General features: G+C 51.8%; 1 protein-coding gene across 1 annotated transcript; it reads left to right on the forward strand.

Moving 5' to 3' along the window:
* The first annotated feature begins 21,216 nt into the window (after window positions 1-21,216).
* PRKAR1A (protein kinase cAMP-dependent type I regulatory subunit alpha) lies at window positions 21,217-51,078 on the forward strand. Its single transcript, XM_073562689.1, has 11 exons — window positions 21,217-21,390; window positions 24,106-24,298; window positions 25,734-25,907; window positions 25,982-26,073; window positions 27,504-27,565; window positions 27,660-27,706; window positions 29,441-29,599; window positions 29,685-29,745; window positions 48,685-48,806; window positions 48,913-48,994; window positions 49,072-51,078. Exons 2-11 carry the CDS (start codon window positions 24,110-24,112, stop codon window positions 49,242-49,244), a joined length of 1,161 nt encoding a protein of 386 aa, XP_073418790.1. The 5' UTR covers window positions 21,217-21,390; window positions 24,106-24,109; the 3' UTR covers window positions 49,245-51,078.
* The last annotated feature ends 20,611 nt before the right edge of the window (window positions 51,079-71,689 follow it).

A 71,689-nucleotide genomic window follows, 5' to 3' on the forward strand; every position in this document is an offset into this window, starting at 1 on the left:
CGAGAGAGAGCAGAGCAGCGAGCCGAGCGCCAGGCGGAGAGAGCTGAGCGCCAAGCTGAGGCTGAGAGAGCCGAGCGCCAGGCGCAGAGGGCCCATGAACTGGAGGTACTCCAGCGGGGTGGGAATGCCCTCACAGCCCGAAGCCGTGAGCCCAGCAGCGTCCAGACTCCTAAACCCCGGCCAGAGCATTTTACCGTGATGGAAAAGGACGGGGACTTGGACACATTTCTGCGAGCCTTTGAGAAAGCCTGCAGACAGTACCAGCTGCCTAGAGACCAATGGGCAAGGTACTTGACCCCAGGGCTAAAAGGCAAAGCCCTGGAGGCATTTGCTTCTCTTCCGCCAGAAGCCGATGATGACTATGACGCCATAAAGCAGGCGCTGATCGCCAAATACCGGCTGACACCTGAGGTATACCGAAAGAAGTTCCGACACCTCCAACGTGGCCCACACGATAGCTACAGTGATGTGGTGCAAGGACTCAGGACCCACTTTGACCAGTGGATCCATGGACTGTCCGTTGAAACCTTTGAGCAGCTACGGGACCTGATGATCAAAGACCAGTTCCTGCATCTCTGCCCAGCTGAGGTCCGACAGTTCATCCTGGACCGCGAACCAACGAACGCGGACAAAGCGGCGCAGATCGCCGACAACCACGAGGCCAACCGGAAGCCCGAGACGCGGAGGCCAGTCGCCACCAGCTGGAAAGGGGGTAAGCCAGCAACCAACCCCAATGCCCCAGCTAGCCGTCCCTCCGGAGGCCCTGTCCCTGTTGCCAACAACAGGCCGGCTACTGACAGTCGCCTGTGTCACCACTGCCAGCGGCCTGGTCACTTCTTTTACACCTGTCCGAATAGGCCGAAGAACCCCCCAGCCAAGGCCCCCGGGCCCAACGCCTCTGTTCTTTTGGTGGGAGGTGTGGTTGGGAGGGCTGACGACAACGTTCAACCTGTTCAGGTGGGGGCCCGTCTTGCTACAGGCCTCAAGGACACCGGGGCTGAACGAACCCTCATCCGTCCTGGACTGGCGGCCCCTGAAGAGTTTGTTGAGGGGAAAACCCTGACTGTCACCGGGATTGGAGGCACCCGTTGTCCCTTGCCAGTGGCACGAGTTTTTCTTGATGGGGTGCCGGGAGCGGGTTGAGGGAGGTGGGAGTGTCTGAAAATTTGCCCACTGATGTTTTATTGGGGACTGACTTGGGGAGGATGGTTGCATACTATGTCCCTGACACCCTTCCCCAAACTGATAATAAGGGTAACGTTAACCCTGATGATGTTGATGATGGGAAACTGAATGTGTTACCTGCTAATGCCTTGATGAGTAATGATGCAACTAACAACCATTCTTTCCCCAGGTACGATGCTGATGCTGATGTGAATGTACCAAAGCAAACTGATAACCATTCTTTTCCTAGGAATGATGATGTTGATGTATCTGTGCCGACTGAACCCGTTAACCCTTTCTTTGAAACGGTAGATGTGTCCACAGGTACCGAGGTGCTCAGCCCCGTCACTCTGCGGAGTGAGACGGCTGAGGAACCCCTGGCAGGAGCAAGCAACAGTGCTCAAGAGAATGGGGAGGTGCATGGGGACCATGAGGAAGGTAATGCCATGCAGCTGACCAGTGCCACCGAGGAAGGTAACTGGCCCATAAGTAGCACTGCTCCTAAAGTGTTGGGGGTGGATGGGGAGGGAGAGCCCAGGGCAGCACCGGCTGGTGGGTCTGTAGAAATCCCCAGGGAGACAGCATACATAGCAGCTGTCACACGCAGTCAGAGTGCCCAGATCGCAGGTAACGCACTGTCTTCTGGACCCTCTGCTGCTACAGGAGAGACTGAACCAGAGGTGAACCCAGAGCCGGTTCCAGAGGGTCCCAGTAAAGGAGGTACCCTGACGTCACTTCTGGCAGCCTCCAGCATGGAGTTCCAGGCTGCTCTGCACTCAGATGCCAGCCTGGAGAAATTGAGAGGTCTCGCCGAGACGCCCACCTCCAAGTCTGATAAGGAGAGGGTGTTCTGGGAACGAGGAAGGTTGTACCGGGAGACAGTACCCGGAGATCCTAAAAAGGAGTGGTTGAGAGAAAGACAGCTGGTCGTCCCCTATCAGTTCAGAACCGAGTTGTTGCGGATTGCCCATGAGATTCCACTCGCTGGACACTTGGGGATCAGCAAAACAAAGGCACGGCTGTCTCAACACTTCTATTGGCCCAAGATGGGGACAGATGTAACACACTACTGCCGCTCCTGCGCCACCTGTCAAAAAGTGGGTAAGGCGGGGCCTGCTCTTAAGGCTCCCCTTATTCCTTTGCCGGTGATAGAGGAGCCTTTCCAGAGAATCGCGGTGGACATTGTAGGACCGCTGTCCGTCCCCAGCAGCTCCGGAAAGCGATACATTCTCACCGTGGTAGACTACGCTACCCGGTACCCAGAGGCAGTAGCTCTGTCTTCAACCAGGGCAGATAAGGTGGCTGACGCACTGGTGACCATCTTTTCGAGAGTAGGATTTCCCAGGGAGATGCTTACTGATCAAGGGCCCCAATTCATGTCTCGCCTAATGGAGGCTCTCTGTGAGAAAATGCAGGTGACGCAGCTGGTATCGAGTCCGTATCACCCACAGACTAACGGTTTGTGTGAACGTTTCAACGGTACCCTCAAACAGATGCTCCGCATACTGGTTGAGACCCAAGGGCGCGACTGGGAGCGGTACCTCCCACACCTGCTGTTCGCTTACAGAGAAGTTCCGCAGGCTTCGACCGGGTTCTCCCCCTTCGAGCTCCTGTATGGCAGGCGAGTCCGGGGACCCCTTGGGTTGATAAGAGAATCCTGGGAAGATGAGCCAAACCCCACAGAAGTGTCCATCGTGGATTATGTCATGCGCTTCCGTGACAAGATGCAGACCTTGACGCAGTTGGTGCATGACAACATGACGCAGGCTCAGGCTGACCAGAAGCGCTGGTACGACCAGAACGCCCGGGAGCGGACCTACCAGGTGGGTCAAAAGGTGTGGGTGTTGGTCCCGGTACCAACGGATAAGCTTCAGGCAGCCTGGGAAGGCCCGTACGTCGTCCACCAACAGCTCAACCCGGTCACCTACGTGGTCACGCTTGACCATGCTCGGGGTAGGCGCAAGGCCTTTCACGTCAACATGCTGAAGGCGCACTACGAACGTGAAGCTTGCATCCTACCGGTCTGCAATCTGCCAGAGGATGGGGAGGAAGATTCCCTCCTGGACATGCTGGCCCAGGCCAAGGCCAATGGGTCCATTGAGGACATGGAGATAAGTGGTTCGCTCACCGTGTCCCAGCGGTTGCAGTTGATGGCCACCCTGGAACTCTTCCGGCCCGTGTTCACCAACCGTCCTGGGAGGACGGAGTTAGCGGTTCATGAGGTGGACACCGGGAATCATGCCCCATTACGGCGAACACCTTATCGGATCTCTGAAACGGTGCAACAAGTCATGCGCCAAGAGGTCGATGAGATGTTAAGGCTGGGAGTGATTCGACGGTCAAAAGGTGCGTGGGCTTCACCTGTAGTCCTCGTGCCTAAAAAGGATCGAACCACCCGGTTCTGCGTGGACTACAGGGGGCTCAACGCCATCACAACCTCTGATGCCCACCCGATGCCGCGCATCGAGGATCTGCTCGAGCGGTTGACAAACGCCAACTACATATCCATCATGGATTTGAGTCGGGGATACTGGCAGATTCCCCTGAGCCCTGAGGCGCAGGAGAAATCCGCCTTTATCACCCCCTTTGGACTGTACGAGTCCACGGTCATGCCCTTCGGCATGAAGAATGCCCCTGCCACTTTCCAGCGCATGGTCAACCACCTGCTTCGGGGACTGGAGGAGTACGCAGTGGCGTACTTAGACGATATTGCCATCTTCAGTTCCACCTGGGAGGAACACCTTCAGCACCTCCAGGAGGTGCTCAAGCGTCTTCACCAGGCAGGCCTGACCATCAAGCCGGGGAAGTGCCAGATAGGCATGCGCGAGGTCCACTACCTGGGGCACCGGGTAGGCGGGGGTTCCATGAGTCCGGAGCCAGAAAAAGTGGACGCAATCGTGTCCTGGCCCACCCCCAGGACCAAGAAACAGGTGAAGTCCTTCTTGGGCACTGCAGGGTACTATAGGCGGTTCGTACAGGACTATAGCGCCCTTGCCAAACCCTTGACTGACCTCACCAAGCAGAGGCTACCCCAAACAGTCAACTGGACAGATGACTGTGAGGCGGCTTTCCAAGCTTTGAAAGCAGCCCTGTGCAACTCTCCAGTGTTGAGAGCAGTCGACAGCAGTCGCCCGTTTCTGGTACAGACCGACGCCAGCGAGTTTGGCCTCGGTGCTGTGCTTAGCCAGGTCGACTCGGGGGACCAAGAGCACCCCGTGTTGTACCTGAGCCGGAAACTTTTGCCGAGGGAAGTGGCATACTCGACCATCGAGAAGGAGTGTCTGGCCATGGTGTGGGCACTGCAGCGTTTGCAGCCCTACCTGTATGGGCGCGCCTTCACGGTGGTAACCGACCACAACCCACTGAGCTGGTTGCACACCGTGTCGGGAACCAATGGAAGATTGCTCCGCTGGAGCCTTGCCCTTCAACAGTACGATTTTACTGTAAAACACAGGAAGGGCAGTGAAAACGGCAATGCCGATGGGTTGTCCTGCCGGGGCGAACCCGCTGAGGTGCGCATGGCCGATTACCGAGAGGTAATGCCTCCTTAGCGCCCTCTTAAGGGGGGAGGTGTGATGTACCATGTCTGCAAGATATGTTTTCTGTTGCAATGTGCTAACAAATCCTCCATCCTAGGACATTGTAAACTCTCAGTAGTAGGAATTCCTTCCCCCCAGGTTTTATCAACCCTGCCACTTCCTCTGGAAGAGCAGGAATGTTAATTAGCTAGACCATCTTCCTCACACCATTTGCCTTCTCTCCTCTTCAGAGCGGGAAAAACTTCTTTGTTTGAAACGAATAAACCTATGAGAGACTATACCATAAGAACCAAATACCCTAGAGATATGAAAATCATATTTTTGTAACCTGAGCGGTCCCAGCTTCGAGACCGCGTATGTTTCGAAGTTCTACCCTGTCCAGAACATGAGATAGGATTTGCGCCCAAATGGACGGTCATATCGCATAGATGTTTGATGTTTTCTTGATGGGCTCATTACGCTGGGAAACATGATACCACTGATGAGTCCATACCAGCTTCTCCCATAAAGTTATAGCTAATCTAAGTTTTGTAGCCAAAACATAACTTGGATAAGAGAGGTGGGATCAACCCAGAATGCACCTCTCTGTGATGTCACATAGGAAAGTCTATAAGGCATTTCCTGGGCAAACCAGCTCAGAACAGCTCAAGTCGTCGTGCTAGAAAGATCCAGATGAGCGGAGAAGTGCAGCTCCGCCTCCACCCACCTTAGCCGCATGGTCTGCCTAAGGAACAATATGGAACTGTGAGTGTAATCTCTTTGTTTTCTCCACTTTTATTTTATACCTGTACTGTACATATTTTATGTCTCAATTTTATAGCAACTTTTATCTGTAATCACTGTCCTCTTTCGGAAAATAAATGAAATTATTTAGATCTGTCTCCATGCTCTAAGAATCGAACTATACGCCTTTGATAGATAATCGCTACTAATTCAAGGGGTTTGCCACGGACCCTCTTAATTTAACACTGTGAATTAAGTAACCGTGACTGGTGGCAGCGCGTTGTGTACGGCTATTACGGCTTGCTGGCAGTCTAGAAGGGTCTTATATTGCTGAGTAAGGGGCTTCAGCCACAGCATTGATAATTCCCTTACTGCAGAAGCCTAATTGCCGGTTCACAACAGGCAGCCCGTCCGGCGACTAATTATCCTAGGTGCAGTTCCCTGACTGACCTGAGGGTAAGGGGGGCGCCGGAGAGCTGCGAGTTCCAAAGTGGAACTGAGAAAGTGGGATATACATAAATCCACGCAGTACTTGGAAGATTGATAGCAGTGGTGGGGCATCCAAATTATACTCCCCCTGCGGCAAATTGTAGAGCGAGATTAGCTTGCTGGATATTTTTGGTCACATGGTGCCAGTGTTGGGATAACTAAGATAAGCCCCACTGCGCCTGTGATAGCCGTGTGCCGGCATTGTGTCACGCCCCTCCGTCCGCTGATACACCCGTGTCAGTGGTGGGACTGTGACATAGTGGTGACACAGGGTCCGCTGTCCGTCGCGTTTTGGTGGCAGCGGGACTCCCGTTAGTGTCGCCCGTAAGTGGACGAACGGCGGTGGGCTGTTCGTCACAATAAGGGGATTACGGGTGTCATGATATGTATTTTTCCCCAATACTTTGCAATGTCTTGTGTGTACCTGTAACAATATGTTTCCTTCCCCCATTGCCTGTGTCTCCGGGACTATAATGTAATTATGTAAGTAACCTGTCTCCTTTCCACAAGACTTGTGTATCTAGACCATAATTGAATTCAGGCTTGGGTCAACACAGCTAGGGGAATCACCATTGTTCTCCTCAGCAGGGGGAGGACTCACAATGCACATCCTCCTAGACACAGCGGTGCCTTGCTGTGGGCCAAACCATTGCATAGGAGGAGTGGAACCCTCCTCCACTACACACATGGGCTGATCCAGGAGCAGAGACACTAGATCCCTGTGCAACTCAGTCAGATGTGAGTTGGATGCTGAAAGAGAAGGGCGAGGCTGTCTGAGGAAGCCTCGGCCTTAGTGTGATCGTGGCGGATTTCTGGGACTCTAAAAGGACTATGGTTTTGTGATCTGGCACAAGGATTGTCGGGAGGTGCCCCCGAATCAGTTTCCTGTGGACTTATTTTGGGACTCTGCAAATTACCTTCGTGTTGTTCCTGTGTTCTGGTCAATAAATCTGTTGGATCGTTCCCAGGCCTGTTGTCCCTCCTTGCTCTGGAGAATACTCCCGTCACAAACTGGTTGGCAGCGGTGGGATCGGAGCAGAAGGAATGGAGGAGAACGGCCCATCAACATCGGGAACCAGCACCGCAGAGTACAAGAACTGGACTGCGGTGAACCTACAAACAAAGGCCCGTGATCTGGGAGTCAGCTACAAGGGACTCTCCAAGGAGCAGCTGATTGAGGCTTTGGAAGCAGTTCACCTGCAAGATGATGCGGAGGAAGGATCCTCACAGCAAAGAGAGGAAAGACGGCAGCCGGAGGTAAATACCCAAAAAAGTCAGTGGGTTGTGTGGTACGAGGAGGAGATGGCCTTGCTGGGAGAAGAGGCTACCATAGAAGATAAGAGGGAGGTCATGCGCACAGCCAAGGAGAGGCAGCGCAGGATGGAGGAGAGGGCAATGCTGGAGAGGGAGATCGCTTTGGAGGCAGCGAGAAGCTCCAGACAGACTGTACCCACAGCATCCCCCATGAGGGAACTCCCCAGAGTGTCCCGCAAAGACTTCAAGCCGTTTAATGAGGCTTCCGGTGACATTGAGGGATTCTTCCTGGACTTTGAGCATCAGTGTCGATTAATGGAAGTCCCGGAAAGGGAGCACGTCCGACATCTTGTGGGGCTCTTAGAGGGTGGAGCTGCCGCAGCCTATAGAGCTATGGACCCTCGGTGGAACTGTGAGTATGCAGAGATTAAACGGACTGTTCTAGAACATTATGCTGTGACCCCAGACACTTACAGGACCCAGTTTCGTACTTTAGCCTGTAATGAGGAAGTGTCTTTCAAGATGTATGCCCACAGACTCAAACAAATATGTAATCGCTGGCTGGAGGCAGAGGAGGCCTTAACCTGGAACACCTGTCTCCAGGTTATCCTAAAAGAACAATTTTTTGCCCAGTGCCCCGCTGAGATCAGGGAATGGGTGCGTGAGAGGAAACCTGCTACAGTGGAAAAAGCTGCATCTCTCGCTGATGAGGCTCTCACCATCAAGCCTCGGTGGAGAGTTCTGTTGGAGGATGGAGAGAGGCCTACCAGCTCCACAACACCGGTGGCCCCCAGTTCTTCTGTCCCCATTGTTCCCCGTTCCTCTGAGCCACCACCTCGTGTTGATACCTGTGTTAATGTGCCTCCTGTTGCTTCCACTGCGTTTTCTGGAATACGACGAGGAGAGGAAGTAGCAGAGCGCAGGTGTTATGGTTGTGGGCATCCGGGGCATCTGCAGGCCTCATGTCCAGCCAGCTCATGGAGGAATCGTCCTCAAACCCCTACAGCACCTTTAGGTGGGAGCCGACCGGCAGGTTCCCTTACTCCTCGCCCAAGAGGACGCATTGGATGGAGTGAGACACAGCGCAGATGCTATCGATGTGGGCAGCCGGGGCATCTGCAAGCCTCCTGCCCAGCTGTTCAAATGAGGATTGATCCTGTACCCAATCATATTATTAATTATGTACAGCCAAGTGCCATGGAGGAAGACGTGTCACCACTACGTGAGGACTGGCCTAGTGCCTCACCCACCCATGTTGCACCACTAGGAGTTTATGGTGTGCGACCCGCAGCCATGACGACTTCAGCTCATCGAGGTAAGCACTTGCAGGAGGTCGTGCTGGATGGACAAAGACTTGTTGGATTTTGTGACTCAGGGGCTTTCCTCACGCTGGCTGATCCCCGAGTGGTTCGGCCTGAGGCAATCCATAGAGGACCTGGGATTGTCATTGAACTGGCTGGTGGACAATGGAGGACTATTCCCACAGCCACTGTGGATCTGAACTTTGGTTTTGGGGTCAGGCGATGTGTGGTTGGGGTGATGGGTGGTCTGCCTGCAGCTGTTCTCCTGGGCAATGATGTGGGAAAGCTACGATGCCAATTCGTGGCTGCATGAAGCCACATGTAAGTTACGCCATGCCTTTGTGTACTTAACCAGTGACCTGTAGAGGTCCCTAGTACGTACACAAATTAGGAGGGGAAGGGATTGTCATGATATGTATTTTTCCCCAATACTTTGCAATGTCTTGTGTGTACCTGTAACAATATGTTTCCTTCCCCCATTGCCTGTGTCTCCGGGACTATAATGTAATTATGTAAGTAACCTGTCTCCTTTCCACAAGACTTGTGTATCTAGACCATAATTGAATTCAGGCTTGGGTCAACACAGCTAGGGGAATCACCATTGTTCTCCTCAGCAGGGGGAGGACTCACAATGCACATCCTCCTAGACACAGCGGTGCCTTGCTGTGGGCCAAACCATTGCATAGGAGGAGTGGAACCCTCCTCCACTACACACATGGGCTGATCCAGGAGCAGAGACACTAGATCCCTGTGCAACTCAGTCAGATGTGAGTTGGATGCTGAAAGAGAAGGGCGAGGCTGTCTGAGGAAGCCTCGGCCTTAGTGTGATCGTGGCGGATTTCTGGGACTCTAAAAGGACTATGGTTTTGTGATCTGGCACAAGGATTGTCGGGAGGTGCCCCCGAATCAGTTTCCTGTGGACTTATTTTGGGACTCTGCAAATTACCTTCGTGTTGTTCCTGTGTTCTGGTCAATAAATCTGTTGGATCGTTCCCAGGCCTGTTGTCCCTCCTTGCTCTGGAGAATACTCCCGTCACAACGGGGTGTATATACTGTATATAGGGGTATACTGGGTGTATATACTGTATATAGGGGTATATATAGGGGTATACAGGGTGGATATACTGTATATAGGGGTATACAGGGTGTATATACTGTATATAGGGGTATACTGGGTGTATATACTGTATATAGGGGTATACAGGGTGGATATACTGTATATAGGGGTATACTGGGTGTATATACTGTATATAGGGGTATATATAGGGGTATACAGGGTGTATATACTGTATATAGGGGTATACTGGGTGTATATACTGTATATAGGGGTATATATAGGGGTATACAGGGTGTATATACTGTATATAGGGTTATAATGGGTGTATATACTGTATATAGGGGTATACTGGGTGTATATACTGTATATAGGGGTATATATAGGGGTATACAGGGTGTATATACTGTATATAGGGGTATACTGGGTGTATATACTGTATATAGGGGTATATATAGGGTTATACAGGGTGTATATACTGCATATAGGGTTATACAGGGTGTATATACTGTATATAGGGGTATACTGGGTGTATATACTGTATATAGGGGTATATATAGGGGTATACAGGGTGTATATACTGTATATAGGATTATACAGGGTGTATATACTGTATATAGGGGTATACAGGGTATATATAGGGGTATACAGGGTGTATATACTGTATATAGGGGTATATATAGGGGTATATAGGGTGGATATAATGTATATAGGGGTATATAGGGTGTATATACTGTATATAGGGGTATACAGGGTGGATATAGGGGTATACAGGGTGTATATACTGTATATAGGGGTATACTGGGTGTATATACTGTACATAGGGGTATAAAGGGTATATATAGGGGTATACAGGGTGTATATACTGTATATAGGGGTATACAGGGTGTATATACTGTATATAGGGGTATACAGGGTATATATAGGGGTATACAGGGTGTATATACTGTATATAGGGGTATACAGGGTGTATATACTGTATATAGGGGTATACAGGGTGTATATACTGTATATAGGGGTATACTGGGTGTATATACTGTATATAGGGGTATATATAGGGGTATACAGGGTGGATATACTGTATATAGGGGTATACAGGGTGTATATACTGTATATAGGGGTATACAGGGTGGATATAGGGGTATACAGGGTGTATATACTGTATATAGGGGTATACTGGGTGTATATACTGTATATAGGGGTATATATAGGGGTATACAGGGTGTATATACTGTATATAGGGGTATACAGGGTGTATATACTGTATATAGGGGTATACTGGGTGTATATACTGTATATAGGGGTATACTGGGTGTATATACTGTATATAGGGGTATACAGGGTATATATAGGGGTATACAGGGTGTATATACTGTATATAGGGGTATACAGGGTATATATAGGGGTATACTGGGTGTATATACTGTATATAGGTGTATATATAGGGGTATACAGGGTGTATATACTGTATATAGGGGTATACAGGGTGGATATACTGTATATAGGGGTATACAGGGTGGATATACTGTATATAGGGGTATACAGGGTATATATAGGGGTATACAGGGTGTATATACTGTATATAGGGGTATACAGGGTATATATAGGGGTATACTGGGTGTATATACTGTATATAGGGGTATATATAGGGGTATACAGGGTGTATATACTGTATATAGGGGTATACAGGGTGGATATACTGTATATAGGGGTATACAGGGTGGATATACTGTATATAGGGGTATACAGGGTATATATAGGGGTATACAGGGTGTATATACTGTATATAGGGGTATACAGGGTATATATCAGGATCAGCAGCTCCATCCTCACCTCTCAGTCTGATGTCTATCTCTGCGCCACCTATATACCACCGCCAGAGTCGCCCTACTTCAATCCAGACTGCTTCGAGATCTTACAAAGAGAAGCCGCCCACTATCAGGGCCTGGGCAAAGTTCTCATCTTTGGAGACCTCAATGCAAGAACAGGGAGAGAAAACGACTTCCTGACCACGGATGGGAACATCTACATATTTGGAGCAGAGAATAACGGCCAAGACTCAGTAATCACAGAGAGAAACAGCTATGACAGTACAGTCAACAAAAGTGGTAAAAAGCTCCTGACCGTATGCAGAAGTTTAGGACTTCATATTCTTAACGGACAAACCAAAGGAGACTCCTTAGGGAGGTGCACACTAAACTCCCATGTAGGGAGGAGTGTAGTAGATTATGCCATTACAGATATGAACCTGGCAAATGTCAGCGCCTTCATAGTCTCCCCACAAACGCACCTGTCAGACCACAACCAACTTCTTCTGTACCTGAAATCTACAGAGAAACCATCCACTCAAAAGCCACAGCAGAGCGGCCTCTTCACCCGGCCTCCATCCTATAAATGGCACAAAACGTCGGCATTAAAGTATAAAGAGGTTCCCAGCAGACCTGAAATACAGCGGATGCTCCACCACTTCTACAACTACGAGTACCAGCCTAACCCAAAGGGAGTGAGTCAAGCTGCAAAAGACCTCAACAATATATTCTATGCAATGGCCAGACTGTCCGACCTTAAAAAAGTCAACTACAAGAGACCAAAAGAAAAACAGATCAATGGATGGTTTGACAGAGAATGTAAAGCCGTACGGAAGACCCTGAGAACAGCCTCAAACAAGAAACACAGAGACCCCAACCACCCGGGTCTGAGGGAAGCCTATGAAACCATACAAAGGCAGTACAAAACCATCCACAGGAGGAAGAAGCAGAGTTACATCTCCACCAAACTTAACAACTCCAAGACGCCCTCCAAGACAACTCCTTCTGGGAACTATGGAACCACATGGGCACAAAAGACAAGAAAAACAACATCCATATCCAAAATGGCAACATCTGGCTCCAGTACTTCAGAGACCTCTATAAAGACATTCCAAAGGAAGAACTAAGCCAAGAACAGGAAAACATAATGGCAAAACTAAAAGCAATGGAGGAAAAAGTAAAAAATTTCCAAAACCCCGTGGATGCACCTATTACATTACAGGAAGTAGCAGAGAGAATCTCTTCCATAAGATGTAGAAAAGCCGGTGGCCTGGATGGAATCCTACCAGAAATGCTGAAGTGCAGCCCACCAGAAATACAGGCCGCAATGGTTAAACTCTTCAATATTGTGCTAAGTGCCGGCTACTTCCCTCCTACCTGGAATCAAGGCCTCATCACACCCATCCACAAGAATGGGGACAGGTATGACCCAGCCAACTACAGAGGAATATATGTCAGCAGCAACCTGGGAAAACTGTTCAATAGCATCCTGAACAAGAGGATCCTCAGTTTCCTCACCGAGCACAACGTCCTCAGCAAGAGCCAAGCAGGCTTCATGCCAAACCACCGCACTACTGACCACATCTACACCCTGCACAGCCTCATTCAGAGCCACGTCCACAATACAAAGAACGGGAAGATATACGCCTGTTTCGTGGACTTTAAAAAGGCCTTTGATTCGGTGTGGCACCCAGGCTTATTCCTGAAACTGCTGGAGAGCGGAATAGGAGGAAAGACCTATGATGTTATCAAAAGCTCCTACACCGAGAACCTCTGCAGTGTGAGTGTGAGCGGCAGAAGAACGGCTTATTTCCAGCAGAGCCGGGGAGTCAGACAAGGCTGCAGCCTAAGCCCAACGCTCTTCAACATTTACATCAACGAGCTGGCTACCGCTCTGGAATCTTCCACAGCACCAGGTCTCACCCTCCACGACGTGCAGGTGAAATTCCTGCTGTATGCAGATGACTTGCTGCTTCTGTCACCAACCGAGAAAGGCCTCCAAGACAACCTGAAAATCTTAGAGAAATTCAGCTCCACCTGGGCTCTACCGGTCAACCTAAAGAAAACCAACATCATGGTGTTCCAGAAGAGAAAGAGAAAATCAGACCAGCATCCTTCATTTATCCTCAACAACTGCGCCCTTACAGGAACGGACAAATATACCTATCTGGGCCTAGAGATTCACTGATCAGGGAGCTTCAAACAAGCCATAGAGACCCTGAAAGACAAGGCATGCAAAACCTTCTATGCCATCCGAAGGAAACTCTACCATCTAAAGCCACCAGTGAGGGTCTGGTTAAAAATCTTCGATTCTATCATCGCCCCAATCCTCCTGTATGGCAGCGAAGTCTGGGGTCCTCACACCTACCCAGACTGGTCAAGGTGGGATTCAAGCCCAACAGAAATATTCCACCTGGAATTCTGCAAGCACCTTCTCCAAGTCCATCGGAGCACCTCCAACAGTGCTTGCCGGGCCGAGCTGGGCAGATTCCCTCTACACCTAACGGTTCTAAAGAGGGCACTGTCATTCTGGGCTCACCTACGTAGGAGCAATCCAAGCTCCCATCACCATAAAGCCCTGACACATGTAGGTGAAACAGAAAAACCAGGATCCTCGGAACAACTCACCCAAACCCAACCTGACCAGAACACCAATCACAACAACCTGACAAAAGCCGGAATCAGGAAGATGGTAGACGAAGGCCAGGAGAGGTACGTAAGTGACTGGAAGAACGACATCATCAGCTCACAGAAACTGACCATGTACCAGAGTCTACAGAGAGACTACAGACTGGCTCCATACCTGGAGAAACTCCAGGACCCCAAAGACCGCAAGATCCTGAGCCGGTATAGACTCAGTGCCCACAGTCTGGCCATCGAATCCGGCCGACACAGGCAGAGCTACAAGCCCAGGGAGGAAAGACTGTGCCAACACTGTGACCAGGAGGCCCTGGAGGATGAGACCCACTTCCTGCTACACTGCCCCAAGTACTCAGCAGTGAGGGACACTCACTTCAGGAGACTCTCACATCTCTTCCCGGATTTCACCACCATGAAGGAGGAAGAGAAAACATACATCCTGCTGGGGGAAGAAGAGAGAGCAGTGGAGATAGCAGCGCAATATGTGAGCGAATGCCATAGACTGCGAGAAAGAGAACTCTGATATGCCATGGACTTCTATGGCACCCACCCTGGATATGCCCCAATCCCCCATCCACCTTCCCTATGCCATGGACTTCTATAGCCTCATCCTGGATCTGCCCCCATTCCGCCATCCACCTTCCCTATGCCATGGACTTCTATAGCCTCATCCTGGATCTGCCCCCATGCCCCCATCCACCTTCCCTATGCCATGGACTTCTATAGCCTCATCCTGGATCTGCCCCCATGCCCCCATCCACCTTCCCTATGCCATGGACTTCTATAGCCTCATCCTGGATCTGCCCCCATCCACCTTCCCTATGCCATGGACTTCTATAGCCCCAACCTGGATCTGCCCCCATCCACCTTCCCTATGCCATGGACTTCTATAGCCTCATCCTGGATCTGCCCCCATCCACCTTCCCTATGCCATGGACTTCTATAGCCTCATCCTGGATCTGCCCCCAATCCCCCATCCACCTTCCCTATGCCATGGACTTCTATAGCCTCATCCTGGATCTGCCCCCATGCCGCCATCCACCTTCCCTATGCCATGGACTTCTATAGCCCCAACCTGGATCTGCCCCATCCACCTTTCCTACAGCCCCTTCCCAACATCCCTACAGTCCCTATCCCTATTCCCTTCTGTACACCTGCTTTGGCAAAACTAATGTGTATTTAGTCCTGCCAATAAAGCTTCTTTGAATCTTGAATCTATATAGGGGTATACTGGGTGTATATACTGTATATAGGGGTATACAGGGTGTATATACTGTATATAGGGGTATACAGGGTGTATATACTGTATATAGGGGTATACAGGGTGTATATACTGTATATAGGGGTATACAGGGTGTATATACTGTATACAGGGGTATACAGGGTGTATATACTGTATATAGGGGTATATATAGGGGTATACAGGGTGTATATACTGTATATAGGGGTATACAGGGTGTATATAATAATAATAATAATTTTTATTTATATAGCGCCAACATATTCCGCAGCACTTTACAATTAAGCGGGGACATGTACAGACAATAAATTCAATACAAGTTAAGACAATTCAAACAATGACATTAGGAGTGAGGTCCCTGCTCGCAAGCTTACAATCTACAAGGAAATGGGGGGACACAGTAGGTGAGAAATGCTTGTTAATTCAGGTCTGGCAATTATAATAGGGATTTTCATATAAAGCTGCATGATCCGGTCATCAGCCCGTGTGTTTAAGCGCAATAGACAAGTATCAAGTGCAGTTATCATGTGCATGAAGGGTGTGGAGACAGATGAGTAGTAGGGTGCAGATTCAGAATAATATTTGGAAGGAGGGAACAGGGCAAAGTTAGCTTGCTGAGTAGTTGATGTGGTAGGCTTCTTTGAAGAGATGGGTTTTCAAAGCGCGCTTGAATAGGTCAGGGCTAGGTATCAGTCTGATCGTCTGGGGAAGTGCATTCCAGAGAGCTGGAGCAGCACGAGAGAAGTCTTGGAGACGGAGGTGCGAGGTTCGGATTACGGGGGATGTTAGTCTTAGGTCATTTGTAGAACGGAGGGCACGTGTAGGGCGATAGACAGAGATGAGAGAGGAGATATAAGGCGGTGCAGAACAGTGGAGAGCTTTGTGGGTGAGAGAGATGAGTTTATACTGGACCCTGTAGCGAATAGGTAGCCAGTGTAATGACTGGCACAAGATGGAGGCATCGGTGAAGCGGCTGGACAGAAATATGACCCTGGCTGCCGCATTCAAGATGGATTGGAGAGGAGAAAGTTTGGTAAGAGGGAGACCGATCAGAAGAGAGTTGCAGTAGTCCAGACGAGAATGAATAAGAGCGACAGTAAGAGTCTTAGCAGTTTCAAAGGTGAGAAAAGGTCGGATTCTGGAGATGTTTTTAAGATGCAGGTGACAAGAGCGACTGAGTGATCGGATGTACGGAGTAAAGGAAAGTTCAGTGTCGAATATGACCCCAAGACAGCGGGCATGCTGCTTGGGAGTTATGGTTGAACCCTCCAGGGTTATTTCGATGTTAGGTAGAGTGAGGTTAGTAGAGGGGAGAAACACAAGAAGTTCAGTTTTAGAGAGATTTAGTTTCAGATAGAGGGAGGACATGATGCTAGAGACAGCAGACAGACAATCCTTGGTATTTTGAATTAGGGTAGGGGTGATGTCAGGGGAAGAAGTGTATAATTGGGTGTCATCAGCATAGAGATGATACTGGAACCCAAATCTGCTGATTGTTTGTCCAATAGGGGCAGTGTATAAAGAGAAGAGGAGGGGGCCTAGGACTGAGCCCTGCGGGACCCCGATAGTAAGGGGACGAGAAGAGGAAGAGGAGCCGGAAAAAGATACAGTGAAGGAGCGGTCAGAGAGGTAGGAGGAGAACCAGGAGAGGGCTGTGTCCTTGAGGCCTATAGAGCGGAGCATAGTGAGGAGGAGCTGGTGATCCACAGTGTCAAATGCGGCAGAGAGATCCAGGAGAATCAGCAGGGAGCAATGACCTTTCGATTTAGCTGTTATTAAATCATTAGAGACTTTAGTGAGGGCAGTTTCAGTAGAGTGTAAAGAGCGGAAACCAGATTGTAAGGGGTCGAGAAGAGAGTTATCCGAGAGATAGCGGATTAGACGGGAGTGGACCAGGCGTTCCAGGAGTTTAGAGATGAAGGGAAGGTTAGAGACAGGTCTGTAGTTAGCAGTGCAGTTCTGGTCCAGGGATGGCTTTTTAAGTAAAGGGGTTATGATGGCATGTTTAAATGAAGAGGGAAATATACCTGAAGAAAGAGAGAGGTTAAATATTTTAGTCAGGTGAGTGGTGACCACTGGTGAGAGAGACTGCAGGAGCTGTGAAGGAATAGGGTCACTGTTGCAGGTTGTAGGCCGAGCAGAAGCGAGGAGCTTGGAAACTTCTTCTTCTGAAACAGGCTCAAAGATGTCTAGTGAGCTTGAGGTGCGGCAGGGAAGGGGATCCAGGCACTGAGGAGATTGGGCTGAGATATCCTGATGGATGTGGTTGATTTTTTCTAGGAAATAAGTGGCCAGATCCTCACCGCTGAGGTTGGTGATGGGGGCCTGTACTTTAGGTTTCAGGAGGGAGTTTAAGGTTTCAAAAAGTCGTCTTGGGTTGTTGGATAGTGAGGTGATGAGGGTGGTGAAGTAGGATTGTTTGGCCAGATGAAGGGCAGAGTTATAGGTTTTGAGCATGAACTTATAGTGGATGAAGTCTTCTGCTAAGAGAGATTTTCTCCACTGCCGCTCTGCACACCTCGAGCAGCGCTGAAGAGAGCGTGTTTGCGTTGTGTGCCAGGGCTGCTTTTGTCTGTGTCGGGTCTTTCTGCGTATAGAAGGTGCTGCTTCATCTAGGGCATTCTTCAGTGTATTATTGAAGTGTGACAATGCTATGTCTGGACAGGAGAGGGTGGAGATGGGGGCTAAAGATGTGTGGAGATTGTCCCTAAGCTGTTGGGTATTAATGGTACGTGTATTCCGATAAGTGTGGTAAGTGGGGGTGTTCCGGGTGAGGAGACAATTCTGTATATACTGTATATAGGGGTATATATAGGGGTATACTGGGTGTATATACTGTATATAGGGGTATACAGGGTGTATATACTGTATATAGGGGTATATATAGGGGTATACAGGGTGTATATACTGTATATAGGGGTATACAGGGTGTATATGCTGTATATAGGGGTATATATAGGGGTATACTGGGTGTATATACTGTATATAGGGGTATACAGGGTGGATATAGGGGTATACAGGGTGTATATACTGTATATAGGGGTATATATAGGGGTATACTGGGTGTATATACTGTATATAGGGGTATACAGGGTGTATATACTGTATATAGGGGTATATATAGGGGTATACAGGGTGTATATACTGTATATAGGGGTATACAGGGTGTATATGCTGTATATAGGGGTATATATAGGGGTATACTGGGTGTATATACTGTATATAGGGGTATACAGGGTGGATATAGGGGTATACAGGGTGTATATACTGTATATAGGGGTATATATAGGGGTATACTGGGTGTATATACTGTATATAGGGGTATACAGGGTGTATATACTGTATATAGGGGTATATATAGGGGTATACTGGGTGTATATACTGTATATAGGGGTATACTGGGTGTATATACTGTATATAGGGGTATACTGGGTGTATATACTGTATATAGGGGTATACTGGGTGTATATACTGTATATAGGGGTATATATAGGGGTATACAGGGTGGATATAATGTATATAGGGGTATACAGGGTGTATATACTGTATATAGGGGTATACAGGGTGTATATACTGTATACAGGGGTATACAGGGTGTATATACTGTATATAGGGGTATATATAGGGGTATACAGGGTGTATATACTGTATATAGGGGTATATATAGGGGTATACAGGGTGTATATACTGTATATAGGGGTATACAGGGTGTATATACTGTATATAGGGGTATATATAGGGGTATACTGGGTGTATATACTGTATATAGGGGTATACAGGGTGTATATACTGTATATAGGGGTATACAGGGTGTATATACTGTATATAGGGGTATATATAGGGGTATACAGGGTGTATATACTGTATATAGGGGTATACAGGGTGTATATACTGTATATAGGGGTATATATAGGGGTATACAGGGTGTATATACTGTATATAGGGGTATACAGGGTGGATATAGGGGTATACAGGGTGTATATACTGTATATAGGGGTATATATAGGGGTATACTGGGTGTATATACTGTATATAGGGGTATACAGGGTGTATATACTGTATATAGGGGTATATATAGGGGTATACAGGGTGTATATACTGTATATAGGGGTATACAGGGTGTATATGCTGTATATAGGGGTATATATAGGGGTATACTGGGTGTATATACTGTATATAGGGGTATACAGGGTGGATATAGGGGTATACAGGGTGTATATACTGTATATAGGGGTATATATAGGGGTATACTGGGTGTATATACTGTATATAGGGGTATACAGGGTGTATATACTGTATATAGGGGTATATATAGGGGTATACAGGGTGTATATACTGTATATAGGGGTATACAGGGTGTATATGCTGTATATAGGGGTATATATAGGGGTATACTGGGTGTATATACTGTATATAGGGGTATACAGGGTGGATATAGGGGTATACAGGGTGTATATACTGTATATAGGGGTATATATAGGGGTATACTGGGTGTATATACTGTATATAGGGGTATACAGGGTGTATATACTGTATATAGGGGTATATATAGGGGTATACTGGGTGTATATACTGTATATAGGGGTATACTGGGTGTATATACTGTATATAGGGGTATACTGGGTGTATATACTGTATATAGGGGTATACTGGGTGTATATACTGTATATAGGGGTATATATAGGGGTATACAGGGTGGATATAATGTATATAGGGGTATACAGGGTGTATATACTGTATATAGGGGTATACAGGGTGTATATACTGTATACAGGGGTATACAGGGTGTATATACTGTATATAGGGGTATATATAGGGGTATACAGGGTGTATATACTGTATATAGGGGTATATATAGGGGTATACAGGGTGTATATACTGTATATAGGGGTATACAGGGTGTATATACTGTATATAGGGGTATATATAGGGGTATACTGGGTGTATATACTGTATATAGGGGTATACAGGGTGTATATACTGTATATAGGGGTATACAGGGTGTATATACTGTATATAGGGGTATATATAGGGGTATACAGGGTGTATATACTGTATATAGGGGTATACAGGGTGTATATACTGTATATAGGGGTATATATAGGGGTATACAGGGTGTATATACTGTATATAGGGGTATACAGGGTGTATATACTGTATATAGGGGTATACAGGGTGTATATACTGTATATAGGGGTATACAGGGTGTATATACTGTATATAGGGGTATACAGGGTGTATATACTGTATATAGGGGTATATATAGGGGTATACAGGGTGTATATACTGTATATAGGGGTATACAGGGTGTATATACTGTATATAGGGGTATATATAGGGGTATACAGGGTGTATATACTGTATATAGGGGTATACAGGGTGTATATACTGTATATAGGGGTATATATAGGGGTATACAGGGTGGATATAATGTATATAGGGGTATACAGGGTGTATATACTGTATATAGGGGTATACAGGGTGTATATACTGTATATAGGGGTATACAGGGTGGATATAGGGGTATACAGGGTGTATATACTGTATATAGGGGTATACTGGGTGTATATACTGTATATAGGGGTATACAGGGTGTATATACTGTATATAGGGGTATACAGGGTGTATATACTGTATATAGGGGTATACAGGGTGTATATACTGTATATAGGGGTATACAGGGTGTATATACTGTATATAGGGGTATACAGGGTGTATATACTGTATATAGGGGTATACAGGGTGTATATACTGTATATAGGGGTATACAGGGTGGATATACTGTATATAGGGGTATACAGGGTGTATATACTGTATATAGGGGTATACAGGGTGTATATACTGTATATAGGGGTATACAGGGTGTATATACTGTATATAGGGGTATACAGGGTGGACACACGCCTCTCATCCTCGGCCCACTGTCTCTGCGCTATGCATGCCGGGTAATAACCGACTGTCTATCACCGGCACGGAAGGGGTGTGGAGAGGGAGGGCGTTGCTTAGTAACCAGTTCCTGTCAGCTGGCGGCTGTTTGACGTCATCGGCGGCTGTGATTGGTTGACTGTACCGTTTCCGGTGAGTGCGCGGAGGAAACACCCGGACGGGAGGCCCAGGACACCCGGAGGATCCGGGAGCGTTACCCGAGCAGCAGAGCGACGACGGCCAGAGATCTCCGGTAATTACTGCGGGGGAGACCGGAGGAGAGAGAGAGGGGGGGCACCGGGGAGACCGGAGGAGGAGAAGAGAGAGGGGGGGCACCGGGGAGACCGGAGGAGGAGAGAGAGAGGGGGCACCGGGGAGACCGGAGGAGGAGAAGAGAGAGGGGGGGCACCGGGGAGACCGGAGGAGAGAGAGAGAGAGGGCACCGGGGAGACCGGAGGAGAGAGAGAGAGGGAGCACCGGGGAGACCGGAGGAGGAGAGAGAGAGAGGGGGGGCACCGGGGAGACCGGAGGAGGAGAGAGAGAGGGCACCGGGGAGACCGGAGGAGGAGAGAGAGAGAGGGGGGGCACCGGGGAGACCGGAGGAGGAGAAGAGAGAGGGGAGGCACCGGGGAGACCGGAGGAGAGAGAGAGAGAGGGGGGGGGGCACCGGGGAGACCGGAGGAGGAGAAGAGAGAGGGGAGGCACCGGGGAGACCGGAGGAGAGAGAGAGAGAGGGGGGGGGGGCACCGGGGAGACCGGAGGAGGAGAAGAGAGAGGGGAGGCACCGGGGAGACCGGAGGAGAGAGAGAGAGAGGGGGGGGCACCGGGGAGACCGGAGGAGAGAGAGAGAGAGGGGGAGCACCGGGGAGACCGGAGGAGGAGAGAGAGAGGGGGGGGGCACCGGGGAGACCGGAGGAGGAGAGAGAGAGAGAGAGGGGGGGCACCGGGGAGACCGGAGGAGGAGAAGAGAGAGGGGGGGCACCGGGGAGACCGGAGGAGGAGAAGAGAGAGGGGGGGCACCGGGGAGACCGGAGGAGGAGAAGAGAGAGGGGGGGCACCGGGGAGACCGGAGGAGGAGAAGAGAGAGGGGGGGCACCGGGGAGACCGGAGGAGAGAGAGAGGGGGAGCACCGGGGAGACCGGAGGAGGAGAGAGAGAGAGAGAGGGGGGGCACCGGGGAGACCGGAGGAGGAGAAGAGAGAGAGGGGGCACCGGGGAGACCGGAGGAGGAGAAGAGAGAGGGGGGGCACCGGGGAGACCGGAGGAGGAGAAGAGAGAGGGGGGGCACCGGGGAGACCGGAGGAGGAGAAGAGAGAGGGGGGGCACCGGGGAGACCGGAGGAGGAGAAGAGAGAGGGGGGGCACCGGGGAGACCGGAGGAGGAGAAGAGAGAGGGGGGGCACCGGGGAGACCGGAGGAGGAGAGAGAGAGGGGGAGCACCGGGGAGACCGGAGGAGGAGAGAGAGAGAGAGAGGGGGGGCACCGGGGAGACCGGAGGAGGAGAAGAGAGGGGGGGGGCACCGGGGAGACCGGAGGAGGAGAGAGAGAGAGGGGGGCACCGGGGAGACCGGAGGAGAGAGAGGGGGGGGCACCGGGGAGACCGGAGGAGAGAGAGAGAGAGAGGGGGCACCGGGGAGACCGGAGGAGGAGAGAGAGAGAGGGGGCACCGGGGAGACCGGAGGAGGAGAGAGAGGGGGGGGCACCGGGGAGACCGGAGGAGAGAGAGAGAGAGGGGGCACCGGGGAGACCGGAGGAGAGAGAGAGAGAGAGGGGGGGCACCGGGGAGACCGGAGGAGGAGAAGAGAGAGGGGGGGCACCGGGGAGACCGGAGGAGAGAGAGAGAGAGGGGGCACCGGGGAGACCGGAGGAGGAGAAGAGTGAGAGGGGGCACCGGGGAGACCGGAGGAGGAGAGAGAGAGGGGGGGGCACCGGGGAGACCGGAGGAGAGAGAGAGAGAGGGGGGCACCGGGGAGACCGGAGGGGAGAGAGAGAGAGGGGGGACACCTGGGAGACCGGAGGAGAGAGAGAGAGAGGGGGGGCACCGGGGAGACCGGAGGAGAGAGAGAGAGGGGGGGCACCGGGGAGACCGGAGGAGAGAGAGAGAGGGGGGGCACCGGGGAGACCGGAGGGGAGAGAGAGAGGGGGGACACCGGGGAGACCGGAGGGGAGAGAGAGAGGGGGGACACCGGGGAGACCGGAGGGGAGAGAGAGAGGGGGGGCACCGGGGAGACCGGAGGAGGAGAGAGAGAGGGGGGGCACCGGGGAGACCGGAGGAGAGAGAGAGAGGGGGCACCGGGGAGACCGGAGGAGGAGAGAGGGGGGGGCACGGGGAGACCGGAGGGGAGAGAGAGAGGGGGGGCACCGGGGAGACCGGAGGAGGAGAGAGAGAGGGCACCGGGGAGACCGGAGGAGAGAGAGAGAGGGGGCACCGGGGAGACCGGAGGAGGAGAGAGGGGGGGGCACCGGGGAGACCGGAGGAGGAGAAGAGAGAGGGGGAGCACCGGGGAGACCGGAGGAGAGAGAGAGAGAGGGGGGGCACCGGGGAGACCGGAGGAGAGAGAGAGAGAGGGCACCGGGGAGACCGGAGGAGAGAGAGAGAGGGGGCACCGGGGAGACCGGAGGAGGAGAGAGGGGGGGGGCACCGGGGAGACCGGAGGAGGAGAAGAGAGAGGGGGAGCACCGGGGAGACCGGAGGAGAGAGAGGGGAGCACCGGGGAGACCGGAGGAGAGAGAGAGAGAGGGGGGGGGGGCACCGGGGAGACCGGAGGAGGAGAAGAGAGAGGGGGGGCACCGGGGAGACCGGAGGAGGAGGAGGAGAGAGAGGGGGGGCACCGGGGAGACCGGAGGAGAGAGAGAGAGGGTGTTTTGTGGAAACCGGAGAGGGAGAGGGCTCTGGGGGGCCCGGAGGAGGTGTTAGTGTGTACTCCCCATGTGCCGGATTTCCTCTCAGTAGCGGACTCTTTGTTGCAGCGCCATGGCATCGTGCAGCAGCAGCGGTGGTGGTGGGGGCAGTGAGGAGGAGCGCAGCCTTCGGGAGTGCGAGCAGTATGTGCAGAAGTACAACATCCAGCAGCTGCTGAAGGACTGCATCGTCCAGCTGTGCACCGCCCGGCCCGACAAGCCCATGGCCTTCCTCCGAGAGTACTTCGAGCGGTTGGAAAAGGTGCGTCCTGACAGGTCCTCATCACACATCACCGACAGCACATAACCACTGAGCCAGCTGTCCATGTCACATCCATCTCCAGCCAATAACTACTGAGCTTGCTATTCATGTCACATCTACCCAAGCCCATTGCCGCTGAGCCAGTTATCCATGTCACATCCATCTCATCACCACTGAGCCAGCTGTCCATGTCACATCCATCTCCAGCTCATCACCACTGAGCCACATCCATGTCACATCCATCACCACTCAGCCAGCTGTCCTTGTCACATCCATCTCCAACTCATCACCGCTGAGCCAGACATCTATGTCACATCCGTCACCACTGAGCCAGACATCCATGTCACATCCATCACCACTGAGCCAGCTATCCTTGTCATCTCCATCTCATCACCGCTGAGCCAGACATCCATGTCACATCCATCAACACTGAGTCAGCTGTCCTTGTCACATCCATCTCCAGCTCATCACCGCTGAGCCAGACCTCCATGTCACATCCATCACCACTGAGCCAGCTGTCCTTGTCACATCCATCTCCAGCTCATCACCACTGAGCCAGCCATCCCTGTCACATCCACCACTGAGCCAGCTGTCCTTGTCACATCCATCTCCAGCTCCTCACCACTGAGCCAGCTATCTATGTCACATCCATCACCACTGAGCCAGCTGTCCTTGTCACATCCATCTCCAACTCATCACCGCTGAGCCAGACATCTATGTCACATCCGTCACCACTGAGCCAGACATCCATGTCACATCCATCACCACTGAGCCAGCTATCCTTGTCATCTCCATCTCATCACCGCTGAGCCAGACATCCATGTCACATCCATCAACACTGAGTCAGCTGTCCTTGTCACATCCATCTCCAGCTCATCACCGCTGAGCCAGACATCCATGTCACATCCATCACCACTGAGCCAGCTGTCCTTGTCACATCCATCTCCAGCTCATCACCACTGAGCCAGCCATCCCTGTCACATCCACCACTGAGCCAGCTGTCCTTGTCACATCCATCTCCAGCTCCTCACCACTGAGCCAGCTATCTGTCACATCCATCACCACTGAGCCAGCTGTCCTTGTCACATCCATCTCCATCTCATCACCACTGAGCCAGCTATCCATGTCACATCCATCACCACTTGGCCAGCTGTCCTTGTCACATCCATCTCCAGCTCATCACCGCTGAGCCAGACATCCATGTCACATCCATCACCACTCAGCCAGCTGTCCTTGTCACATCCATCTCCAACTCATCACCACTGAGCCAGCTGTCCTTGTCACATCCATCTCCAGCTCATCACCACTGAGCCAGCTATCAATGTCACATCCATCACCACTTGGCCAGCTAACCATGCCTCATCCATCTGCAGCACATAGCCACTGAGCCAGGTTGTCCTGCTCTGCCAGCTCACTACCCTATTGCTCTTGTTAGGAGGAAGCCAAGCAGTCACTGAGCCAGCAGAAGTCGGGCTCCCGCTCAGATTCCCGTGAGGATGAAATCTCCCCTCCCCCACCCATGAACCCAGTGGTGAAGGGTCGGCGACGGCGTGGGGCAATCAGCGCAGAGGTGTACACCGAGGAAGACGCCGCGTCGTACGTGCGCAAGGTAAGAGCGCCAGGAAGGGCTCAGCGAGTACAGTGTGCAGCTCCTCCCAGATGTCTAACTGCTGCCCTCTGCAGGTCATCCCCAAGGACTACAAGACCATGGCCGCCCTGGCCAAAGCCATCGAGAAGAACGTGCTGTTCGCTCACCTGGACGACAATGAGAGGAGGTAGCTGAGATATGGGGGGCTGTAGGTGACTATAATGAGGAGGTGCGGAGCTGAGATATGGGGGGCTGTAGGTGACTGTATAATGAGGTGTGAAGGTGAGCTATGGGGGGGCTGTAGGTGACTATAGTGAGGAGGTGCGGAGCTGAGATATGGGGGGCTGTAGATGACTATAATGAGGAGGTGCGGAGCTGAGATATGGGGGGCTGTAGGTGACTGTATAATGAGGAGGTGCGGAGCTGAGATATGAGGGGCTGTAGATGACTGTATAATGAGGAGGTGCGGAGCTGAGATATGGGGGGCTGTAGATGACTGTATAATGAGGAGGTGCGGAGCTGAGATATGGGGGGCTGTAGGTGACTGTATAATGAGGAGGTGCGGAGCTGAGATATGAGGGGCTGTAGATGACTGTATAATGAGGAGGTGCGGAGCTGAGATATGGGGGGCTGTAGGTGACTGTATAATGAGGAGGTGCGGAGCTGAGATATGAGGGGCTGTAGATGACTGTATAATGAGGAGGTGCGGAGCTGAGATATGGGGGCTGTAGATGACTGTATAATGAGGAGGTGCGGAGCTGAGATATGGGGGGCTGTAGATGACTGTATAATGAGGAGGTGCAGAGCTGAGATATGGGGGCTGTAGATGACTGTATAATGAGGAGGTGCAGAGCTGAGATATGGGGGGCTGTAGATGACTGTATAATGAGGAGGTGCGGAGCTGAGATATGGGGGGCTGTAGGTGACTGTATAATGAGGAGGTGCGGAGCTGAGATATGGGGGCTGTAGATGACTGTATAATGAGGAGGTGCGGAGCTGAGATATGGGGGCTGTAGATGACTGTATAATGAGGAGGTGCGGAGCTGAGATATGGGGGCTGTAGATGACTGTATAATGAGGAGGTGCAGAGCTGAGATATGGGGGGCTGTAGGTGACTGTATAATGAGGAGGTGCGGAGCTGAGATATGGGGGGCTGTAGATGACTGTATAATGAGGAGGTGCGGAGCTGAGATATGGGGGCTGTAGATGACTGTATAATGAGGAGGTGCGGAGCTGAGATATGGGGGGCTGTAGGTGACTGTATAATGAGGAGGTGCAGAGCTGAGATATGGGGGCTGTATGTTACTGTATAATGAGGAGGTGCAGTGCTGAGGTATGGGGGCTGTATGTGTGGAGGTGCAGTGCTGAGGTATGGGGGCTGTATGTGTGGAGGTGCAGAGCTGAGACATGGGGGCTGTATGTGTGGAGGTGCAGAGCTGAGATATGTATGGGGGGGGCTATATGCGTAGATTTTCCGGAGCTGAGATATGGGGAGCTGTATGCTGCATTGTTGTCTCATCCTGGGCATACAGTGTGGGTATACTCGCTTTCCTGCATACAGCACCTCACATCTCAGCTTTCTGACAGCAGACAGTAATTCTCGTCTTCATGTCTTAGTGATATCTTCGATGCCATGTTCTCTGTGACCTACATCGCTGGAGAGACGGTGATACAGCAAGGTATGGGGGAGATGTGCTGGGGAGGTCCGTATCGGGGACGGCCGACATCGGGGGTCTCTGTTGTCTCTGCTCACATTGCTCTGGCCTCTTGCAGGAGATGAAGGAGATAACTTCTATGTTGTTGACCAGGGTGAGATGGATGTGAGTATACTGTCCACCATATTGTGATTGAGGCTTGTACAGATCAGGGTGCGGGGCATGTGTGGTGTATGGCATATGTAGCGCTGGGGCCTGTAGAGTCCAGGGGCGGGGCATATGTAGCTCTGGGGCCTGTAGAGTTCAGGGGCGGGGCATATGTAGCGCTGGGGCCTGTAGAGTTCAGGGGCGGGGCATATGTAGCGCTGGGGCCTGTAGAGTTCAGGGGCAGGGCATATGTAGCGCTGGGGCCTGTAGAGTTCAGGGGCGGGGGCATATGTAGCGCTGGGGCCTGTAGAGTCCAGGGGCGGGGCATATGTAGCTCTGGGGCCTGTAGAGTCCAGGGGCGGGGCATATGTAGCGCTGGGGCCTGTAGAGTTCAGGGGCGGGGCATATGTAGCTCTGGGGCCTGTAGAGTTCAGGGGCGGGGGCATATGTAGCTCTGGGGCCTGTAGAGTTCAGGGGCGGGGGCATATGTAGCGCTGGGGCCTGTAGAGTTCAGGGGCGGGGGCATATGTAGCGCTGGGGCCTGTAGAGTTCAGGGGCGGGGGCATATGTAGCGCTGGGGCCTGTAGAGTTCAGGGGCGGGGGCATATGTAGCTCTGGGGCCTGTAGAGTTCAGGGGCGGGGGCATATGTAGCTCTGGGGCCTGTAGAGTTCAGGGGCGGGGGCATATGTAGCTCTGGGGCCTGTAGAGTTCAGGGGCGGGGGCATATGTAGCTCTGGGGCCTGTAGAGTTCAGGGGCGGGGCATATGTAGCTCGGGCTTGTACAGTTCAGGGGCGGGGCATATGTAGCTCTGGGGCCTGTAGAGTTCAGGGGCGGGGGCATATGTAGCTCTGGGGCCTGTAGAGTTCAGGGGCGGGGCATATGTAGCTCGGGCTTGTACAGTTCAGGGGCGGGGCATATGTAGCTCTGGGGCCTGTAGAGATCAGGGGCGGGGCATATGTAGCTCGGGCTTGTACAGTTCAGGGGCGGGGCATATGTAGCTCTGGGGCCTGTAGAGTTCAGGGGCGGGGGCATATGTAGCGCTGGGGCCTGTAGAGTTCAGGGGCGGGGGCATATGTAGCTCTGGGGCCTGTAGAGTTCAGGGGCGGGGGCATATGTAGCTCTGGGGCCTGTAGAGTTCAGGGGCGGGGCATATGTAGCTCGGGCTTGTACAGTTCAGGGGCGGGGCATATGTAGCTCTGGGGCCTGTAGAGTTCACGGGCGGGGCATATGTAGCGCTGGGGCCTGTAGATTTCAGGGGCGGGGAATATTTGGCTCTGGGGCTTGTAGAGTTCAGGAGCAGGGCATGTGTAATTCTGGGGCCTGTAGAGTTCAGGGGCGGGGGCATATGTAGCTCTGGGGCTTGTAGAGTTCACGGGCGGGGCATATGTAGCTCTGGGGCTTGTAGAGTTCAGGAGCAGGGCATATGTAGCTCTGGGGCTTGTAGAGTTCAGGAGCGGGGCATGTGTAATTCTGGGCCTGTAGAGTTTAGGGGCAGGGCATATGAGTTCAGGGGTGGGGCATGTGCAGTGCTGGTACCTGTACAGATCAGGGGCGGGGCATATGGAGCTCTGGGGCCTGTAGAGTTCAGGGGCGAGGCATGTGTAGTGCTGGTACCTGTGCAGGTCAGGGGCGGGGCATGTGTAGCGCTGTGTAGGTCAGGGGCGGGGCTTGTGTGGTGCTGGGGTGGGGCCTGTACAGATCAGAGGTGGGGTATTTTCTGCACCACAGTCAGACCCTGCCCCTCTTTCAGGTCTATGTCAGCAGTGAGTGGATGACCAGCATCGGGGAGGGCGGCAGCTTCGGAGAACTCGCTCTGATCTATGGAACTCCGAGAGCTGCAACTGTGAAAGCCAAAACCAACGTGAAGCTGTGGGGGATCGATCGGGACAGTTACCGGAGGATCCTTATGGTGGGTAAAGGCAGCAGCGGGCAGGCATATTTATTGGGGGGGCACAGAGTGCGGGGGCAATCACTAATACCAGCATGTCTTGCAGGGGAGCACGCTGCGGAAACGAAAGATGTACGAGGAGTTCCTGAGCAAAGTCTCCATCCTGGGTGAGAATCTCACGTGTTACATAGGACTACAGGAAATATCTGCTATGCTGTCAGAGTTTACATAGGATTGCAGGGCTCATAGTGTCATAGTTTTAGGTTGAAGGTAGACGTAAGGCCATCAAGCTCCAGACGTTCAGACCTCTGTTTTCTTGTGAATCAACCAATTGTCATGATCCAGGACGGGGTTGTCTTTTCCATCCTGGTCAGGTGAGGGTTAATTTATCTGCCTCTCTCTGGTTTGGCTATTTAGACTGTCAGGGTCCTGGGTCGGTGATACTTCCGTTTTGCTCGGCTAGGGCAGCTGGCCCAGGTTACTCTGGTAACTGTCGTCGTTCCTCTGTGTGCTGGTTCTGATCTGTGTATGACCTGGTTTGTTCCTTGACTTGTATCTGGCTTCTGTTTTGGTACTGATCTGTCCTCTCTGGCTTCTGACTCTCGGCTTCCCCCTGACTGCTCTCCTGTCCTTCGGATTTCGCGCTACCATCTGGCTTCTGGCCCCAGCTCTCCTCGGACTACCCTCCTGCTTCGTCCTTCGGCTCCCGCACCCCCTTCGGGCTTTCTACCCTCTGCCTGCTCCTGTCTACACTCCGTTGCCACATCCTCACGCGGGGTAGCTAGCTCCACCCCCATCGTGTCTCCTGTTATCGCGTGTCCAGCTAGGCTCAGGTCCTGTGCGCACAGCACGCCACAGTGTCTTTCATACCTCCCTGCTGGTCTCGTGTTCTCTGTTAGCGCCACCTAGGCTCCACCATCACATTATCACAGACCTCGAATTTAAATTGTGAGGGCATCTTTTTGTTGTGGACCCGCTCTGTCAGAGCAGAGCAGGTGACTAGCCTGTCCCAAGGGATGCAAAACCTGTCTGTGGAGCAGAGGGCCTTGATAGCGTCCCACCAACGGGTACAGAGAGAGTTGGCTGATGCGGTTTCGTCTGTTCAGAGTGCTTCTTTTTCTGGCAGTATAGATTGTGGTGCGTCAGATGTTTCATTACCCTACCCCGAACCCTCTGTCAAACTCCAGGACACCTTTTCTGGGGAAAAAAGTAAGTTTCGGGTATTTAAGGAGAGTTGTAAATTGCTTTTTTTCCCTGCGTCCTCCGGTCGTCAGATGATGAGAGTCAAAGGGTGGGGATAGTTATATCTCTCGAGGGAGGGTCCGCAGTCCTGGGCTTTCTTCCTGTCCCCCACTGCCCCTGTGAGAATGTCTGTGGATCGGTTCTTCGAGGCCCTGGAACTGATCTACGATGAACCTGATCGTGTGAGGTGGGCCGAGGACACAATTACGAATCTTACCCAGGGAAAGCGCTCTGCCGAGTGGTACTATTCTGAATTTCGGCATTGGGCCCCGGAGGTATCTTGGAACGACTCGGCACTCGGAGGGTTGTTCCGAAGAGGATTATCCGAGCATTTAAAGGGCGCGTTGGCTCTACATCCACCACCCGATTCTCAGGAGGAGGCAATGACAAAGGCCGTCTGTATGGATCGGTGCAATGTGAGGCTTCCTTATTTCCAACCAAACTTGAACCCTCCTCATCTGTCGAACCCATGGAGGTGGGAGCCATCTCTGTTCAGGAGAGAGAAAGGAGACATCATAGTGAGAATAAGCTCTGCTTCTACTATGGGGCCCCAGGACATTGGAAAAAGGACTGTCCCTCCTGTCCAACGTCCTCCAAGGTGTTGGGAAACGCCTAGGTCTGGGTAGCTGTCGAGGTTACCCAGACCCTCAGCTATATTTTTCCTCCGTTTCTAAATTGTTGCTTAAAGTGGAACTTGGTGTGAACAACTGTTTTTTTTCCTCTTCGGCTTTTGTGGATTGTGGGTCTACTGTGAATGTGATTGACTCTAAGTTGGTGGCTCATTGTAAGATGGGGACAGTCAGGTTGGGGACGCCTATAATAGTTGTGGCTATCGACTCTACACCCCTCACCAAGGACAGGATCAGTTCTGTTTCTGAGGAGTACATCCTCAAGGTGGGTCCCGTACATCAGGAGCGCATAGCCTGCTTTGTCTTGGACAATCTTCCTGCGGGTTTGGTTTAGGAGTTCCCTTGGTTAGAATCTCATAATTCAGTCATTAACTGGGAATCACAAGAGAGTGTTAAATGGGGTCCAAATTGTGTAAACAAATGTCTGATTTGTGCATCTATGTCATCTGTCGGTCTGGAAAGTATTCCGGAGTTCCTGAAGGATTTCAAGGATGTGTTTTCCGAAAGCGAGGCCAAGGGGGGTTACCACCGCGTCGCCCTTTTGATTGTGCCATTTACCTGATTCCGGGTGCCAAATTGCCCAAGGCCCGTCTGTTCAATTTTTCAGGCCCCGAGCTGGCTACCATGAAGGAGTGTATCTCCAAGAGTCTACATAAGGCTGGTATCACACATCCGAGGAATACGACCGAGTCTCCATGCGGCTCCATGTATTGCTATGCGACAGCACTCTCCGATCCGAGTGCCGGGTATTAACATGCGAGACTCGGCCGTATTCCTTGTATTTGTGATCCCGGCTTAAGGGGCATATTCGCCCTTCTGTTTCTCCTGTGGCTGCAGGTTTTTTTGTTAAGAAAAAAGACGGTGGTCTTCGCCCATGCCTCGACTTTTGGGAACTTAATAAGATCACAGTGAGGAACACATATCCACTTCCTCTCATTCCTGATTTGTGTAACCATTTGTCTGGGGCCAAATGGTTTTCTAAGCTAGACTTGCGGGGGCATATAACCTGATTCGGGTACGAGAGGGGGATGAGTGGAAGACTGCGTTTTTCGCATCTGAAGGGCTGTCCGAAAACTTAGTTATGACTTTTGGTTTTACAAATGCTCCAGCAGTCTTTCATTATTTCATCTATTGTGTTCTCCGATTTTTATTGAGTGATTCGTGGTTATATATTTAGATGATGTACTGACTTATTCATCTGATAAGCAGGCTCACATTGGTAATCTGCGTGCTGTTCTCCAGAGACTCCATGAGAACCAGCTTTTTGCTAAATTGGAGAAATGTTCATTCTTGGTTCAGGAACTGTATGTTTTGGGGTTCTTGTGTCCGGTGAGGGGTTTTGCATGGATCCCAAGAAGGTTCAGGCTATTGTAGATTGGGTCAATCCCCGGGACCTGAAAGTTCTGCAACGTTTCTTGGGATTCGCTAATTATTACCGGAGGTGTTCTCGCAGGTGGTCAGGCCCCTCACTGACTTAACGCAACATGGGGCTGATGTCAAGAATTGGTCAACCTCAGCAGTAGCGTCACATTTGTCTTAAAAAAAAAAAAAAGTTTCATGTCTGCCCCGGTTCTGGTCCAACCAGACCCGTCTGAAACTTTTATTGGGGGGGTGGGGGGCGGTGTTGTCCCAGGGGCCCGCCACATTGACCAATTTGAGACCCTGTGCCTTTTCCAACAAGTTCCTTGACTGAGAGGAATTATTATGTTGGCAATCGGGAACTTCTGGCTGTAAAGTTGGCTTTTGAGAAATGGAGGCATTTTTTGGAGGAGGCGGTTCATCCTATCACCGGGGTGACCGATCACAAGAACTTGGCTAGCATTGAGTCTGCCAAAAGGTTAACACCTAGGCAAGCCAGGGGGTCGCTTTTTTTCCCCGGTTCCAGTTCTCGATTACTTTTCGTCCGGGGTCCAAGAATGTTAGGGCCGATGTGTTGTCCCGAAGTCTGGATCCGGTATCTCTCCCCGAACCTCCAATCTCCATTGTTCAACCGGGGGGTGGTGGTAACTGATATTTCGTATGCGTTGAAACGGGAAATTCTAGAAGCTCAGTCGCAGGCTCCTCTGTCTAAGCCAGGTGATAAACTGTTTGTTCCGTTTCAATTTCGTCTCGGGCCTCTCCGCGAGTTCCACGATTCTGCTCAGAGTGGACGTCCTGGGATCTTGGCTACCCATGGGGCCATTGTTATGTCTTTTTGGTGGCCCTCGCTTGCTACTCATGTTGGGAACTTTTGTATCTGCCTGTGAAGTTTGTGCCCGTGCTAAGAGCTCCCATAACCGGCCGGGGAATTGGTACCTTTGCCAATTCCTGATAGACCATGGACTCAATTGTCCATGGATTTTATCACCAATCTTCTTCCGTCCAGGGTTAATACGGTCGTTTAGTAAGCTAACACACTTTGTACTTTGGCGGCTTTGCCCTCTGCTAAAACGTTGTCCAGGTTGTTTGTGCAGAATGTGGTTCGATTGCATGGTGTGCCTTTGAGTGTGGAGTATGATCGGGGAGTGCAGTTTGTCTCCAGCTTTTGGAGGGCGTTTTGTAAAAGGTTGGGTGTTGCTTAGTCGTTTTCATCCGCGTACCATCCAGAAACCAGTGGTCAGACTGAGCGAACCAACCTTTAGAGCAAATTTTGCATTGTTTATCCATTGCCAGACAGGATGATTTTGGTTTGATGTCTTACCTTTGGCTGGGTTTGTGTTCAACAACCGTGTCGATAAGTCTACGGGTACGTCCCCCTTCTTCTGCAATTATGGTTTCAATCCGCATTTCGGGGAGTTTTCCCGCTTGGACTCCGGGTGCCCTGGGGCGGAGGGGGCGATACAGCGGTTGGGGGAATTGTGGAGGGAGGTCCAGAGAAATATTGGGGAAGCTCAGAGAAAATACAAGTTCTTTGCTGACAAGAGACGGGCTGTGGGACCAGTGTTCCGGGTTAGGAATAAAGTTTGGTTGTCCACTAGGAATATTAAACTTAGGCCCCAGTTTCGCAGAAAGAACCTTAAGTTTCTTGGCCCTTATTAAATCATTGAAATAATTAACCCAGTGGTGTTTCGGTTGCGTCTTCCATCGTTTTTCAGGATCCCTAATGTTTTCCATAAAGCCCTTTTGAAACCGTTGGGAGCGGTTGAGGAGAGATCTTCGTGTTCATCCTCTCCGATCCGATCTCAGTGGATGGCCAAATGGAGTACGATGTGGAGCGCATAATGGATTCTCGGATGGTCTGTCGTACCTTACAGTATCTTGTGCATTGGAAGGGTTATGGTCCAGAGGACCGATCTTGGGTTCCTGCCCGGTCGGTACATGCTGATCGTCTGGTCCGGTCCTTTCATGCCAGATATTCTGGGAAACCTGGAGGTCCGGTGGACCACTGTTGAAAGGGGATACTGTCATGATCCTGGACGGGGTTGTTTCTTTTCCGTCCTGGTCAGGTCTGGGTTCATTTCTGCCTCTCTGGTTCGGCTATTTAGACTTGCTGCTGTCAGGGTCCTGTTTTGGTGATACTTCCGTTGTACTTGGCTAACGCAGCTGACCCAGGTTACTCTGTTAACTGTCGTTCCTTGACTTATAGCGGTCTTCTGTTTTGCTACCGATCTGTCCTCTCTGGCTTCTGACACTCGGCTTCCCCCTGACAACTCTCCTGTTTTGCCCTCAGGAACCCGCACTACCATCTGGCTTCTGACCCCTGGCTCGCCTCGAACTACCCTCCTGTTTCGTCCTTCGGCTCCCACACCCCCGTCAGGCTTCCTACCCTCTGCCCGCTCCGTTACCACATCCTCGGCCACCTCCTGTTCTAACGCGTGGTAGCTAGCGCCGCCCCCATTGTCCCATTGTCTCTCCTGTTATTGCGCGTCCAGCTAGGCTCAGGTCCTGTGCGCACAGCACACCACAGCGTCTTCCATGCCTCCTTGTGTTCTCTGTTAGTGCCGCCTAGGCTCTACCTCCGGTGACACGCGTTGTGTGTCATCACACCAATACTGCTTTTACAGTACGAAATCCAGAGCCTCGCTGCTCGTACGGTAAAGAATCCAGAGCCTCACTGCTCGTACAGTAAAGAATCCAGAGCCTCGCTGCTCGTACAGTAAAGAATCCAGAGCCTCGCTGCTCGTACAGTAAAGAATCCAGAGCCTCGCTGCTCGTACAGTAAAGAATCCAGAGCCTCGCTGCTCGTACAGTAAAGAATCCAGAGCCTCGCTGCTCGTACAGTAAAGAATCCAGAGCCTCGCTGCTCGTACAGTAAAGAATCCAGAGCCTCGCTGCTCGTACAGTAAAGAATCCAGAGCCTCGCTGCTCGTACAGTAAAGAATCCAGAGCCTCGCTGCTCGTACAGTAAAGAATCCAGAGCCTCGCTGCTCGTACAGTAAAGAATCCAGAGCCTCGCTGCTCGTACAGTAAAGTATCGATAGCCCCTGTCAGATCTCGTTGTACTGATCACACAGGTGTGTGTGGGTTATGTAGTATAAGAGGTGATTTTCTTAGGCTATGTTCCCCCCGGGCTACATTTTACAATACCAGCAAAGCCTATGCGATTTCAGAAATCTCATGCGAGCACACACTGGATTTTTTGTTTTCTGTATTTTGTGCTTTGCGTGGGTTTTTTTTTTTTTTTGTTTTTTTTTTTTTGGACAGAGCATTTCACTTTCAGTATTTTTTTCAGCATTTTTTTTCAGTGTTTTTCACCTATTGAAAGCAATTAGTGGTGGAAAAAAGAAAGTACAGCAATATATGAAACCCATTTATTATTGTGACTTTTCCAGGTTTACCATCTTGTCTTGATTAGTACAGTTGTATTAAATTAGTGGTGTGTACAAAGTAAACATTGGCTGACCAGTGTGTGGGATTGCGCGGTGCCTGTGGCTGGCCGAGGTGTGGGATTGCGCGGTGCCTGTTGGTGGCCGAGGTGTGGGATTGGGCGGTGCCTGTTGGTGGCCGAGGTGTGGGATTGCGCGGTGCCTGTTGGTGGCCGATGTGTGGGATTGCGCGGTGCCTGTTGGTGGCCGAGGTGTGGGATTGCGCGGTGCCTGTGGCTGACCAGGGTGTGGGATTGCGCGGTGCCTGTGGCTGGCCGAGGTGTGGGATTGCGCGGTGCCTGTTGGTGGCCGAGGTGTGGGATTGCGCGGTGCCTGTGGCTGACCAGGGTGTGGGATTGCGCGGTGCCTGTGGCTGGCCGAGGTGTGGGATTGCGCGGTGCCTGTTGGTGGCCGAGGTGTGGGATTGCGTGGTGCTTGTGGCTGGCCGAGGTGTGGGATTGCGTGGTGCCTGTGGCTGGCCGAGGTGTGGGATTGCGCGGTGCCTGTGGCTGGCCGAGATGTGGGATTGCGCGGTGCCTGTGGCTGGCCGAGGTGTGGGATTGCGCGGTGCCTGTGGCTGGCCGAGGTGTGGGATTGCGCGGTGCCTGTGGCTGGCCGAGGTGTGGGATTGCGCGGTGCCTGTGGCTGGCCGGGGTGTGGGATTGCGCGGTGCCTGTGGCTGGCCGGGGTGTGGGATTGCGCGGTGCCTGTGGCTGGCCGAGGTGATAAGTGTGGTGGCGCTGCACCATGATTCCTTTCAGTATTAGATGCTTTGGTGGATTACACTTGTGATCCTAACAACATCATTGACATGGCTACAAGGAGGTGTCGTATTTCACAGCTTGTGCTACATTTGCGGTTGTCTTGTAGTGAAGGACCATTATGGACTTCATTAGAGAAGTGTGTTATGGGTACTATGCTGCATGTAGGTGGTCAGGACAAGTCATGGGCTCCACATGTTGTGTAGAAAAGCGACCGTGGTGTGGGGAGAAGACCGAGGTTTTGTGTTGGCGTTCTGATGATCTGGAGGAGTCGCAATATCAGTGATGATGGCTACCACGTACAACGTGGAGGGATCCAACCTTACAAAAAGGAACCATTATATACCCCTCCCGTCAGCGAGTCGCCCTGCGCCTCACGGTCCAGGAACACGGTCCCTTCACCTCCGGAGAAACCTGAGGAAGCCCCTGATGGAGAAGATGAAGAGCAGGATTCTGACCAAGACCTTCACATGGTCCCAACGAGTCGCAGCTCGAATTACATGGTCTTGTCTGGGACTTGGACCTCCCTAAACATTTTGCAGAAGCTCTAGACCAGTGTCCCCCCCCCCCCCCCCCCCCCACTCCAGTCCTCCAGAGCCACCAACAGGTCATGTTTTCAGGATTTCCCTTAAAATTGCACATGTAGGATCTGCCCACCTGCACAGGCAATAATGCCACCACCTGGGCGATACTAAGGAAATCCTTACAACCTGACCTGTTGGTGGCTCTTGAGGACTGAAATTGGAGAACACTGCTCTAGTAAAGAAGACGAACCCACTAGCTCCTGATACCGGTATATCATGGTACGGAAGCAGAGACAAGGAATTCCTCCCATACTTTCTTCAGGACCGTGCTCCAGTGTATTGCAGGGATGTTCCTGGGCTGATGGAAAACATGGAATACAATGTGAGCAAGTAGATTATTGGTTCATCCGAAACCAGCCTGAAAGCTGCTACTGCACAATGGCAGCTCGTGTGTGTCAGTGCCTGCAGGGCTTCTCATGAAGGAAAGCTATGAGACTGTAACTACGAGGATGAAGAATGGTCAATATGTGGTGATCTGAAAGTTCTCTCTTGGCTCTTTGGGCAGCCTGGAGGACAAACGAAGTACACATGCATTTTGTGTGAATTGGACAGCCTGGATAGGATCCATCATTGGAGCCCAAAGAGTTGGCCAACAAGAACATCTCTTTAACCTGGACCCAAGAACATAGTTGTAGAAAGTTTAGTTGATCCCACTGACGTTCTCTGGCCACCACTCCACATTAAGCTTGGACTGATGGAGCAGTTTGTGAAAGCTCTACCGAAAGAGACTTTTAAATACCTGTGTACCAAGTTTTAGGGACTGTTCCAAGCAAAACTGAAGAAAGGCATTTTTGTGGTCTGGATATTTGGAAACTCGCGAAGGATGACGTGTTCTAATAAAAAATGAAAGCTGGAGAGAAAAGACCTTGGTATTCTTCTAAAGAAGTCGTGATGAAATTTCTAGCTAACAATAAAAGTCCAAAATGTAAGTCCATGGTGGAGAACATGCGGAAACACTTCAAAGCCTGAGTTGTCACATTTCCATTTGGACTTTCATGGAAACTTGGTGCTGATAGCGAAGAGCAAGGAGAAAGATTTCATCAGGATATCAAGGAAATGGAATGCAGAAAGAATGCTCAGTACATTTTAAGCCCCAAGGGTGGTTTGCACGTTAATGACGAGGCCAATTTTTACAATTCTGACCACTGTCCCTTTTATGAGGTAATAACTCTGGAACGCTTCCATGGATCCCGGTGATTCTGACATTGTTTTCTCGGGACATATTGTCCTTCATGTTAGTGGTAAAATTTCATTCAAATAACTTGCGTTTATTTGTGAAAAAAAAGGAAATTTGGCGAAAATTTTGAAAATTTCGCATTTTTCCAAATTTGAATTTTTATGCCCTTATATCACAGAGATACGGCACACAAAAAACTTAAGTAACATTTCCCACATGTTTACTTTACATCAGCACAATTTTGGAACCAAAATTTTTTTTTTGTTAGGAAGTTATAAGGGTTAAAAGTTGACCAACGATTTCTCATTTTTGCAACACCATTTTATTTTTACGGACCACATCACATTTGAAGCCACTTTGAGGGGTCTATATGATAGAAAATACCCAAAAGTGATACCATTCTAAAAACTGCACCCCTCAAGGTGCTCAAAACCATATTCAATAAGTTTATTAACCCTTCAGGTGCGTCACAGGAATTTTTTGAATATTTAAAAAAAAAAATGAACATTTAACTTTTTTTCACAAAAAAAATACTTCAGGTTCAATTTTTTTTATTTTACCAAGGGTAACAGGAGAAGTTGGACTGCAAAAGTTATTGTGCAGTTTGTCCTGAGTACGCTGATACCTGATATGTGGGGGGGAACCACTGTTTGGGTGCATGGCAGAGCTCAGAAGTGAAGGAGCGTCGTTTGACTTTTTCAATGCAAAATTGGCTGGAATTCAGATCGGACGCCATGTCGCGTTTGGAGAGCACCTGATGTACCTAAACAGTGGAAACCCCCCCACAAGTGACTCCATTTTGGAAACTAGAACCCCCAAGGAACTTATGTAGATATATGGTGAGAACTTTGAACCCACAAGGGCTTCACAGAAGTTTATAACGTACAGCGGTACAATTAAAAAATCATATTTTTTCCACAAAAATGATCTTTTCACCCCCAATTTTTTATTTTTCCAAAGGTAACAGGACCCTAAAAGTTGTTTTGCAATTTGTCCTGAGTACGCTGATACCCCATATGTGGGTGTAAACGACTATTTGGGCGCATGGCAGTGCTCGGAAGGGAAGCAGCGCTATTTGACGGTTTTGGCTGGAATTGAGATCGGACACCATGTCGCGATTGGAAAACCCCTGATGTACCAAAACAGTGGAAACCCCCCACAAGTGACCCCATTTTGGACACTAGACCCCCCAAGGAACTTATCTAGATGTGTGGTGAGCACTTTGAACCCCCAAGGGCTTCACAGAAGTTTATAATGCCCAGGCATGAAAATAAAAAAATCGTATTTTTTCCACAAACATGATCAATTAGTCTCCAATTTTTTTATTTTCCCAAGGGTACCAGGAGAAATTGGACCCAAAAGTTGTTGTACAATTTGTCCTGAGTATGCTGTCACCCCATATGTGGGAGAAAACTACTGTATGGGCACACGTCGGGGCTCGGAAGGGAAGTAGTGATGTTTTGGAATGCAGACTTTGATGGATTGGTCTGCGGGTGTCATGTGCTTTTGGAGAGCCCATGATGTGCCTAAACTATTGAAACCCCCCACAAGTGACCCCATTTTGGAAACTAGACCCCCCCACGGAACTTTTCTAGATGTGTGGTGAGCACTTTGAACCCCCAAGTGCTTCACAGAAGTTTATAACGCCCGGGCATGAAAATAAAAAAATCATTTTTTTCCACAAAAATGATATTTTTGCCCCCAATTTTTTATTTTCCTAAGGGTAACAGGAGAAATTGGACCTCAAAAGTTGTTTTGCAATGTGTCCTGAGTAGGCTGATACCCTACATGTGGGGGTAAAACACTGTTTGGGCGCATGGCAGAGCTTGGAAGGGAAGGAGCACCATTTGACTTTTTCAACGCAGAATTGGCTGGAATTGAGATCAGACGCCATGTTGCATTTGGAGAGCCCCTGATGTGCCCAAACAGTGGAAACCCCCAATTATAACTCCAACCCTAACCCCAACACACCCCTAACCCTAATCTGAGCCCTAACCCTAGCCCTAACCCTAACCCTAATGGGAAAATGGAAATAAATACATTTTTTTTATTTTATTATTTTTCCCTAACTAAGGGGGTGATAACGGGGGGTTTGATTTACTATTTATGGCGGTTTTTATGTTTGGCAGCTGTCGCACGCTAAAAGACGCTTTTTATTGTAAAAATAGTTTTTGCATCACCACATATTGTGAGCTATAATTTTTCCGTATTTTGACCCACCGAGTCATGTGAGGTCTTATTTTTTGCGGGACGAGTTGACGTTTTCATTGGTACCATTTTCGGGCACGTGACATTTTTTTGATCGCTTTTTATTCCGATTTTTGGGACGCAGAATGAACAAAAACCAGCGTTTCATGAATTTCTTTTGGGGGGTGCGTTTACACCGTTCCGCGTGCGGTAAAATTGATAAAGCGGTTTTATTCTTCGGGTCAGTACGGTTACAGCGATACCTCATTTAGGTCTTTTTATGTTTTGGCGCTTTTATGCAATGAAAACTATTTTATATAAAAAATAATTATTTTTGCATCGCTTTATTCTGCGAGCTATAACTTTTTTTTATTTTTTTGCAGATGACGCTGTATGGCGGCTCGTTTTTTTGCGGGACAAGATGACGTTTTCATCGGTACCATGGATATTTATATGCGTCTTTTTGATCGCGCGTTATTACACTTTTTGTTCGGCGGTATGATAATAAATCATTATTTTTTGCTTCTTTTTTTTTTTTTTTTTTTTTACTAATTTATTTGGCGATTTTCTTTTAAAACTATTTTTACACTTTTTTTAACTTTATTAGATTGTCCCAGGTGGGACATCACTGTCCTGTGACAGATGGCTGATCTGTCACCTCACAGATCACTGTGACAGATCAGCGATCTGTCACAGGCATAGACGCAGACTTCCTCATGCCTGCGCTTTGCAGGCACTGAGGAAGCCAGCTCCCTACAGGCCCCCGAAGGTCCCCGTCGCCATTTTGGATCCGGGGGCCTGTAGGGAAAGAGCCCCCCGCAGCAGCGCTGCACATTGCGCTGCCGTGGGGGGCTCAGGGAAGCACGGAGGGAGCCCCCTCCCTGCCAATGCTTCCCTTTAACCCCCGGTACACCGTGATCGTGTTTAATCGCGGTGTACAAGGGGTTGACGTGTCGGGGGCGGTCCTTGACCGCCCCTGACACATTGTGCCGGGTGTCAGCTGTGATAATCAGCTGACACCCAGCCACGATCAGCGGCGCTCACCACGTGGGCGCCGCTGATCGCTATGACGTACTATCCCGTCCCTGGGAATTAAGTCCCAGGGCACATGGACGGGATAGTACGTCATATGGCAGAAAGGGGTTAATATATGATCTGTACATTTTTAGCTTCAATTAAGATTTTTCTTGTTCATGTCGCTTGTCCATAATTTCATGCGCGTTTTGGGTAAAATCCATACGTGGTGATCGGTCATTGCAATTGAAACAATTTTCATACACCCAAATCTTACATACCTGTGCTTTACCTGTACTGTCCTCTCATATATTTGTACCTTGTAGTAAGATCACCCCTTAGCCACCGTTTTTCCAAACTAAATGACCCCCAGTCTGACCTGTCTCCTGCAGTCACTCATTCCCTTAACTTTGGTCCCTCTTTACTGCACTGTCTCAAACTCGGCTCTTCCCTTATATACAGGGCTCAGTACAGTACATAGTATATGACTGGCCGCTCTAGATCAGCTATTAAACTATATTCCCCTGTACAGTAATTACCTCCCCCAGTCCAAGGTCACTATCTACACTATCTCCTCCTCCTGTACAGTAATTACCTCCCCCAGTCCCAGGTCACTATCTACACTATCTCCTCCTGTACAGTAATCGCCTCCTCCAGTCCCAGGTCACTATCTACACTATCTTCTCCTGTACAGTAATTACCTCCCCCAGTCCCAGGTCACTATCTACACTATCTCCTCCTGTACAGTAATCGCCTCCTCCAGTCCCAGGTCACTATCTACACTATCTTCTCCTCCTGTACAGTAATTACCTCCCCCAGTCCCAGGTCACTATCTACACTATCTCCTCCTGTACAGTAATCGCCTCCTCCAGTCCCAGGTCACTATCTACACTATCTTCTCCTCCTGTACAGTAATTACCTCCCCCAGTCCCAGGTCACTATCTACACTATCTTCTCCTCCTGTACAGTAATTACCTCCCCCAGTCCCAGGTCACTATCTACACTATCTTCTCCTCCTGTACAGTAATTACCTCCCCCAGTCCCAGGTCACTATCTACACGATCTTCTGTAGATTAATTACCTCCCCCAGTCCCAGGTCACTATCTACACTATCTTCTCCTGTACAGTAATTACCTCCCCCAGTCCCAGGTCTACACTATCTCCTCCTGTACAGTAATCACCTTCCCCAGTCCCAGATCATTATCTACACTATCTTCTCCTGTACAGTAATCACCTTCCCCAGTCCCAGGTTACTATCTCCTCCTCCTCCTGTACAGTAATCGCCTCCTCCAGTCCTAGGTCACTACACTATCTTCTCCTGTACAGTAATTACCTCCCCCTGTCCCAGGTCACTATCTACACTATCTTCTCCTGTACAGTAATTACCTCCCCCAGTCCCAGCTCACTATCTACACGATCTCCTCCTGTACAGTAATCGCCTCCTCCAGTCCCAGGTCACTACACTATCTTCTCCTCCTGTACAGTAATTACCTCCCCCAGTCCCAGGTCACTATCTACACTATCTTCTCCTGTACTGTAATTACCTCCCCCAGTCCCAGGTCACTATCTACACTATCTCCTCCTCCTGTACAGTAATTACCTCCCCCAGTCCCAGGTCACTATCTACACTATCTTCTCCTCCTGTACAGTAACTACCTCCTCCAGTCCCAGGTCACTATCTACACTATTTCCTCCTGTACAGTAATCGCCTCCTCCAGTCCCAGGTCACTATCTACGCTATCTTCTCCTCCAGTACAGTAATTATCTCCCCCAGTCCCAGGTCACTATCTACACTATATTCTCCTGTACAGTAATTACCTCCCCCAGTCCCAGGTCACTATCTACACTATCTTCTCCTCCTGTACAGTAATTACCTCCCCCAGTCCCAGCTCACTATCTACACTATCTCCTCCTGTACAGTAATCGCCTCCTCCAGTCCCAGGTCACTACACTATCTTCTCCTGTACAGTAATTACCTCCCCCAGTCCCAGGTCACTATCTACACTATCTTCTCCTCCTGTACAGTAATTACCTCCCCCAGTCCCAGGTCACTATCTACACTATCTTCTCCTGTACAGTAATTACCTTCCCCAGTCCCAGGTCACTATCTACACTATCTCCTCCTGTACAGTAATTACCTCCCCCAGTCCCAGGTCAATATCTACACTATCTCCTCCTCCTGTACAGTAATTACCTCCCCCAGTCCCAGGTCACTAACTACACTATCTTCTCCTCCTGTACAGTAATTACCTCCCCCAGTCCCAGGTCACTATCTACACAATCTTCTCCTCCTGTACAGTAATTACCTCCTCCAGTCCCAGGTCACTATCTACACTATCTCCTCCTCCTGTACAGTAATTACCTCCCCCAGTCCCAGGTCACTAACTACACTATCTTCTCCTCCTGTACAGTAATTACCTCCCCCAGTCCCAGGTCACTATCTACACTATCTTCTCCTCCTGTACAGTAATTACCTCCTCCAGTCCCAGGTCACTAACTACACTATCTTCTCCTCCTGTACAGTAATTACCTCCCCCAGTCCCAGGTCACTATCTACACTATCTTCTCCTCCTGTACAGTAATTACCTCCTCCAGTCCCAGGTCACTATCTACACTATCTTCTCCTCCTGTACAGTAATTACCTCCTCCAGTCCCAGGTCACTATCTACACTATCTTCTCCTGTACAGTAATTACCTCCCCCAGTCCCAGGTCACTATCTACACTATCTTCTCCTCCTGTACAGTAATTACCCCCCCCAGTCCCAGGTCACTATCTACACTATCTTCTCCTCCTGTACAGTAATTACCTCCCCCAGTCCCAGGTCACTATCTACACTATCTTCTCCTGTACTGGAGGTTAATTACCTCCCCCAGTCCCAGGTCACTATCTACACTATCTCCTCCTGTACAGTAATTACCTTCCCCAGTCCCAGGTCACTATCTACACTATCTCCTCCTCCTGTACAGTAATTACCTCCCCCAGTCCCAGGTCACTATCTACACTATCTCCTCCTCCTGTACAGTAATTACCTCCCCCAGTCCCAGGTCACTATCTACACTATCTTCTCCTCCTGTACAGTAATTACCTCCCCCAGTCCCAGGTCACTATCTACACTATCTTCTCCTCCAGTACAGTAATCCCAGGTCACTATCTACACTATCTTCTCCTCCTGTACAGTAATTACCTCCCCCAGTCCCAGGTCACTATCTACACTATCTTCTCCTGTACTGTAATTACCTCCCCCAGTCCCAGGTCACTATCTACACTATCTTCTCCTCCTGTACAGTAATTACCTCCCCCAGTCCCAGGTCACTATCTACACTATCTTCTCCTCCAGTACAGTAATCCCAGGTCACTATCTACACTATCTTCTCCTCCTGTACAGTAATTACCTCCCCCAGTCCCAGGTCACTATCTACACTATCTTCTCCTGTACTGTAATTACCTCCCCCAATCCCAGGTCACTATCTACACTATCTCCTCCTCCTGTACAGTAATTACCTCCTCCAGTCCCAGGTCACTATCTACACTATCTTCTCCTCCTGTACAGTAATTACCTCCCCCAGTCCCAGGTCACTATCTACACTATCTTCTCCTGTACTGTAATTACCTCCCCCAGTCCCAGGTCACTATCTACACTATCTCCTCCTCCTGTACAGTAATTACCTCCTCCAGTCCCAGGTCACTATCTACACTATCTTCTCCTCCTGTGCAGTAATTACCTCCTCCAGTCCCAGGTCACTATCTACACTATCTTCTCCTGTACAGTAATTACCTCCTCCAGTCCCAGGTCACTATCTACACTATCTTCTCCTCTTGTACAGTAATTACCTCCCCCAGTCCCAGGTCACTATCTACACTATCTCCTCCTCCTGTACAGTAATTACCTCCTCCAGTCCCAGGTCACTATCTACACTATCTTCTCCTGTACAGTAATTACCTCCCCCAGTCCCAGGTCACTATCTACACTATCTTCTCCTCCTGTACAGTAATTACCTCCCCCAGTCCCAGGTCACTATCTACACTATCTTCTCCTCCTGTACAGTAATCGCCTCTTCCAGTCCCAGGTCACTATCTACACTATCTTCTCCTGTACAGTAATCACCTTCCCCAGTCCCAGGTCACTATCTACACTATCTCCTCCTCCTGTACAGTAATTACCTCCCCCAGTCCCAGGTCACTATCTACACTATCTTCTCCTGTACTGGAGGTTAATTACCTCCCCCAGTCCCAGGTCACTATCTACACTATCTCCTCCTGTACAGTAATTACCTTCCCCAGTCCCAGGTCACTATCTACACTATCTCCTCCTCCTGTACAGTAATTACCTCCCCCAGTCCCAGGTCACTATCTACACTATCTTCTCCTCCTGTACAGTAATTACCTCCCCCAGTCCCAGGTCACTAGCTACACTATCTTCTCCTTCTGTACAGTAATTACCTCCCCCAGTCCCAGGTCACTATCTACACTATCTTCTCCTCCTGTACAGTAATTACCTCCCCCAGTCCCAGGTCACTAGCTACACTATCTTCTCCTTCTGTACAGTAATTACCTCCCCCAGTCCCAGGTCACTATCTACACTATCTTCTCCTCCTGTACAGTAATTACCTCCCCCAGTCCCAGGTCACTATCTACACTATCTTCTCCTGTACAGTAATTACCTCCTCCAGTCCCAGGTCACTATCTACACTATCTTCTCCTCCTGTACAGTAATTACCTCCCCCAGTCCCAGGTCACTATCTACACTATCTTCTCCTCCTGTACAGTAATTACCTCCCCCATTCCCAGGTCACTATCTACACTATCTCCTCCTCCTGTACAGTAATTACCTCCCCCAGTCCCAGGTCACTATCTACACTATCTTCTCCTCCTGTACAGTAATTACCTCCCCCAGTCCCAGGTCACTATCTACACTATCTTCTCCTCCTGTACAGTAATTACCTCCCCCAGTCCCAGGTCACTATCTACACTATCTCCTCCTCCTGTACAGTAATTACCTCCCCCAGTCCCAGGTCACTATCTACACTATCTTCTCCTCCTGTACAGTAATTACCTCCCCCAGTCCCAGGTCACTATCTACACTATCTTCTCCTCCTGTACAGTAATTACCTCCCCCAGTCCCAGGTCACTATCTACACTATCTTCTCCTCCTGTACAGTAATTACCTCCCCCAGTCCCAGGTCACTATCTACACTATCTTCTCCTCCTGTACAGTAATTACCTCCCCCAGTCCCAGGTCACTATCTACACTATCTCCTCCTCCTGTACAGTAATTACCTCCCCCATTCCCAGGTCACTATCTACACTATCTCCTCCTCCTGTACAGTAATTACCTCCCCCAGTCCCAGGTCACTATCTACACTATCTTCTCCTCCTGTACAGTAATTACCTCCCCCAGTCCCAGGTCACTATCTACACTATCTCCTCCTCCTGTACAGTAATTACCTCCCCCAGTCCCAGGTCACTATCTACACTATCTCCTCCTCCTCCTGTACTGTAATTACCTCCCCCAGTCCCAGGTCACTATCTACACTATCTCCTCCTCCTGTACAGTAATTACCTCCTCCAGTCCCAGGTCACTATCTACACTATCTCCTCCTCCTGTACAGTAATTACCTCCCCCAGTCCCAGGTCACTATCTCCTCCTCCTGTACAGTATTTGCCTCCACACTCTCTCTAGATTAAATGCTCCTCCAACATTCTCGCCGTTTTTCCCCCAGCACAGCACGCCTCTCTCCCCATTGAGGTGTAGCCCATAGACAAGTTATCGCAGTTCTCCAGAAACCCCAAACCTTTCTTCCTACACCAATTTATGAGCCACCTATTCACCTCGTTCTTCTCCCGCTGCCTCTCTGGTGTGGCACGGGGAACAGGCAGTTGTTCAGAAAATGCTTTCTTCGAGTTCCTTGCTTTTAGACAAATTCCCTGAAATGATTTCTAAGGATCTTTGACATATCTGTGACTTTGGCTTTTGGTACCGACGTGCACCATGACTGCTGGGTCTTGACCAGCTCCTTCCAGTACTGTCCATCTGGTCAGTGATGTCCCGAGGTCGAGTGTTAGAAGACAACGCTCTGGTCATCACTTGCTGTCTGCCTGCCCTCCTATTTCCCGCCATTTCTGGAGCAGACACTCTCCGGGCTTGAGAAGCCGCGTCTTGCTGCGGCAGCGCTGTTCCTGTACCGACACCTTTTCTTTTGACGGATCAGGACCATCCCACCTGGCACTCTTCCCTCACCTTCTTTCACCAAGCTAGCTGCCTCACTGTCCCGCAGCTCCATGTTGCCATCCTCCCCACCACATTTATGCCAGTGAGCACCAAACTCCTTCCCATAATGTCCATGGATCTATCGGCTGTTCGTTTAGATCCAGCACCTGGGCTTCCATATATTTGATATGCTGTAGGTTACTGTGTGTGTGCGGGACGCAGGCGACTGTGTGTGTATGGGACGCAGGCAACTGTGTGTGTACGGGACGCGGCGCGCGGGCCACTGTGCGAGGGACGCGGGTACTGTTGTGTTATTTGTGGTGTTGCATAGGACTGCAGATGTCATATACTAAATTATCTGTACTCAGAGTTATCACTGTGTTATCTGTGGTGTTACATAGGACAGCAGGTGACACCTACTATATTACGGTGTTAACTTTGAGTACTGATGTCCTAGGACTGTAGGTAGTTACCGTCTCAGCTCTTGGGGTCACCTGTCTTGTTCCCCCCCCCCTCCAGAGTCCTTGGATAAGTGGGAGCGGCTGACGGTGGCGGATGCTCTGGAGCCCGTGCAGTTTGAAGATGGACAGAAGATTGTCGTCCAGGGAGAACCAGGGGATGAGTTCTTCATCATCCTGGAGGTGACGGCGCAGGGCTTGGAGGGGGGTCGTATGGCTGGGGGTGTAGTATTGGGGGGCGCAGGGCTGGGGTTGTCTGCTTTTATCATTGATGTTTGCTTCTCCATAGGGTACGGCTGCCGTGCTGCAGCGCCGCTCGGAGGCTGAGGAGTTTGTGGAGGTTGGGAGGCTGGCGCCCTCAGATTACTTTGGTGAGTGCCTCTTCTGCTCTCTGACTGTATCCGCCCCTCTGCTGCACCCGTCTGACACACTTCTCCTTTCCTCATAGGTGAGATTGCGCTGCTGATGAACAGACCCCGAGCTGCCACCGTGGTTGCCCGGGGCCCGTTGAAGTGTGTGAAGCTGGATCGCCCGCGCTTTGAGCGGGTTCTGGGGCCTTGTTCCGACATCCTGAAGAGGAACATCCAGCAGTACAACAGCTTTGTGTCGCTGTCAGTGTGAGCTGCCCCTGTGCCCGCATCCTCCACCACCGCACCGCTTTACCTCCGCAGATAGCTTGTGCTCCACGCTGCCACCATCACCCGCCAGCCTCCAGACGAGGACGAGCTTGGAAGCCTCACCCCTTTTATAATTTAGAAGTTGTTTTCTATGCCCTTTTAACCCTTGCCTTGCCAGTACCTTGTGGCTGCCGTGGGAGGTCCTGGTGCTGCCCGTCTAGAGCTGGAAGAGGGGTGTCTGCTTTCTGGGTGGCCGAGGCCTCTGACACTGGACTCTGATCCGGTCCTGCTGGTGGCCAATCAACCGGATATCACCCCGCTGCCGTGTCTTTGCACACAAGGAAACGTCTGGACGTGGTGGCCCTGTGACCTGCCTCTGCCCCTGGGTGCGGTGTGACCAGCCTCTGCCCCTGGGTGCGGTGTGACCAGCCTCTGCCCCTGGGTGCGGTGTGACCAGCCTCTGCCCCTGGGTGCGGTGTGACCAGCCTCTGCCCCTGGGTGCGGTGTGACCATTCTTTGCCCTGGGTACAGTGTGACCTGCCTGTGCCGCGCGCGCGTTGTCTTGTAACCTGCCTGTGCCCTGGTTGCTGTTGTGCCCTGCCTGTGCCCCGGGTGCGGTGTGCCCTGCCTGTGCCCCGGGTGCGGTGTGCCCTGCCTGTGCCCCGGGTGCGGTGTGCCCCGGGTGCGGTGTGCCCTGCCTGTGCCCCGGGTGCTGTGTGCCCTGCCTGTGCCCCGGGTGCGGTGTGCACTGCCTGTGCCCTGGGTGTGGTGTGACCTGCCTGTACCCTGGGTGTGGTGTGACCTGCCTGTGCCCCGGGTGCGGTGCGGTGTGAACTGCCTGTGCCCCGGGTGCGGTGCGGTGTGACCTGCCTGCCCCGGGTGCGGTGCGGTGTGACCTGCCTGCCCTGGGTGCGGTGTGACCTGCCTGTGCCTCGGGTGCAGTTCGGTGTGTCCTACCTGTGCCCCGGGTGCGGTGCGCCCTGCCTGTGCCTCGGGTGCAGTTCGGTGCGCCCTGCCTGTGCCTCGGGTGCAGTTCGGTGCGCCCTGCCTGTGCCTCGGGTGCAGTTCGGTGTGTCCTGCCTGTGCCTCGGGTGCAGTTCGGTGTGTCCTGCCTGTGCCTCGGGTGCAGTTCGGTGTGTCCTGCCTGTGCCTCGGGTGCAGTTCGGTGTGTCCTGCCTGTGCCTCGGGTGCAGTTCGGTGTGTCCTGCCTGTGCCTCGGGTGCAGTTCGGTGTGTCCTGCCTGTGCCTCGGGTGCAGTTCGGTGTGTCCTGCCTGTGCCTCGGGTGCAGTTCGGTGTGACCTGCCTGTGCCTCGGGTGCAGTTCGGTGTGACCTGCCTGTGCCCCGGGTGCGGTGTGACCTGCCTGTGCCCCGGGTGCGGTGTGACCTGCCTGTGCCCCGGGTGCGGTGTGACCTGCCTGTGCCCCGGGTGCGGTGTGACCTGCCTGTGCCCCGGGAGCGGTGTGACCTGCCTGTGCCCCGGATTCGGCTTGCCCCATGTCGGCCGCTGGTCGCAGCTGCCGCGTTTTCTGACTTGCGTGGATGCTACTCAGACCCGCCCCAGTTTTATCGGAAATTTTTTATGTAATGCGAATAATAAAGCCGTCTTTTCCCGGTGACCCCGGGGCTTTGGGGGTCGGGCGTGGGCTTGTAGCAGTGGTGATTATTTTGCGCTCTGTGTCTGGCATTTACTTGTGTGCAGGCTCCGGCCGTCGCGTCACATTCAGAGGACCAGTTTTGTATCGTTATCTGTGCTCAGATCTCTATAAATAAAGATTTATTCCTTTTCTTATAGATTATCCTCACAAGCCGATCAGCAATAAATGATTTTACTTCTTACCTGCAGCTGCTTTTTGTGCTGAGCCCCAGTGTCCAACAGGTGGCGCCGTGTGCATCTGGTGTCTGATTGTGCTAGGCTTCAGTGTCCACCAGGTGGCAGTGTGTGCATCTGATCTGATTGTGCTAGCGTTCGATGTCCACCAGGTGGTGGTGTGTGCATCTGATCTGATTGTGCTAGGCATCGGGTGTCCACCAGGTGGTGGTGCATGAAGACGGAAACTCCCTCGACTTGGTCTTCTCTCGGCTTTGTGCAGTGGATGATTTTGCAAACTCCCCTCTCCCGCTCTCTGACCACAACCTTCTTTCATTCTCTATCAAGAACTGCCAGGCTGCTCAGGTCACCCCCACTGTCCAGACTTATAGAAACATACAGGCCATTAACTCCCAGAAACTTATGAAGAACTTGCAGTCTTCATTGGCCCCTATCTCCTCCCTCTCATGTCCTGATTCTGCATTGAAGCATTACAATGAAACACTTCAAAGTGCCCTGGATGAATCTGCACCCCCTATAAATAGAACACCACAACACAGACGGCGACAACCCTGGCACACGGTGCAAACACGTTTCCTGCAGCGGTGCTCCAGGTCGCCGAACGTCTGTGGAGAAAATCCAATCTACACGAAGATTTCATCCATTATAAGTTTATGCGTTTCCCAACTCCAGTCCTCAAGGCACACCAACAGATCATGTTTTCAGGATTTCCTTAGTATTGCTCAGGTGATAATTGCTTCACCTGTGCAATACAAAGGAAATCCTGAAAACATGATCTGTTGGTGTGCCTTGAGGACTGGAGTTGGGAAACCCTGCTCTACTCAATCCAAGAGTATAGGCCCCAACCACGGAGCTCCGAGCTGACGATCTGGCCAATTACTTCAAAGAAAAAATTGACCAGATTCGACAGGAAATTATCTCCCAATCACCTCAAGCCACGCACTGTCCTCCCTCCCCCACTGCATCTAGCTCACTCTCTGATTTTGAACCAGTCACAGAAGAAGAAGTAAGCAGGCTCCATGCATCTTCTCGCCCAACCACTTGCACCAGTGACCCATTTCCGTCACATCTCCTCCAGTCCCTTTCCCCTGCTGTGACCCCTCACCTAACTAAAATACTTAATTTCTCTCTCTCTTCTGGTATTTTTCACTACTTAAAAACCATCCCTCGACCAAAACTGTGCCGCTAACTATAGACCTGTCTCTAATCTTCCCTTCATCTCTAAACTCCTGGATCGCCTGGTCCACTCCCGTCTTATCCGCTATCTCTCTGATAACTCTTCTCTACCCTCCAATCCGGTTTCCGCTCCTTACACTCCACTGAAACTGCCCTCGCTAAAGTCTCTAATGATCTGTTAATAGCTAAATCTAATGGTCATTACTCCATGCTAATTCTCTTGGATCTCTCTGCAGCATTCGACACTGTGGATCATCAGCTCCTCCTCACTATGCTCCGTTCCATTGGCCTCAAGGACACCGTTCTCTCCTGGTTCTCCTCCTATCTCTCTGATCGCTCCTTTACTGTATCTTTTGCCGGCTCCTCCTCCTCTCATCTTCCCCTTACTGTTGGGGTTCCTCAAGGATCAGTCCTAGGTCCCCTCCTCTTCTTGTACACTGCCCCTATTGGTCAGACAATCAGTAGATTTGGTTTCCAGTACCATCTCTATGCTGATGACACCCAATTATACGCTTCTTCTCCTGACATCACGCCAGCCTTTCTAGAAAACACCGGCGATTGTCTAAACGCTGTGTCTAACATCATGTCCTCACCATATCTGAAACTGAACCTGTCAAAGACTGAACTCCTTGTGTTTCCTCCCTCTACTAATGTACCTATACCCGACATTGCCATTTCTGTGTGTGGTTCGACTATTACTCCCCAGCAACAGGCCCGCTGTCTTGGGGTCATACTTGATTCCGAGCTTTCCTTTGCCCCCCACATTCGATAGCTGGTTCGCTCTTGTCATCTGCACCTCAAAAACATTTCTAGAATTCGACCTTTTCTTACTTTTGACTCTGCAAAAACTCTTACTGTTTCTCTTATTCATTCTCGTCTGGACTATTGTAACTCTCTTCTAATCGGTCTCCCTCTTACCAAACTCTCCCCTCTCCAATCTGTCTTGAATGCTGCAGCCAGGATCATATTCCTCACCAATCGTTACACCGATGCCTCTACCTTGTGCCAGTCATTACACTGGCTACCTATCCACTCCAGAATTCAGTATAAACTTATTACCCTCCCCCACAAAGTCCTCCATGGCTCAGCACCACCCTACATCTCCTCCCTTGTTTCAGTATACCACCCTACCCGCGCCCTCCGTTCTGCTGATGACCTGAGGTTAGTATCCTCAATAGTCAGAACCTCCCACTCTCGTCTCCAAGACTTTACACGTGCTGCCCCAATTCTTTGGAATGCACTTCCCAGGTCAATACGATTAGTCCCCAATCCCCACAATTTTAAGCGTGTCCTGAAAACGCATTTATTCAGACTGGCCTATCGCCTCAACACATTAACCTAATCTATCCCTGTGTGGCAGAGCCAAAAGTTTTACCATAACCAGGTTCCCCGCATCATGTTCCCACATGCTTTATGCATCCATTAGCCCTCTGTGTCTGTACTGTTACACACTTAACATTATGGCTGGTCCATACAATCAGGGCAACTGTTACCACCCACCTTTCGTGTCTACCTCTTTCCTCATAGACTGTAAGCTTGCGAGCAGGGCCCTCATTCCTCTTGGTATTTGTTATAATCTATGTGATTATTGTTATGCTGTAATGTCTATTGTCTGTACAAATCCCCTCTGAAATGTAAAGTGCTGCGGAATATGTCGGCGCTATAGAAATAATATGTATTATTATTATTGTCCAGGCTTCGGTGTCCACCAGGTGGTGGTGTGGGCATCTGGTCTGATTGTGCTAGGCTTTGGTTTCCACCAGGTGGCGCCATGTTCATCTGGTCTGTTTGTGCTAGGCTTCGGTGTCCACCAGGTGGTGGTGTGTGTGATGTACAATGTCTGTGAGGTATGGGGTTTTGTCCACAAAATATGATGTTTTCTGTTGTAACTTTCCAGAAAGATCCGGCAGATATGACAACCCAGGCTGCTAGCTCTGCAGCTTCATCCCTCCTCCCTTCACACACACACAGAGCAGTGCCACCCCCCCTCCTCTACAGCCTGTGTTCGCACTAGTAATAGGAGACCCCCCTGCTGTTACAACCATTTGTTTCCTTCTCTCCTCTTCAGAGCGGGAAAAACTTATTTGTTTGAAACGAATAAAACTATGAGAGACTATACCATAAGAACCAAATACCCTGGAGATATGAAAATCACATTTTTGTAATCTGGGCGGTCACAGCGTCGCTGCCGTGGTTCTGGCGAAGCCTAATCCTTTCAGAACCTGAGATATGTGTTCCAGCTAAACGGTGTATCAGAACTACTGCATATTTGGTCTTGAATTATTGTACTCGACAAATCACAACCAATGATAGAATCATAGAATCGTAGAGTTGGAAGGGACCTCCTGGGCCATCTGGTCCAACCCCCTGCTCAAAGCAGGATTCGCTAAATCATCCCAGTCAGATGTCTATCCAGCCTCTGTTTGAAGACTTCCATTGAAGGAGAACTCACCACTTCTCGTGGCAGCCTGTTCCACTCATTGATCACTCTAACTGTCAAAAAGTTTTTTCTAATATCTAATCTGTGTCTCCTCCCATTCAGTTTCATCCCATTGCTTCTAGTCTTTCCTTGTGCAAATGAGAATAAAGTTGATCCTTCTACAATGTGACAGCCCTTTAGATATTTGTAGACAGCTATTAAGTCTCCTCTCAGTCTTCTCTTTTGCAAACTAAACATTCCCAAATCCTGCAACCTTTCCTCATAAGACAGGGTTTGCAGACCGGTCACCATTCTGGTCGCTCTTTTCTGAACTTGCTCCAGTTTGTTGATGTCTTTTTTAAAATGTGGTGCCCAAAACTGGACACAGTATTCCAGATGAGGTCTGACCAAAGAGGAGTAGAGGGAAATAATGACTTCACGTGTTCTAGACTGTATGCTTCTGTTACTACATCCTAGAATTGCATTTGCCTTTTTTTGCTGCTGCATCACACTGTTGACTCATATTCAGTCTGTGATCTATTAGTATACCCAAGTCTTTTTCACATGTGCTGTCACTTAGCCCTATTCCTCCCATTCTATATATGCTTTTTTCATTTTTATTGCCCAGATGTAGTACTTTGCATTTCTCCCTGTTAAAAACCATTCTGTTAGTTGCTGCCCACTTCTCCAGTTTATTTATATCTTTTTGAATCCTCTCTCTCTCCTCTCTAGTATTAGCTATCCCTCCTAGCTTTGTGTCATCAGCAAATTTAATCAGTTTACCCTCAATTCCTTCATCTAAATCATTGATAAAGATGTTGAACAATACAGGGCCCAGGACAGAGCCCTGTGGTACCCCACTTGAGACATTCTTCCAACTGGATGTGCAGCCATTTACGACCACTCTTTGGGTCCGATCACTAAGCCAGTTATGAATCCACCTAACAGTTGCCTTGTCCATTCCATACTTAGCCATTTTTTCAATAAGGATTGTATGAGAGACTTTGTCAAATGCTTTGCTGAAGTCAAGATATACTATATCTACAGCATTTCCTTGATCCACCCAATCAGTGATACCGTCATAGAAGGAAATTAAGTTAGTCTGACATGACTTATTAGTTACAAACCCATGCTGACTCTGTTTAATCACTTCATTCTTAACCAGGTATTGACATACATGTTGTTTAATAATTTGTTCAAAGATCTTTCCTGGTATAGAAGTCAGACTCACCGGCCTATAGTTACCTGGGTCCACCTTCTTCCCCTTTTTGAAGATAGGAGCAACATTTGCTCTTCTCCAGTCCTCTGGCACTTCTCCTGTTCTCCAAGAATTTTCAAAGATTATGGAGAGGGGTTCAAAAATTTCTTCTGCTATCTCCTTCAGTACTCTGGGGTGTAATTCATCTGGACCCTATATGTGTCTGTGCGGGCTGCCCCCACGGAGTTATGATTAGTATAAGTTTTCTAGTGTAATTCTACATCCAAAGGAGAGAGGTGGGATTAACCCAGCATGCATCTCTCCGTGATGTCACATAGCAAGTCTATAAAGCATTTCCTGGACAAAACCAGGGCAGAACAGCTCAAGTCGTCGTGCTAGAAAGACCCAGATGAGCGGAGAAGTGCAGCTCCGCCTCCACCCACCTTAGCCGCATGGTCTGCCTAAGGAACAATATGGAACTGTGAGTGTACTCTCTTTGTTTTCGCCACTTTTATTTTATACCTGTACTGTACATATTTTATGTCTCAATTTTTAGCAACTTTTATCTGTAATCACTGTCCTCTTTCGGAAAATAAATGAAATAATTATTTAGATCTGTCTCTATGCTCTAAGACTCGAACTATACGCCTTTGAAAGATAATCGCTACTAATTCAAGGGGTTTGCCACGGACCCTCTTAATTTAACACTGTGAATTAAGTAACCGTGACTGGTGGCAGCACGTTGTGCACGGCTATTGCGGCTTGCTGGCAGTCTAGAAGGGTCTTATATAGCTGAATAAGGGTCTGCGGCACCAGCATTCATAATTCCCTTACTGCAGAAGCCTAATTGCCGGTTCACAACAGGCAGCCCGTCCGGCGACCAATTATCCTAGGTGCAGTTCCCTGACTGACCTGAGGGTAAGGGGGGCGCCGGGGAACTGCAAGTTCCAAAGTGGAACTGAGAAAGTGGGATATACATAAATCCCCGCAGTACTTGGAAGATTGATAGCAGTGGTGGGGCATCCAAATTAAACTCCCCCTGCGGCAAATTGTAGAGCGAGATTAGCTTGCTGGATATTTTTGGTCACATGGTGCCAGTGTTGGGATAACTAAGATAAGCCCCACTGCGCCTGTGATAGCCGTGTGCCGGCATTGTGTCACGCCCCTCCGTCCGCTGATACACCGGTGTCAGTGGTGGGATTGTGACAGTGGTGACACAGGGTCCGCTGTCCGTCGCGTTTTGGTGGCAGCAGGACCCCCGTTAGTGTCGCCCGTAAGTGGACGAACGGCGGTGGGCTGTTCGTCACATATTGGTGGCAGCGGTGGGATCATCCTAGAGCATTAGGGATTTGGTTTGAGCAATCATTCCTCTCACTAAAAACCTGCACGGTTCCTGCGGGAATCCTGCATCATAGGTTTTGGATAACAGACTCAGTGGTTACTAGTCCTGAGACATTAGTGTGTACTTGCAAGTATCCCCCTCCCGTTTCTTCGTTTTTCTTTTTCTATCTTTTCTTTGGCAACCATGGCGGCAAAAGGAGAACCTTGGTACAACCGGCAGACAAAGGAAGTTCTTGCTGGGTTATGCACGTACCAAGGCCTTGACGCCACGAACAAAAACAGAGCTCAAATGATCGCAGCTCTAGTGCAGCTGGACAACGACCAGAATCCAGCGAGCGCAGAAGTTGGCCCAAGTGACAATGGGGCTTCAGCAGAGGCTCCACTCATGAGCGCGGGGCCCACATTCAATCAGAGCACGCTGGACCCCTACCTGCAAGCGGCCTTGGACGCACTCCCTGCCGAAGACCGTGACGGACGTCTGCAGCTGATCCAGCAAGCTCAAGAGAGAGCAGAGCAGCGAGCCGAGTGGGAGGCGGAGAGACGCGAGCGCCAAGCTGAGGCTGAGAGAGCAGAGCAGCGAGCCGAGCGGGAGGCGCAGAGGGCCCATGAACTGGAGGTACTCCAGCGGGGTGGGAATGCCCCCACAGCCCGAAGCAGTGAGCCCAGCAGCGTCCAGACTCCTAAACCCCGGCCAGAGCACTTTCCCGTGATGGAAAAGGATGGGGACTTGGACACGTTTCTGCGAGCCTTTGAGAAAGCCTGCAGACAGTACCGACTGCCCAAAGACCAATGGGCCAGGTACTTGACCCCAGGGCTAAAAGGCAAAGCTCTGGAGGCATTTGCTTCTCTTCCGCAAGCACATGATGATGACTATCGCGCCATAAAAGAGGCGCTGATCACCAAATATCGGCTGACACCTGAGGTATACCAAAAGAAGTTCCGACACCTCCAACGTGGCCCACATGATAGCTACAGTGATGTGGTGCAAGGACTCAGGACCCACTTTGACCAGTGGATCCATGGACTGTCCATTGAAACCTTTGAGCAGCTACGGGACCTGATGATCAAAGACCAGTTCCTGCATCTCTGCCCAGCTGAGGTCCGACAGTTCATCCTGGACCGCGAACCAACGAACGCGGACAAAGCGGCGCAGATCGCCGACAACCACGAGGCCAACCGGAAGCCCAAGACGCGGAGGCCAGTCGCCACCAGCTGGAAAGGGGGTAAGCCAGCAACCAACCCCAATGCCCCAGCTAGCCGTCCCTCCGGAGGCCCTGTCCCTGTTGCCAACAACAGGCCGGCTACTGACAGTCGCCTGTGTCACCACTGCAAGCGGCCTGGTCACTTCTTTTACGCCTGTCCGAACAGGCCGAAGAACCCCCCAGCCAAGGCCCCCGGGCCCAACGCCTCTGTTCTTTTGGTGGGAGGTGTGGTTGGGAGGGCTGACGACAATGTTCAACCTGTTCAGGTGGGGGCCCGTCTTGCTACAGGCCTCAAGGACACCGGGGCTGAACGAACCCTCATCCGTCCTGGACTGGCGGCCCCTGAAGAGTTTGTTGAGGGGAAAACCCTGACTGTCACCGGGATTGGAGGCACCCGTTGTCCCTTGCCAGTGGCACGAGTTTATCTCGATTGGGGTGCTGGGAGCGGGTTGAGGGAGGTGGGAGTGTCTGAAAACCTGCCCACTGATGTTTTATTGGGGACTGACTTGGGGCGGATGGTTGCATACTATGTCCCTGACACCCTTCCCCAAACTGATAATAAGGGTAACGTTAACCCTGATGATGTTGATGATGGGAAACTGAATGTGTTACCTGCTAATGCCTTGATGAGTAATGATGCAACTAACAACCATTCCTTCCCCAGGTACGATGCTGATGCTGATGTGAATGTACCAAAGCAAACTGATAACCATTCTTCTCCTAGGAAGGATGATGATGATGTTGATGTATCTGTGCCGACTGAACCCGTTAACCCTTTCTTTGAAGCGGTAGATGTGTCCACAGGTACCGAAGTGCTCAGCCCCGTCACTCTGCGGAGTGAGACGGCTGAGGAACCCCTGGCAGGAGTAAGCAACGGTGCTCAAGGAAATGGGGAGGTGCATGGGGACCATGAGGAAGGTAATGCCATGCAGCTGACCAGTGCCACCGAGGAAGGTAACTGGCCCATAAGTAGCACTGCTCCTGAAGTGTTGGGGGTGGATGGGGAGGTAGAGCCCAGGGCAGCACCAGCTGGTGGGTCTGCAGAAATCCCCAGGGAGACAGCATACATAGCAGCTGTCACACGCAGTCAGAGTGCCCAGATCGCAGGTAACGCACTGTCTTCTGGACCCTCTGCTGCTACAGGAGAGACTGAACCAGAGGTGAACCCAGAGCCGGTTCCAGAGGGTCCCAGTAAAGAGGGGACCCTGACGTCACTTCTGGCAGCCTCCAGCATGGAGTTCCAGGCTGCTCTGCACTCAGATGCCAGCCTGGAGAAATTGAGAGGTCTCGCCGAGACGCCCACCTCCAAGTCTGATAAGGAGAGGGTGTTCTGGGAACGAGGAAGGTTGTACCGGGAGACAGTACCCGGAGATCCTAAAAAGGAGTGGTTGAGGGAAAGACAGCTGGTCGTCCCCTATCAGTTCAGAACTGAGTTGTTGCGGATTGCCCATGAGATTCCACTCGCTGGACACTTGGGGATCAGCAAAACAAAGGCACGGCTGTCTCAACACTTCTATTGGCCCAAGATGGGGACAGATGTAACACACTACTGCCGCTCCTGTGCCACCTGTCAAAAAGTGGGTAAGGCGGGGCCTGCTCTTAAGGCTCCCCTTATTCCTTTGCCGGTGATAGAGGAGCCTTTCCAGAGAATCGCGGTGGACATTGTAGGACCGCTGTCCGTCCCCAGCAGCTCCGGAAAGCGCTACATTCTCACCGTGGTTGCCGGTTCACAACAGGCAGCCCGTCCGGCGACTAATTATCCTAGGTGCAGTTCCCTGACTGACCTGAGGGTAAGGGGGGCGCCGGAGAGCTGCGAGTTCCAAAGTGGAACTGAGAAAGTGGGATATACATAAATCCCCGCAGTACTTGGAAGATTGATAGCAGTGGTGGGGCATCCAAATTAAACTCTCCCTGCGGCAAATTGTAGAGCGAGATTAGCTTGCTGGATATTTTTGGTCACATGGTGCCGGTGGTGGGATAACTAAGATAAGCCCACGGCCGTGGGCTGTTCGTCACAGTGTGTCCATCTGATCTGATTGTGCTAGGCTTCGGTGTCCACCAGGTGGCGCCGTGTCCATCTGGTCTGATGTGCTAGACTTCGGTGTCCACCAGGTAGCGCTGTGTGCATCTCATCTGACTTCTGAGCACGTGTATCCAGCAGATGGAGCTGTGTGCATCTCAACTGACTGTGCTGAGCCCGTGTATCCAGCAGGTGGAGCTGTGTACCTCTCATCGGACTGTGCTGAGCCCGTGTATCCAGCAGGTGGAGCTGTGTGCCTCTCATCGGACTGTGCTGAGCCCGTGTATCCAGCAGGTGGAGCTGTGTGCCTCTCATAGGACTGTACTGAGCCCGTGTATCCAGCAGGTGGAGCTGTGTGCCTCTCATAGGACTGTGCTTAACACGTTTATCCAGCAGGTGGCGCTGTGTGCCTCTCATCGGACTGGGCTGAGCCTGTGTATCCAGCAGGTGGAGCTGTGTGCATCTCATCTGACTTCTGAGCACGTGTATCCAGCAGATGGAGCTGTGTGCATCTCAACTGACTGTGCTGAGCCCGTGTATCCAGCAGGTGGAGCTGTGTACCTCTCATCGGACTGTGCTGAGCCCGTGTATCCAGCAGGTGGAGCTGTGTGCCTCTCATCGGACTGTGCTGAGCCCGTGTATCCAGCAGGTGGAGCTGTGTGCCTCTCATAGGACTGTACTGAGCCCGTGTATCCAGCAGGTGGAGCTGTGTGCCTCTCATAGGACTGTGCTTAACACGTGTATCCAGCAGGTGGAGCTGTGTGTCTCTCATAGGACTGTGCTGAGCCCGTGTATCCAGCAGGTGGAGCTGTGTGCCTCTCATAGGACTGTGCTTAACACGTGTATCCAGCAGGTGGAGCTGTGTGCCTCTCATCGGACTGGGCTGAGCCCGTGTATCCAGCAGGTAGAGCTGTGTGCCTCTCATCGGACTGGGCTGAGCCTGTGTATCCAGCAGGTGGAGCTGTGTGCCTCTCATCGGACTGTGCTGAGCCCGTGTATCCAGCAGGTGGAGCTGTGTGCCTCTCATCGGACTGGGCTGAGCCAGTGTATCCAGCAGGTGGAGCTGTGTGCCTCTCATAGGACTGTGCTGAGCCCGTGTATCCAGCAGGTGGAGCTGTGTGCCTCTCATCGGACTGTGCTGAGCCCGTGTATCCAGCAGGTGGAGCTGTGTGCCTCTCATAGGACTGTTCTTAACACGTGTATCCAGCAGGTAGAGCTGTGTGCCTCTCATAAGACTGTGCTGATCCCATGTATCCAGCAGGTGGAGCTGTGTGCCTCTCATAGGACTGTGCTTAACACGTGTATCCAGCAGGTGGAGCTGTGTGCCTCTCATAGGACTGTGCTGAGCCCGTGTATCCAGCAGGTGGAGCTGTGTGCCTCTCATCGGACTGTGCTGAGCCCGTGTATCCAGCAGGTGGAGCTGTGTGCCTCTCATCGGACTGTGCTTAACACGTGTATCCAGCAGGTGGAGCTGTGTGCCTCTCATAGGACTGTGCTGAGCCCGTGTATCCAGCAGGTGGAGCTGTGTGCCTCTCATAGGACTGTGCTGAGCCCGTGTATCCAGCAGGTGGAGCTGTGTGCCTCTCATAGGACTGTGCTGAGCCCGTGTATCCAGCAGGTGGAGCTGTGTGCCTCTCATCGGACTGTGCTGAGCCCGTGTATCCAGCAGGTGGAGCTGTGTGCCTCTCATAGGACTGTGCTGAGCCCGTGTATCCAGCACGTGGAGCGGTGTGCCTCTCATAGGACTGTGCTCAGCCCGTGTATCCAGCAGGTGGAGCTGTGTGCCTCTCATAGGACTGTGCTGAGCCCGTGTATCCAGCAGGTGGAGCTGTGTGCCTCTCATAGGACTGTGCTGAGCCCGTGTATCCAGCAGGTGGAGCTGTGTGTCTCTCGTCGGACTGTGCTGAGCCCGTGTATCCAGCAGGTGGAGCTGTGTGCCTCTCATAGGACTGTGCTCAGCCCGTGTATCCAGCAGGTGGAGCTGTGTGCCTCTCATAGGACTGTGCTGAGCCTGTGTATCCAGCAGGTGGAGCTGTGTGCCTCTCATCGGACTGTGTTGAGCCCGTGTATCCAGCAGGTGGAGCTGTGTGCCTCTCATCTGACTGTGCTTAGCCTGTGTATCCAGCAGGTGGAGCTGTGTGTCTCTCATCTGACTGTGCTGAGCCCGTGTATCCAGCAGGTGGAGCTGTGTGTCTCTCACCTGACTGGGCTGAGCCCGTGTATCCAGCAGGTGGATCTGTGTGCCTCTCATAGGACTGTGCTGAGCCCGTGTATCCTGCAGGTGGAGCTGTGTGCCTCTCATAGGACTGTACTGAGCCCGTGTATCCAGCAGGTGGAGCTGTGTGCCTCTCATAGGACTGTGCTGAGCCTGTGTATCCAGCAGGTGGAGCTGTGTGCCTCTCATAGGACTGTGCTGAGCCTGTGTATCCAGCAGGTGGAGCTGTGTGCCTCTCATCGGACTGTGTTGAGCCCGTGTATCCAGCAGGTGGAGCTGTGTGCCTCTCATCTGACTGTGCTTAGCCTGTGTATCCAGCAGGTGGAGCTGTGTGTCTCTCATCTGACTGTGCTGAGCCGGTGTATCCAGCAGGTGGAGCTGTGTGTCTCTCACCTGACTGGGCTGAGCCCGTGTATCCAGCAGGTGGATCTGTGTGCCTCTCATAGGACTGTGCTGAGCCCGTGTATCCAGCAGGTGGAGCTGTGTGCCTCTCATAGGACTGTGCTGAGCCTGTGTATCCAGCAGGTGGAGCTGTGTGCCTCTCATAGGACTGTGCTGAGCCTGTGTATCCAGCAGGTGGAGCTGTGTGCCTCTCATCGGACTGTGCTGAGCCTGTGTATCCAGCAGGTGGAGCTGTGTGCCTCTCATAGGACTGTGCTGAGCCTGTGTATCCAGCAGGTGGAGCTGTGTGCCTCTCATCGGACTGTGCTGAGCCCGTGTATCCAGCAGGTGGAGCTGTGTGTCTCTCATCTGACTGTGCTTAGCCTGTGTATCCAGCAGGTGGAGCTGTGTGCCTCTCATCGGACTGTGCTTAACACGTGTATCCAGCAGGTGGAGCTGTGTGCCTCTCATAGGACTGTGCTGAGCCCGTGTATCCAGCAGGTGGAGCTGTGTGCCTCTCATAGGACTGTGCTGAGCCCGTGTATCCAGCAGGTGGAGCTGTGTGCCTCTCATAGGACTGTGCTGAGCCCGTGTATCCAGCAGGTGGAGCTGTGTGCCTCTCATAGGACTGTGCTGAGCCCGTGTATCCAGCAGGTGGAGCTGTGTGCCTCTCGTCGGACTGTGCTGAGCCCGTGTATCCAGCAGGTGGAGCTGTGTGCCTCTCATAGGACTGTGCTGAGCCCGTGTATCCAGCAGGTGGAGCTGTGTGCCTCTCATAGGACTGTGCTCAGCCCGTGTATCCAGCAGGTGGAGCTGTGTGCCTCTCATAGGACTGTGCTGAGCCCGTGTATCCAGCAGGTGGAGCTGTGTGCCTCTCATCGGACTGTGCTGAGCCCGTGTATCCAGCAGGTGGAGCTGTGTGTCTCTCATCGGACTGTGCTGAGCCCGTGTATCCAGCAGGTGGAGCTGTGTGCCTCTCATCGGACTGTGCTGAGCCCGTGTATCCAGCAGGTGGAGCTGTGTGTCTCTCATCTGACTGTGCTTAGCCTGTGTATCCAGCAGGTGGAGCTGTGTGTCTCTCACCTGACTGGGCTGAGCCCGTGTATCCAGCAGGTGGAGCTGTGTGCCTCTCATAGGACTGTGCTGAGCCCGTGTATCCAGCAGGTGGAGCTGTGTGCCTCTCATAGGACTGTGCTGAGCCTGTGTATCCAGCACGTGGAGCTGTGTGTCTCTCACCTGACTGTGCTGAGCCCGTGTATCCAGCAGGTGGAGCTGTGTGCCTCTCATAGGACTGTGCTGAGCCCGTGTATCCAGCAGGTGGAGCTGTGTGCCTCTCATCGGACTGTGCTGAGCCTGTGTATCCAGCAGGTGGAGCTGTGTTCCTCTCATAGGACTGTGCTCAGCCCGTGTATCCAGCAGGTGGAGCTGTGTGCCTCTCATAGGACTGTGCTGAGCCTGTGTATCCAGCAGGTGGAGCTGTGTGCCTCTCTTCGGACTGTGTTGAGCCCGTGTATCCAGCAGGTGGAGCTGTGTGCCTCTCATCTGACTGTGCTTAGCCTGTGTATCCAGCAGGTGGGGCTGTGTGTCTCTCATCTGACGGTGCTGAGCCCGTGTATCCAGCAGGTGGAGCTGTGTGTCTCTCACCTGACTGGGCTGAGCCCGTGTATCCAGCAGGTGGATCTGTGTGCCTCTCATAGGACTGTGCTGAGCCTGTGTATCCAGCAGGTGGAGCTGTGTGCCTCTCATAGGACTGTGCTGAGCCTGTGTATCCAGCAAGTGGAGCTGTGTGCCTCTCATAGGACTGTGCTGAGCCTGTGTATCCAGCAGGTGGAGCTGTGTGCCTCTCATCGGACTGTGCTGAGCCCGTGTATCCAGCAGGTGGAGCTGTGTGTCTCTCATCTGACTGTGCTTAGCCTGTGTATCCAGCAGGTGGAGCTGTGTGCCTCTCATCTGACTGGAATGAGCCCGTGTATCCAGCAGGTGGAGCTGTGTGTCTCTCACCTGACTGGGCTGAGCCCGTGTATCCAGCAGGTGGAGCTGTGTGCCTCTCATAGGACTGTGCTGAGCCCGTGTATCCAGCAGGTGGAGCTGTGTGCCTCTCATAGGACTGTGCTGAGCCTGTGTATCCAGCAGGTGGAGCTCTGTGTCTCTCACCTGACTGGGCTGAGCCCGTGTATCCAGCAGGTGGAGCTGTGTGTCTCTCACCTGACTGGGCTGAGCCCGTGTATCCAGCAGGTGGAGCTGTGTGCCTCTCATCTGACTGGAATGAGCCCGTGTATCCAGCAGGTGGAGCTGTGTGTCTCTCACCTGACTGGGCTGAGCCCGTGTATCCAGCAGGTGGAGCTGTGTGCCTCTCATAGGACTGTGCTGAGCCCGTGTATCCAGCAGGTGGAGCTGTGTGCCTCTCATAGGACTGTGCTGAGCCTGTGTATCCAGCAGGTGGAGCTCTGTGTCTCTCACCTGACTGGGCTGAGCCCGTGTATCCAGCAGGTGGAGCTGTGTGCCTCTCATCGGACTGTGCTGAGCCCGTGTATCCAGCAGGTGGAGCTGTGTGTCTCTCATCTGACTGTGCTTAGCCCGTGTATCCAGCAGGTGGAGCTGTGTGCCTCTCATCTGACTGGGCTGAGCCCGTGTATCCAGCAGGTGGAGCTGTGTGTCTCTCACCTGACTGGGCTGAGCCCGTGTATCCAGCAGGTGGAGCTGTGTGCCTCTCATAGGACTGTGCTGAGCCTGTGTATCCAGCAGGTGGAGCTGTGTGCCTCTCATAGGACTGTGCTGAGCCCATGTATCCAGCAGGTGGAGCTGTGTGCCTCTCATAGGACTGTGCTGAGCCCGTGTATCCAGCAGGTGGAGCTGTGTGCCTCTCATCGGACTGTGCTGAGCCCGTGCATCCAGCAGGTGGAGCTGTGTGCCTCTCATAGGACTGTGCTGAGCCCGTGTATCCAGCAGGTGGAGCTGTGTGCCTCTCATAGGACTGTGCTCAGCCCGTGTATCCAGCAGGTGGAGCTGTGTGCCTCTCATAGGACTGTGCTGAGCCCGTGTATCCAGCAGGTGGAGCTGTGTGTCTCTCATCTGACTGTGCTTAGCCTGTGTATCCAGCAGGTGGAGCTGTGTGTCTCTCACCTGACTGGGCTGAGCCCGTGTATCCAGCAGGTGGAGCTGTGTGCCTCTCATAGGACTGTGCTGAGCCCGTGTATCCAGCAGGTGGAGCTGTGTGCCTCTCATAGGACTGTGCTGAGCCTGTGTATCCAGCACGTGGAGCTGTGTCTCTCACTTGACTGTGCTGAGCCCGTGTATCCAGCAGGTGGAGCTGTGTGCCTCTCATCGGACTGTGCTCAGCCCGTGTATCCAGCAGGTGGAGCTGTGTGCCTCTCATCGGACTGTGCTGAGCCCGTGTATCCAGCAGGTGGAGCTGTGTGCCTCTCATCGGACTAGGCTGAGCCTGTGTATCCAGCAGGTGGAGCTGTGTGCCTCTCATCGGACTGTGCTCAGCCCGTGTATCCAGCAGGTGGAGCTGTGTGCCTCTCATAGGACTGTGCTCAGCCCGTGTATCCAGCAGGTGGAGCTTTGTAACTCTCATAGGACTGTGCTGAGCCTGTGTATCCAGCAGGTGGAGCTGTGTGCCTCTCATCGGACTGTGCTGAGCCCGTGTATCCAGCAGGTGGAGCTGTGTGCCTCTCATATGACTGTGCTTAGCCTGTGTATCCAGCAGGTGGAGCTGTGTGTCTCTCATCTGACTGTGCTGAGCCCGTGTATCCAGCAGGTGGAGCTGTGTGCCTCTCATAGGACTGTGCTGAGCCCGTGTATCCAGCAGGTGGAGCTGTGTGCCTCTCATAGGACTGTGCTGAGCCTGTGTATCCAGCAGGTGGAGCTGTGTGCCTCTCATAGGACTGTGCTGAGCCTGTGTATCCAGCAGGTGGAGCTGTGTGCCTCTCATCGGACTGTGCAGAGCCCGTGTATCCAGCAGGTGGAGCTGTGTGTCTCTCATCTGACTGTGCTTAGCCTGTGTATCCAGCAGGTGGAGCTGTGTGCCTCTCATCTGACTAGGCTGAGCCCGTGTATCCAGCAGGTGGAGCTGTGTGTCTCTCACCTGACTGGGCTGAGCCCGTGTATCCAGCAGGTGGAGCTGTGTGCCTCTCATAGGACTGTGCTGAGCCCGTGTATCCAGCAGGTGGAGCTGTGTGCCTCTCATAGGACTGTGCTGAGCCTGTGTATCCAGCACGTGGAGCTGTGTCTCTCACCTGACTGTGCTGAGCCCGTGTATCCAGCAGGTGGAGCTGTGTGCCTCTCATCGGACTGTGCTCAGCCCGTGTATCCAGCAGGTGGAGCTGTGTGCCTCTCATCGGACTGTGCTGAGCCCGTGTATCCAGCAGGTGGAGCTGTGTGCCTCTCATCGGACTGTGCTGAGCCTGTGTATCCAGCAGGTGGAGCTGTGTGCCTCTCATCGGACTGTGCTCAGCCCGTGTATCCAGCAGGTGGAGCTGTGTGCCTCTCATAGGACTGTGCTCAGCCCGTGTATCCAGCAGGTGGAGCTTTGTGCCTCTCATAGGACTGTGCTGAGCCTGTGTATCCAGCAGGTGGAGCTGTGTGCCTCTCATCGGACTGTGCTGAGCCCGTGTATCCAACAGGTGGAGCTGTGTGCCTCTCATCGGACTGTGCTGAGCCCGTGTATCCAGCAGGTGGAGCTGTGTGTCTCTCACCTGACTGGGCTGAGCCCGTGTATCCAGCAGGTGGAGCTGTGTGCCTCTCATAGGACTGTGCTGAGCCCGTGTATCCAGCAGGTGGAGCTGTGTGCCTCTCATCTGACTGTGCTGAGCCCGTGTATCCAGCATGTGGAGCTGTGTGCCTCTCATCTGACTGGGCTGAGCCTGTGTATCCAGCAGGTGGAGCTGTGTGCCTCTCATAGGACTGTGCTGAGCCCGTGTATCCAGCAGGTGGAGCTGTGTGCCTCTCATCTGACTGTGCTGAGCCCGTGTATCCAGCAGGTGGAGCTGTGTGTCTCTCACCTGACTGGGCTGAGCCGGTGTATCCAGCAGGTGGAGCTGTGTGCCTCTCATAGGACTGTGCTGAGCCCGTGTATCCAGCAGGTGGAGCTGTGTGCCTCTCATAGGACTGTGCTGAGCCTGTGTATCCAGCAGGTGGAGCGGTGTGTCTCTCATCTGACTGGGCTGAGCCTGTGTATCCAGCAGGTGGAGCTGTGTGTCTCTCACCTGACTGGGCTGAGCCGGTGTATCCAGCAGGTGGAGCTGTGTGCCTCTCATAGGACTGTGCTGAGCCCGTGTATCCAGCAGGTGGAGCTGTGTGCCTCTCATAGGACTGTGCTGAGCCTGTGTATCCAGCAGGTGGAGCTGTGTGCCTCTCATCTGACTGGGCTGAGCCCGTGTATCCAGCAGGTGGAGCTGTGTGTCTCTCACCTGACTGGGCTGAGCCCGTGTATCCAGCAGGTGGAGCTGTGTGCCTCTCATAGGACTGTGCTGAGCCCGTGTATCCAGCAGGTGGAGCTGTGTGTCTCTCATCGGACTGTGCTGAGCCCGTGTATCCAGCAGGTGGAGCTGTGTGCCTCTCATAGGACTGTGCTGAGCCCGTGTATCCAGCAGGTGGAGCTGTGTGCCTCTCATAGGACTGTGCTGAGCCCGTGTATCCAGCAGGTGGAGCTGTGTGCCTCTCATAGGACTGTGCTGAGCCCGTGTATCCAGCAGGTGGAGCTGTGTGCCTCTCATAGGACTGTGCTGAGCCCGTGTATCCAGCAGGTGGAGCTGTGTGCCTCTCATCGGACTGTGCTGAGCCCGTGTATCCAGCAGGTGGAGCTGTGTGTCTCTCACCTGACTGGGCTGAGCCCGTGTATCCAGCAGGTGGAGCTGTGTGCCTCTCATAGGACTGTGCTGAGCCCGTGTATCCAGCAGGTGGAGCTGTGTGCCTCTTATAGGACTGTGCTGAGCCTGTGTATCCAGCAGGTGGAGCTGTGTGTCTCTCACCTGACTGGGCTGAGCCCGTGTATCCAGCAGGTGGAGCTGTGTGCCTCTCATAGGACTGTGCTGAGCCCGTGTATCCAGCAGGTGGAGCTGTGTGCCTCTCATAGGACTGTGCTGAGCCCGTGTATCCAGCAGGTGGAGCTGTGTGCCTCTCATAGGACTGTACTGAGCCCATGTATCCAGCAGGTGGAGCTGTGTGCCTCTCATAGGACTGTGCTCAGCCCGTGTATCCAGCAGGTGGAGCTGTGTGCCTCTCATAGGACTGTGCTGAGCCCGTGTATCCAGCAGGTGGAGCTGTGTGCCTCTCATAGGACTGTACTGAGCCCGTGTATCCAGCAGGTGGAGCTGTGTGCCTCTCATAGGACTGTGCTGAGCCCGTGTATCCAGCAGGTGGAGCTGTGTGCCTCTCATAGGACTGTGCTGAGCCCGTGTATCCAGCAGGTGGAGCTGTGTGCCTCTCATAGGACTGTGCTGAGCCCGTGTATCCAGCAGGTGGAGCTGTGTGCCTCTCATAGGACTGTGCTGAGCCCGTGTATCCAGCAGGTGGAGCTGTGTGCCTCTCATCGGACTGTGCTGAGCCCGTGTATCCAGCAGGTGGAGCTGTGTGTCTCTCACCTGACTGGGCTGAGCCCGTGTATCCAGCAGGTGGAGCTGTGTGCCTCTCATAGGACTGTGCTGAGCCCGTGTATCCAGCAGGTGGAGCTGTGTGCCTCTCATAGGACTGTGCTGAGCCTGTGTATCCAGCAGGTGGAGCTGTGTGTCTCTCACCTGACTGGGCTGAGCCCGTGTATCCAGCAGGTGGAGCTGTGTGCCTCTCATAGGACTGAGCTGAGCCCGTGTATCCAGCAGGTGGAGCTGTGTGCCTCTCATAGGACTGTGCTGAGCCCGTGTATCCAGCAGGTGGAGCTGTGTGCCTCTCATAGGACTGTGCTGAGCCCGTGTATCCAGCAGGTGGAGCTGTGTGCCTCTCATAGGACTGTGCTGAGCCCGTGTATCCAGCAGGTGGAGCTGTGTGCCTCTCATAGGACTGTACTGAGCCCGTGTATCCAGCAGGTGGAGCTGTGTGCCTCTCATAGGACTGTGCTGAGCCCGTGTATCCAGCAGGTGGAGCTGTGTGCCTCTCATAGGACTGTGCTGAGCCCGTGTATCCAGCAGGTGGAGCTGTGTGCCTCTCATCGGACTGTGCTGAGCCCGTGTATCCAGCAGGTGGAGCTGTGTGCCTCTCATAGGACTGTGCTGAGCCCGTGTATCCAGCAGGTGGAGCTGTGTGCCTCTCATAGGACTGTGCTGAGCCCGTGTATCCAGCAGGTGGAGCTGTGTGCCTCTCATCGGACTGTGCTGAGCCCGTGTATCCAGCAGGTGGAGCTGTGTGTCTCTCACCTGACTGGGCTGAGCCCGTGTATCCAGTAGGTGGAGCTGTGTGCCTCTCATAGGACTGTGCTGAGCCCGTGTATCCAGCAGGTGGAGCTGTGTGCCTCTCATAGGACTGTGCTGAGCCTGTGTATCCAGCAGGTGGAGCTGTGTGTCTGTCACCTGACTGGGCTGAGCCCGTGTATCCAGCAGGTGGAGCTGTGTGTCTCTCACCTGACTGGGCTGAGCCGGTGTATCCAGCAGGTGGAGCTGTGTGCCTCTCATCGGACTGTGCTGAGCCCGTGTATCCAGCAGGTGGAGCTGTGTGCCTCTAATAGGACTGTACTGAGCCCGTGTATCCAGCAGGTGGAGCTGTGTGCCTCTCATAGGACTGTGCTCAGCCCGTGTATCCAGTAGGTGGAGCTGTGTGCCTCTCATAGGACTGTGCTGAGCCCGTGTATCCAGCAGGTGGAGCTGTGTGCCTCTCATAGGACTGTGCTGAGCCCGTGTATCCAGCAGGTGGAACTGTGTGTCTCTCACCTGGCTGGGCTGAGCCCATGTATCCAGCAGGTGGAGCTGTGTGCCTCTCATAGGACTGTACTGAGCCCGTGTATCCAGCAGGTGGAGCTGTGTGCCTCTCATAGGACTGTGCTCAGCCCGTGTATCCAGCAGGTGGAGCTGTGTGCCTCTCATAGGACTGTGCTGAGCCCGTGTATCCAGCAGGTGGAGCTGTGTGCCTCTCATCGGACTGTGCTGAGCCCGTGTATCCAGCAGGTGGAGCTGTGTGCCTCTCATCGGACTGTGCTGAGCCTGTGTATCCAGCAGGTGGAGCTGGGTGCCTCTCATAGGACTGTGCTTAGCCCGTGTATCCAGCAGGTGGAGCTGTGTGCCTCTCATAGGACTGTGCTGAGCCCGTGTAACCAGCAGGTGGAGCTGTGTGCCTCTCATAGGACTGTGCTGAGCCCGTGTATCCAGCAGGTGGAGCTGTGTGCCTCTCATAGGACTGTGCTTAACACGTGTATCCAGCAGGTGGAGCTGTGTGCCTCTCATCGGACTGTGCTGAGCCTGTGTATCCAGCAGGTGGAGCTGTGTGTCTCTCACCTGACTGGGCTGAGCCCGTGTGTCCAGCAGGTGGAGCTGTGTGCCTCTCATAGGACTGTGCTGAGCCTGTGTATCCAGCAGGTGGAGCTGTGTGTCTCTCACCTGACTGGGCTGAGCCCGTGTATCCAGCAGGTGGAGCTGTGTGCCTCTCATAGGACTGTGCTGAGCCCGTGTATCCAGCAGGTGGAGCTGTGTGCCTCTCATAGGACTGTGCTGAGCCCGTGTATCCAGCAGGTGGAGCTGT

This window comes from Dendrobates tinctorius, unplaced genomic scaffold (genome assembly GCF_039654945.1).
Source record: "Dendrobates tinctorius isolate UK_male_01 unplaced genomic scaffold, ASM3965494v1 ptg000364l, whole genome shotgun sequence".
Lineage (NCBI taxonomy): Eukaryota > Metazoa > Chordata > Amphibia > Anura > Dendrobatidae > Dendrobates > Dendrobates tinctorius.

Coding starts and splice junctions, on each gene's coding strand:
- PRKAR1A (XM_073562689.1), top strand. CDS start 24,110: ATGGCATCGTGCAGCAGCAGCGGTGGTGGTGGGGGCAGTGAGGAGGAG. Junction 29,746..48,684: donor GAGCAAAGTCTCCATCCTGG/GTGAGAATCTCA, acceptor CCCCCCCTCCAG/AGTCCTTGGATAAGTGGGAG. Junction 48,995..49,071: donor GGCGCCCTCAGATTACTTTG/GTGAGTGCCTCT, acceptor CTTTCCTCATAG/GTGAGATTGCGCTGCTGATG.